The sequence below is a fragment of the Nicotiana tomentosiformis genome, chromosome 3, assembly GCF_000390325.3.
Source record: "Nicotiana tomentosiformis chromosome 3, ASM39032v3, whole genome shotgun sequence".
NCBI classification, from domain to species: Eukaryota; Viridiplantae; Streptophyta; class Magnoliopsida; order Solanales; family Solanaceae; genus Nicotiana; species Nicotiana tomentosiformis.
The window spans coordinates 19,827,874-19,899,962 of record NC_090814.1 but is presented as its reverse complement, the minus strand read 5'-3'; the positions used below and the strand labels follow the sequence as shown (position 1 = coordinate 19,899,962).

Here is a 72,089-nt window from a genome sequence, read left to right as displayed (position 1 = left end):
ACTAGACTCCACAATACACATAGTACGGAGGATACAGTGGCACTATTCAAGAAAACCCTAGGCATCCTCTAACGCCAACGCGCTGAAAGTAGGGGTGGTATCTCTTATACCTCTCGAGCCTGAGCTGCTTCCCCTCAGAAATTGCTGCCTAAACTCGGGCTGAACTACGGCGACCGGTTGCACTAGTATGACCTCTAGGACCTGGTCAACTGGGACCCGCTACTCTGGGGTATGGGCGACAGGAATTTGTGCTCCTCCACCGGCCTGAGATGTGGCAGGAGCAAATGGGATCAACCCTGCCTGAACTAAAGCACCGAACATGCTCAGATATTGGGCGATAGTCTCCTGGAGTGTTGGTGTAGTAACAAGCGTCTCAGGTGCCTACTCTCCAATTGGAGCTATTGGTGGCTCCTCAGTAGCAGCTCGTGCAAGTGCTCTGGCTGCACCACATGGACGTCCTCTACCCCGGGCCCGGCCTCTCGTGACTCTAGCAGGGGTGTGGGTATCTGGTCATCTTATTCGGTTGTACGTGTCCTCACCATTTGTGAAGGAATAGAAAGACGGAAATTTAAAATTCTGAAGACAACAATTTCGCACGATCCGCAAGACTCTGCTAAACCTGCTTGTGACTTAAAACACCTATGTACCTAGAGCTCTGATACCAACTGGTCACAACCCCAAATTTCATCCCTAGGATATCGTGATGACACCTAGTCACTAAGACTAGGTAAGTCTAACAATATGCGGAAACATTAAGTAAGAGATTAAAACTTGAACATCCCAACAATTTCATAAATAAAATCTACCAAAACTCAATACGTACAATTCCAAAACTTGGTGAGATATAAGTCACAAGCTCTAGATATAGTATCAAACAATCCTATACATCATTGTCTATAAAAATGTAAAGAAATAATGAAGGACATGGTAGAAGGGGACTCCAGTCCTGCGGACGCGGGCATGTGTACCTTGAAGTCTCCAAAAGCAAGCAACTCAGCGCGCTAATACTGGGGCTGATAGGAAATACCTGGATCTACACAAAAACATGTGCAGAAGCGTAGTATGAGTACACCACAACGGTACCCAGTAAGTGCCAAACCTAACCTCGGTAGAGTAGTGACGAGGTTAGGTCAAGGCCCTACTGGAGATAATAAGAAATAAGATAGAAGATATAATGATATAATGAAAATGACAGGGGAGTGAAATAATAAGAATTTAAGGAAAGTAGCAACACGGAAACCAAGGAAGTCAATACAACACGAAAGGGAAGCAGGAATTTTACATGTTAAGGGAACAACAACCAAACAATACAACAATAAAGAAGATCAACATAGGCACTCCCGAGGTACCGCCTCGTAGTCCCAAATCATAAAAGTATCTCAAAAGTCTTTCCTTATATCACCGCGGGGGCCTTTACGTTTTGTTTTGAAAATCATTTTCCCCGAAATAGCACCCCGCACTTTAGCCCGCCTTATCCCTTACTAGACACGCATAGCAAGCCCATCTTATCTCACCAGATGCGTTCCAACTCCCAGACCTTATACCAACGCATGCGTATCAATAATCACAGCGACACGACATAAACCTCATGCAAAAAGTAACAATAGCACGACAAAAACCTCGTGCAAACAATAACAACAATTACCCCAACAATAACACAAATGCCAAAAACATAACAACTAAATAAAATGATATTTCACAACTTACACATTGCCTCAATAGAAACCACGTCCTTTGCAACTGAACAACAAAATATTTCAAGGATAGCAATTTTAAGTAAAGAATTCCATAGTTAAATAATGAATACGGAATTACGGAAGCAAGTAATTCAACTAAACATGTAGTACAAATTGCAAATAAGAGATAAGACAAGTAGACATGTGAAATTAGACTAAACATGATGTCTATAACATTTTTAGTTACTCAATTAAAAATGAAAGGAAACTACATAACAAAAATCCAGAAATTTCACAATTAGCTCGTGTACGCACGCACTCATCACCTAGCGCATAAGACTTTCACATTTCACAATCATCATAATCATCACAACAATACCAAATCCTAAGGGGAATTCCCCCCACAAGGTTAGACAAGTCACTTACCTCAAACCATGTTAAATCAATCAACTAGAAGGCCTTTCCCTCAATTATCCAACTTCGGACGGCTCGAATCTAGCCAAAACAATTTTATATTATAAATATAACTATATGAAACTAATTTAAATAATGAAATCATGATCTTAGCAAAGAACTGAAAAATTGTCCCAAAAAGTCAACTCGGGCTCGCACCTCGGAACCCGACCAAAATTACAAAAATCGAACACACATTCGATATCAAGTCCAACCATATAAGAGTTATGCAAATCCTATCCCATTTCGCCTTACAAAACTCAAATTTTAGTCTAAGAACTTCTACACTTTTCCCCCCAATTTTCCAGCTCAAATCCTTAATTACATGATAATAATAATGATAGATTAGTGTAATATAACCAAATTCGAGTCAAGAATTCTTACCCTAACGATTCCTTTGAAAAACCCTCAAAAATTCGTCTCAAACTGAGCTCCTAAAATGAAACATGAAGACTAACCCTTGAAATCCCTCTTTTCTGCATAGTGAGTCCGCATCTGTGGGCCTTACTGCCGCACCTACAGAATTTCCATCGCAGTTGCGTTCAGGACTAAATCACCACTCTCCGCCTTTGAGAGCCAAGGGTCGCACCTGCGCGTGCGCGCCTACGACAAAAAGTGTCGCACTTGGGACCACTGTCACCCATACGATCCTCCATATCGCAGAAGCGATGCTATTCTGCGAAACATATTCCGCTTCTGCGCCCCCAGTTGGGCATGGCCAAAACTGCATCTGCGACCAAGTGCTCACTTTTGCGAGCTCGCACCTTCAGCCAAACTTCACCAGTCTCAAAAATCCAAACTTGTTTTGGATTAAATTTGAATCACACCTGGGGCGCCCGAGATCCCGTCTGAGTGTACCAACAAGTTCCAAAATACATAACAAACCTACTCGAGGACACAAATCACATAAAAAAACACAAATTCTATGGATCACAACCCAAATTCAAGCTTGTGAACTATGAACTTCCGAATTCCGAAGCCAATGTCGATTCATACCAAAATAACTGCGATTGACACCAACTTTTGCACACAAGTCATAATTGACATTACGGACCTATCCAAACTTTCGGAATCAGGATTCGACCCCGATATCAAAAGTCCACTCCCAGTCAAACTTTCTAAAATCTTCTAACTTTCGCTAATTAACGCAGAAATGACCTACGAACCTCCAAATCAATATTCGGACACGCTCCCTAAGACCAAAATCACCCTACGGAGCTATTTAAATTGTCAAAATTCCATTATAGAGTTATGTTCACACGAGTCAAACTAGAGTCAACTCCTACAACTTAATTTTCCAACTTAGGGACTATGTGTCCCATATCACTCTGAAGCTCTCCCGAACCCGACACCAAGCACCCCAAAAAGTCACGTAACTACATTATAACATAGAGGAAGCATAATTTAGGGTATCAGGGCTAAAATACTCAAAACGATCGGCCGAGTCGTTACACCATGGAGCCAAGTCCCCGGGCTAGTTTGAGTACTACAACCAAAGCCTCATACTGACCTTCATTGTTAGTTAACAGAACCGTTTTAATGGCTTGCCTCAGGGTTTCCCTCGAGGGCATGATTAGAACCACCCCGAGCCCGAGCCCTTTCATAATGAAAGCTCCATCCATGAATACCAAACTCCTGATATTATTTCTGATACCATCATCGCTTCTTTAGCAGTTAGAGGCATTAACTAGAGACTGAAATCGACCAAAAACTTGGCCAAAACTAGCGATTTGATCGTAGTCCTAGGCATGTATTCAATATTAAACTCACTAATTTTGACTGCCCATTTGGCCAACTGGCTTGACAACTCAGGCTTGTGAAGCAAATTCCGCAAGTGGAAGGTTGTCACAACGGCTACCGGTTGGCACTAAAATAAGGCCTTAGCTTTCGATAGGCGACTATGAGTTACTAACATAATAGACGGGAAATTGCGTACCTTCGTCCTCTCGGACTAGAAAGGTACTTACCGCTACTTTCGAGACCGCTAGATATATCATCAATTGTTCAACTTTCCCCTATTTTGATAGTAGCGGGGGCTTGATAGGTAACGGTTTAGGTCTTTGAAGGCCTATTGGCATTCTAGAGTCCATTCAAAATTGTTCTTCTTCTTCAGTAGTGAGAATAAGTGATGACATTTTTCCCAGGATCGAGAGACGAACTTGCTTAAAGTGGCCAATCTTTCGGTTAGCCTCTGTACTTCTTTTACACTCGTTAGCTGGCCTGGGATATCTTTGAAGGCTTTGAATTTATCGGGATTCACCTCGATCCCTCTATGTGATATCAAGAACCCCAAGAACGTACCAGAGTCAACCCTGAACACACATTTTTTCGGGTTAGGTTTCATGTTATGCTTCCTCAAGATATCATCGAAGGTTTCTTGGAGGTGTTTAAAATGTCACCCACATCCAAAGATTTGACTAACATGTCATGTATATACACTTCCATTATTTTGCCAATTTTTTTTTCGAACATCTTGTTCACGAGCCTCTGATAAGTGGCTGTGGCATTTTTAAGCCCAAATGGCATCATATTATATCAATATGTGCCAAAGCCCGTTATGAATGAAGTTTTTTCCTACTCCTCCAGGTACATCTTGATTTGATTGTACCCGTAGTAGGCATCGAGGAAACTCATTAACTCATGCCCAGTCGTTGCATCAACCATTTTATCAATGTTTGGTAGTTGGAACGAGTTTTTAGGGCACACTTTATTTAATTCTTTAACATTTACACACATTCTGAACTTGTCATTCTTCTTTGGAACTACAACTACATTAGCTAACCATTCGGGATACTTTACAACCCAAATTGAACAAATGTTGAGTAGTTGAGTTACCTCTTCCTTAACAAACCTGTTTCTGGCCTCGGTTATTGGATGTTTCTTCTGCCTTACCGGACGTTTCTAATAGGATGTATATCATATCCGAGTGCGACCATATGAAACAATCAATGTTATCTTTGAGGAAATTAATAAATCCTTACCTGAGTTCGGGATTGAGTCTTATTTCCAACTGAAACTTCCTTTCCAAGAATTCTTCAAACAAGTCAACAAAGCCACTTGTTCGAGTTCTTCTGTAGTGGATTTGGTTGCATCTGTCTCCTCCGACACCTGAAAGTATCTCGGTACCTGATGGGATTCCGACAACTCCTCGTCTTTATCATCTTCATTTGGCATAGGAGCAGGCGTCAATTCATGTGATTGCTATTTGCTGAGCTCCTTCCCTTTACTGCTGGAGATCGAAACTGCGTTCATTTGTCTTACTTTCGGTTGATCTCCTCTTATCTGTTTGATTCCTTCCGGGTCGGGAATTTTAGCAGTTGGTGATATGTTTATGGTACGACCTTCATCTCATGTAACCATGGCCTTCCGAGGATTATGTTGTAACCTATGTCGCCGTCTACCACTTCTAATAAGGTGTTCTTAGTTACCCTTTCGGCGTTCATGGGTAGCAAGATCTCTTCTCGGGTTGTCCCACTTGCCAAGTTAAACCCAATGAGGAGTTTCGTTGCCGAAATGATGCTTCCAGTTAGCTTTGCTTATTCCAGCACTTTCCATTGAATGATGTTGGCTGAATTTCCCGGGTCAACCAAAGCACGCTTAATTTAAAAATCTAAGACATTGAGAGAAATTACCAGAGTGTCATTATGTGGAAGAAGAAGTCCATCGGTGTCTTACTCCGTGAAGGTGATGTTTTTTTCTGCGACTTCCCGGAGTCTCTTATTGTGGGTTACTAATATATTTGTTTTCTTGGCCGCCGAGAAGGTCATGCCATTGATTTCATTCCGTCCAAAAGTCATGTTGATAGTCAACCGAGGAGGATCTTCTCCTATCTTCGAGGGCTATGCGTGTTCCCGGCTACGACCGTAATTTTTCTTGGCTCAGTCGCTCAAGAATTCCTTGAAATTGCCATTTTTCAACAACGTCACCACCTCTTCACGTATATGTCGCAGTCCCCAGTTCTATGGCCACTAGTCCCATGATAGTCGCACCATAAGTTAGGATCCATCTGGCCGGGATCAGATCTGATTGGCTTTAGGAATCATGCTTCTTTGATATTTCTCATTATTGATACCAATTCTACTATGTTGATGTTGACACTGTAATCTGACAACCTGGGATATGTGGAATCCTGGGGCCCCCGATACTTCTTTTTCTTGTAACGATCTGTTGCTCCGACCGCGGTCGGTCCTTCTATCGGGAGCGAACCTATTCGAGGAGCAGAACCCTTTGTTATCGCGCCCTCGACTCCCTCGTAAGGCAAGAAATGGCCTTTAGAAGATCGTCGATCCGCATCGAAATCACTTTTTAACTTACCTTGGTTCTTGTCTCTGTCATGTCCTCTAGTTGATGTCAGGAATCCGAGCTGATTATTTTCTATCCTTATTTTTGACTCGTAACGATTATGAACATCTGCCCATGTAGTCGCTTGGAATTCGAGCAGGATTTCCTTTAGCTTTTGGGAGGCGTCAGAGCTCCTCGGATTCAAACCATTTGTGAATGCCTCCACTGCCCACTCATCTGGTACGGCCGATGGCATCATCCTTTCTTTCTCGAACCTGATCATGAACTCCCACAATAATTCGGACTCACCTTGTGTGATCCTAAATATGTATGCCTTCCTAGTCTGTACCTTTCTTGCCTGGCATGGGCTTTTTATGAAGGAATCTGCAATCATCTCAAAAGAGTCAATTGAATGTTGGGGTAAGAGTGAATACCATGTCAGGGCCCCTTTTTGAGAGTTTATTCGAACTTCTTCATTGGAACTGATTCAATCTTATGTTGAGCCAACATGTTCCGTTTCACAGTCGTGGTATAAGTTGTGATGTGCTCCTGCGGGTCCGAAGTCCCATCATATTTTGTATGTCCGGCATCTGTCCCATCATATTTTGTATGTCCGGCATCTTGAACCTCTTCGGAATTAACTCCAGTGTTGCGCTCGGTTTAAACGGCAACTGAGTATATTTTTTCGAATCCGAGCCCTTCAAAATTGGTGGTGCACTTGGAATTTGATCCATTCAGGCATGAAATTCCTTCGCGTTTTGATCCATCAGTTCGTTCACCTCCCTCATAAATCTCATAAGCTCAGTTTAAAGGGATTATTACCATTATCATTACTAGATCCGCTACTGGTCCCCCCGGCACCGTTGAAGCCGACCTCACCCTCGGGGTATTACTATCAACTCTTTAAGCCATTTAATTTGCAGGAATGCTGGGAGGAACCGAACCCCTTCCGTCTGCGTTGTTGGAAGCGCCTGACAATGCCTACTTCAATTCTGTCATAACCTGATCCTGCATTGAGAGGCCCATGATGGCTTTTTGTTGCTTTCTTAGAATCCTTACTATTTCTGCAACGTGTTCATCTTCCGCGTCATCAGGAGTTGGCTCCCGTACATGTCGGAGGTACTATCCTCCACAGACCAGGATTGCCTCATCTCTCTCGTTACGAGTGTCGCTGATTGAATCCTCATGTTGAGGTATATTTTCATGTCCCGAAATATTGTGTGCGATGTTGACATCGTTAGCTGCCATTTTCGATTTTTTGCAAAGGAACAACGAATCAAACAAGTTAGTAATAAACGTAAGGATTAACTCGATTACGCAACTGTCTAAGCCCCACGATGGGCGCTAAATTGTTTACCCGTAAAATAGTATAGTTAAATTTGTTACGTGGTTTATAGACAAGCAAATTGATTTGATCCAAAAATGATAAATAAACAAGAATAAAAATAAGACTTAGCAGTTAAAATCAAAGGAAATAACAAGCTTGTCTCCGAGAGCAATGTCTCCGAGGACAGAAATAAGAGCAATGTAAAAGGTCAAATAGAGTTATCTGATTAAGCTTGATAATAAAATATAGCATAAGTTTTTTCAAGAATTTTGTGTCCTTACAATGGTTATTGAGCCTACTATTTATAGTTATACTTAGAGAAACAAGATCCTAGGGTCAAGCCCCTCTTAAATGGCAATAAAGAGGTCATTAATGAATATGTAACGACATGTCATGAATACAAATATTCTCTGCAACGGCAGAAGAAATGAAAAGAGAGTAGAGCTAGGGTCATAGTGAGGGAAGGATATTGTGGGAATTATAAGAACATACAAGGGATAATCATATAAATTACTTGGTCAAACCCCAAGTACTTTTAAGCTAAAAAACAATAATTTGGATTAGACCAACTTGTTGCTTTTGGCTTATTTTATCTTAAAAGCACTTGACATAAAAATTAATTCTAAAGTTACTAAATATTCAAATAAGTTAAAAAGTACTTTTAAGTTGGTCTGATAAGTTTTTAAGCCAAACCAAACACGCTCATAAAGTACGTAATAATAGTTGGTTTGCTCAATGAGAATTTTTCCGTTTTTGGGACGTGATAAAACCGACAGGCAAAAACAAATACAACCCCTCCCCCCACCCCCACCCCACCAATAACCACCAGTTGTAGCAGAGGAAGCAAAAATTAGTCTTTCTTTGGTACGCAAATTGTCAATTGATGAAGCCACATCAGCAGAGGTCATTAAATTCAGTTCAAAAAATAGTTAGCATAGTGTCAAGTTAGTTAGAGTTAGTTAGCTAGATTCACATAATAACAAATTGAGCTGTAATTTTTATTTCCAATTGAGTAGTATAAATGATTATACTGAATTCATTACAAATTAATGAGAAAGTATTAAATTTCCTATTTTAATTCTTCTTCTTCCGAATCTTCTTCTTTTCCATTTATGGGCTGGAACACTCGAGCTTCCTCTGTAGAGCTCTTGTGCATCTACTTGATTCTAGATAATATTCCTGAATTCAAGTATTGTTAACAATTTTGTTAATATTGGTATCATAGCTTTCGATTTCTTGGCACTCATGTCGAAAGGAACTAGGTCTAATGGTGATACTATCAATGAGAATTCACCATTTGGCACAGATGAACTGAGAAAAATGATGCATAAAATATTAGCAGAGATGGGAACTATAACTGGGGAGGTATCACATCTGAAGGGATTAGATCAAACAGTACGTGATCTAACGGAACAAATCACAACTTCAGGATAAAGGCAAAGAGGTAAAATTCTATTTGAGAATGATGAGGGACGTTCTAGAGGAAGGCAATTGAGGGAAAGATCACAGGGGGATATGAGTCCTAACAGTACTCACAATCACAATTCAAATCTTTCTCGGTGGTCAAGGATTGAGTTCTTGAGATTGGCAGGTGAGGACTTAAAAAATCTTGGTTGGTTAAAATCGAACAATTCTTTTCAATGAAAATAATACCTATGGATGAGAGAATTGGAGTTGGTGCTTTACAGTTAGAAGGAGCAGCCATCCAATGTAATCTATCCTTCATGAAATATAGGCAATATATTCAACATGCCACTTGGAATGAATATGTAATGGCTCTGGTTGAAAGGTTTAGTACTGATTTTGATGATCCTATGAAGGAAATTAAGAATATCAAACATCTGGGAAGTGTGAAGGAGTATCAAGATGTCTTCAAAAGAAACTTGACTAGGGTGACCCTATCACAAGAGAATTCCATTAGTTGCTTCATTGGGGGGCTCAAGCCAGAGTTGAATATTGTAGTGAAAATCAGCAATCCTACAACTCTATCACAGGTGTGCAAGGCTGTTATAATGCAGGAGGCATACCTCTCAGCCACCAGACAAACTACACCTGGCCAATCTACTTACATGAACCCACCAAAGAAATACATGGAGCCAATGAGTTATGACAGACCAATCCTTCCTAATCATAACATTGGTAAGGTTCATAGGAGGAGGTTATGTCCAGAAGAAATGAATGAGAGAAGAGCAAAAGGATTGTGCTTCTTCTGTGATGAGATATACATTGCTTGTCATAAATGCAAGAATGCCAAGCAGTTATATCTTCTAGAACTTGAGGAACAAGAAGAGATAGAACAGTCATAGCATGAGGAAACACAAGATGAATTGACAATGCAGGGTCTTGACTCACAGTAGATGGTAGAACGTATGGAAATTTCTATCCATGCACTCAATGGATCATTAGGGTATAAGACTTTGAAGGTAACTGGTTATCACTCCAAGAAGCCATTGCATATTTTGGTTGACACAAGAAGTTCTCATGACTTCATTGATCCAATAGTAGTGAAGTAACTAGGATGCCCCATTACACAAAATTCACCTTAATTGGTAGCTGCAGCTAATGGTGTAATGAAGGTGGATAAGGTTTTCAGGATTTCTTGGCGATTATAGGGTGTAGAATTTTCAGTTAAGTTCCTGATACTATCACTAGGGGCCTGTGGAGTAGTACTGGAGGTACAATAGTTTGTTACATTGAGGGATATTAAATGAATTTCAGAAAGTTAACCATAGAATTCATTTATTACAAGGGAAAGAAGCATGTTCTGATGGGAACTGACAGACATATATTGAGTTCTGGAACTGGGAAATTGGCTAAAATCATAGGTAATCACTTGGAGCTTTGCATGATTCAATTAATACCTACCATGTATAATGAAGTGCAGTGGTATTCCTTAGAAGCTAAAGAAGTGACTGAACCTGATCCTAAGTTGTTGACTTTTCTACGTGAGTTCAGAACACTCTTTGATGAACATACTCAATTGTCCCAATCTAGAGGTGTATTCGATCATAGAATAGTCTTACAAAATAGTACTGAACCAATTAATAAGAGACCCTACAGGTATCCATCAGTTAAAAAGGATGTGATTAAAGCTTTAGTCAAACAAATGCTAGACCAGGGAATTATTCAACCAAGCAATAGCCCTTTTGCTGCTCTTGTGGTATTGGTTGGGAAGAAGGATGGGACTTGGAGACTCTAGGTTGATTATAGGAATTTGAATAAGGCCACTGTGAAGAACAAATTCCATATACCTATTGTAGAGGACTTGTTGGATGAACTAGGAGGGTCTAAGATCTTCTCTAAGATTGATCTCAGATCTGGATATCATCAACTAATGATGGCCACTGATGACATGCCTAAGACAGTTTTAGAACACACTCATGCCACTATGAATATCTAGTTATGCCATTTGGATTGTCAAATGCACCTGTCATATTCCAAGGCTTGATGAATTATGTGTTCTATGCCTTTCTCAAGAAATATGTCTTGGTATTTTTTGATGATATTATGATCTATAACAAAACCTTGGAGGATCATTTATGGTATAATGACAATAACAAAGACAATGCAAGTTGATAATAACATCAATTAAAGAAGATAAAGAAGACACAAATTTAACGTGATTCGGTCAAGGTCACCTACGTCCACAAGCGGAGAGGAGTAATTTCACTATAACAATAAGAGTACAAAAGAGAGTACAAAAGTAGAGTAATCACTCTAATTAATCCCAAATACCCTAAGAGAATAATCTCACAAGATCACTCCAAAGAAAGGGTTTACGCAAGTGATTCCCAACACTAACTCTCATACAAAATACTCTTAATAAAGGAAGAAAGGAAGAAACAAGAATTGAAGACTCAAGTCTTGTTGGTGTGTATAAAATGAACTAATGGCCTTCCCTTTTATAGGCAAAAAAGTCTTGGCTTCTTAGGTGTAAAAGAAGAGATACAACTTGTACAAATGATGTCCACCACACAATGCAATATTTTTGGGTTCCAAAAAATATTGCCAACAAAGTCTACACTTTGCAAAGATGCTTATGCTTATGTGAGATGGACTCAGTTAGCCAAAAATATTGACCATAATTATAAATCTCCACCTTGGCCTAATTTTGGCTAATATAGTAAATTTGCTCCACCTTCTCCGCAAAAGCCCCAATGGGCATATGTCAACATTTAATGCCATCAAAATAAGACAAGTTGTATGATACCAAAACTGTAGTAGGCCCTATAACAGTAGATCCCAATAAAGTATACAACAAACTAGATCTGTGTGCTTTCATGATCACAAGAGCACCATGAGAAACTTTCAGAACTCCACCTTCACCTATGTACTTGGACCCAAGAGATTCTAGAGTGTCCAAAGAGATAAGATTTTTTTTTAGTCAGGAACATGTCTAACATCGGTGAGAATTCTCACCACACCATCGTGCATTTTGATCCGAATTGTACCTTTGCCAATAACGTTACGAGTAACATTGTTACCCAGTTGGACAACTCCACATGCAATTGAATCATATGTAGAAAGCAAGTCCCTGCTAGGACACATATGATATGGACAACTGGAATCTAAAAATCCATTCATTTTCTGATCTGAAACTAGTTTCAGTTGCTAAAAATATAGTTCCCTCAATCTCATCAGTTGCTACACTAGTTTCAGCGGTGTCAGTATTTTTATGCTCATTTTTTTTCTTTATACTTTTTTTTTATTTTTCAGTTTATAGCATTCAGAGATTATGTGACATTTCTTATGACAATATCGACACTTTAAATTATTGTATCTAGATATGGAGTCGGATTTGCCCCTAATAAACAAGCCAACTTCCGCTTGAGTTATACTAGCTTCCCCAGTAATATCACTATCTATTTATTTTTTTGATTTTAAGATAGATTTAATATCTTTATAAGAGATATTATCCTTTGCATAAAGTATAGTATCTCTTATATGCTTAAAAGATGGGGGTAGAGAACAAAGCAGTAACACGACTTGATCCTCATCTTTAATTTCAGCATCTATATTACTCAAATCCATAAGAATGGAATCAAATGTGTCAAGATGAGAGAGAAAAGAGGTACCTTCAACCATACGAATTGTACAAAGCTTCTGCTTCAGGTAAAGTCTATTTTCCACCGTACTCTTCATATATAAGGTTTTCATTTTTTTCCACATGCCTTTGGCTGTGGTTTCTATAGAAACTTCACGTAAAACCTCATTTGAGAGATTTAAAATGATACATGCTTTTGCCATTTTGTCTATGACGACAAACTCCTTATCCGTCATTTTATCCGACTTCTTCTCATTTTCTTGCAACGCCAAGTCTAAGCCATCCTGAATTAGGATAGCTTCCATCTTTAATTGCCACATTCCGAAGTTTGTACTTCGGTCAAATTTCTCAACATAGGTCTTTTTTAGAGTCATATTGGCTACTGAAACAAACCTGGTTTGATCCGGTTCTGATACTAATTTGTTAGGATTGGGAACCCGGGTAGTGCAGAATTTAGCCAAACAACGGTATAATGCCAATAACAAAGACAATGCAAGTTGATAATAACATCAATTAAAGAAGATAAAGAAGACACAAATTTAACGTGGTTCGGTCAAGGTGACATACGTCCACAAGCGGAGAGAAGTAATTTTACTACAACAATAAGAGTACAAAAGAGAGTACAAAATTAGAGTAAACACTCTAATTAATCCCAAATACCCTAAGAGAATAACCTCACAAGATCACTCCAAAGAAAGGGTTCACACAAGTGCTTCCCAACACTAACTCTCATACAAAAATACTCTTAATAAAGGAAGAAAGGAAGAAACAAGAATTGAAGACTCAAGTCTTGTTGGTGTGTATAAAATGAACTAATGACCTTCCCTTTTATAGGCAAAAAAGTCTTGGCTTCTTAGGGGGTAAAAGAAGAGATACAACTTGTGCAAATGATGTCCATCACACAATGAAATATTTTTGGGTTCCAAAAAATATTGCCAACAAAGTCTACACTTTGCAAAGATACTTATACTTATGTGAGATGTAATCCATTAGCCAAAATATTGGCCATAATTACAATTTACTATTCTAAATCTTCTTCTCTTCCATTTCTGGGCTTGAATTCTCTGTAGAGCTCTTGTGCAACTACTGTATTCTCGATAGCATTCCTGAATTCAAGTGTTGTTAACATTCTCCCCTCCCTCCCCCCTTCCCTCACCTCCCCCCTCCAAAAAAAAAAAAAGGCAAAAAGAATGCGTAAAATAGAGGGCAAAAGGGCGTAACAAAGTTGAGCAAATATAGAAAAATGGAGACGCGAGGTATCGAACCCAGTACCTCCCGCTTGCAAAGCGAGCGTTATTACAAGTACTACTATACATAAAATAGTAGTAGTGCTGTCGCAAGAGAGTAATTTTCCCGCCATGGTGGTAGCAATGGAAGTGGACTCAGAGAGCAACCTTCTCCAGCGAAAACAGTCCCTTTACCATTCTTTGGTAGCTTCTTATCAACAGTTCTCTTGTTCCTACGCTCTTCTTTGCCCTTCAATCCAAAGCTACCGTAGTCAATTTGCAAAAAATTCTTCCTTTTTATTTTATTTCTTTACCTTAATTTCTAGGTTTTCATTGCTTTAACAGGATGAGAGTTTTGAGATAGGGAAGGAGGTATACAGGGGGCAGCAGTACAGTCAAATATATTATGCTAGGCTCCATTTGATGCGTACTCTCCTTTACTCTCTCCTTCCCAATTGGAAACCCCATTTGCCTGGTAACTAAACTTACCCCTTTCTTGCCTTCTTCTAGCAAAGTAAATATTATCCTCTCTATCTCAATTTAAGTGATAGCTCGGAAAATAGTCAAAAAATTAACTAAATAGCTATATTTAAGGGTTCTGACATTTGTATTTGTGGGAATTTTATAAACTTGTGTGCGTTATTATTGAAAATTCTACAGTTTTTCTTGAATAGAGGAATGGAAGAGTGCAAGTTGACCACTACTCAAAGAATTACAGTACTGAACTATTCATTTCACCTTCTTTTAATTCATTACATTGGAAGTGGAAAAGTGAGTTATAGAATTGTTCATCCTTTTATTTCCCCCCTCTTTTGTTCCCCTTCACTTGGAAAACTAATAAAAGAGAACTGGAACTTTTGATTCTTTTTTAAGATGAGGGATTATACGGTTTAACATATAAAGGCAAAGGTGATTTTTACTAAAGGTGCATGTTTCAAATACCAAATGAACAATCTATGAGTTTCGAAGTTTTTATCTCTGATCCCTCTTTTGATAGGTAAATTCGTCCTATTTTCTGGTGCCACCACTGATGCTATCTCCACTGTTTTTTTTTTCATTGGTCTAACTGTAGCTTATGGTGTTCCTATATTGATTTTATCTTTAAAAGGTGGCTATATTAATTCCTTACAACACAAAGTGGAAGCACAGGAAAGAGAAATTTGGAATTTCCACTTGTTACTGTAGCATCATTTAGAGCTTACCTATTGGTGGTTAGAAGGTTTACAATATCAATTGTTACATATTCCTTGTGTTTTGTTTCTTTAACTACTGTATCTTGCATCTTGATTGCAGTCTGTACTGTTCTGGGATTAGAGGAAGGCAAAGAATGCATTATAGTTGGGACACTCTACAAGCACATGAAGCTAAAACCTTCTGTTCTTGATGAGTACTCTAAAGAGGTACAAAACGTTGATGACACAACATGTTGATTTTCCTGTCTAAAAGTTTATTTTAGAACCTTTCTTGTGCAGATATGCCTTGTATGTGTAAATATCTCCCTTCTTTAAGCCGTTAATAATTGAACTTGGTTGTACAGAGATCTGCTGCACCGCTTGTACAACGTCATAACTTTACGCACCCAGATGATAATTTAGTTCTGGAAGATGAGAGCGGAAGAGTCAAACTAAGTGGCTCTGTTCTTTTGCCATCTACATATGTAACAGGTGAGTAGCTTTAGCTCAGTCTTGTCATGTAGCTGAACTGTTTTTTAATTGATTTTGGTTGTACGATTGAGGGCTTTTGGCTGGTTTTCTAAATTACATTTTTGTTTGAAATTAACCGACATAGCTTTTTCTGTTAGAGAAAGTTTTTCTCCCTTTTGCAAGGGTAAGTTAGCTGGCTCAGAAATGACATGATTGCTTTGTTATGTGTGGTGTTCTGTAGGTATGATTGCTGCATTGCATGGAAAAGAAACTAGTGCTGGTGATTTTTTGGTTGAAGATGTTCTAGAGGCTGGTCTACCACAGCAAATAGAGCGACCAATTGACTTAGGTATCAAGTACCTAACTTCCCTGTTTTAGTTGTCAATAACATTATCTGGTGATTTGTGCGTGTGTTCATTGAGTACTGCATCCATACAGGCAACATTTTTTATTTTAGATCTCTGATCGGCACACCTGGGATTATTATATGATTAGAAGTTCCTGCACAAAAAAATCGTGAAAACTTTCTTTGTTTGTGTACTCTTTTCCTAAGATTGTTTGATGAAAGCTATGTTTTATTCTATTTGAACAATGTAAATTTCAGTAGCGGAATTGAGTGATCCTGGTCAACATGTGATTTAAGCTTAGCATAACTGATTTTAGAATTCTGGTCAATTTTGTCCATTAAAGTTTATTTTCTTTCATGTCTCTAAAATCTTGTTGGAGTTTCACTTCCTACAAGGTCCCCTTATTACTCAATCACCTTTCTCTATTGTGTTAGCTACTTCATCCCGTTGATGGCTCAATTGAGAATCCTGATAACAAAACTATCTCTCTTAGACAGCATCAATAATTTCTCTTATTATGTGTGGCTCTATTTCTGATTTTCATCAGCCTGTCAGCGTGAACTTTGAAGCTCAGCAGAATTGCAGAATCATTCAAATATGAAAATCTTTTTTATAACTAAAAATCGTTAGACTCTAGGAAAGTGTCAAATTCTATAGTGTTCACTTCACCAAAGGAAAGACTACTTTTTTTTGCAGTTCTTTTTCTTTTCCTGGAACATAATCGGACATCCTGTGTTGCATTTAAACAGGTGAAGATAAATATGTGGTTTTCGTATCTGGTTTGAGTGTTGGGAGAAGCTCTTCTAATCCTCTCCAATTTCAACTTTTTGTTGATCACATCACTGGACATTTAGGAGACGTGAAGGTTCAATAGTATTCTATGCTTTACTTTCTACTTATAGTATCTGACACATGACAATCTGGCTAATGTTATGCTATCCTGAAATGTGTCACTTGAAAAGGAACAAAATATTGCAGCTCAAATAGTTCAGGTTGTTATTGCTGGAAACTCTGTTGAAGTACCTCATGGACTTCTCAATGGACAGGTACTGATCTTTACTTTTCCTTGAAGCAACTTGTGTTTCCATCTCTTCTCCATCCATTATCTTTTTCCTCGTGTACGTCAAATAAATGCTACTCCTCATCACAGAGGAGGATTTTTTCGATTCACATGCTAGAGTTGCTAACACTTCTCTCCTGGCATTAAACTTGTCGATGGAAATTGGGTGAACATTTTGCTGTTTCAGATGTTGATTAAATTCCAAGAAACATGTTTAAGAAATTGTTTGTTTTAATGCATCAAATGCTTTGTGATAATAAGTGCTAAATTAAGTAGTATTACTTTTGCTTATTTAAAAAAAGAAAATGAAGTTCATGAGAAACAACACAATAGTACCTTTCCAACTAGTTGGTGTTAAGATTTCTTGTTGTTGCACTTACAAGATCCGGTTTTTGCCAGTCGTTTTGGTTTAGTTTGAGACCTCTATGTCAATGCAGGGACAGGTGTGATTTAGAGAGCCTCTTCTTTAGGAAATCCTAATTTTTACTTAAAAGACAGATGATTTAGTTTTGGAATGAATTGAGCCTATATGGACCAAAAAATGGTTCCAGAGGATTCACATAGTCGATCCCAATTGGTTTGGGATTGAGGCTTTGTTGATTGATTGACTTTTTTGTATCCTTAATCCAAAAATTAATTTATTGGAAACACTGATCTACAAGTTTTCTGTTAGAAAATGAGATCTTTATTGCCAAGTCTTTGACATGTTGAATTGTTGTGATTTCTGTGCCTTTGATGTTATGTTAGTTGTTAGAAGCCATCTTGTTGACTTAATATTTTACAGTGTTATCTTGATTGAATGATATCCTTGCAATATGATGAGACATATGTTGCATGTCTGACAAGTGACTGCTGATTACTTCTTTTTGTTGATCTATACCTGTATTCTTGCAATTCATAGTGTAATTTGGAAGTAATGGTCTGATACTAGTTTATCTTATGTGGCTCTGAGAATGATATTTAAATTATGGAATTTTTCTGTTTGATGAAGTAGTAAATTTTATTGTGGCTCTGAATGATGTTTAAATTACAGAATTTTTTCTTATGGACAAAGTAATAAATTTTATCAATTAGATGAGAAATCCCCTTAGAAGAGTATACAACGCATGGTTCTCTATAAAATAGCAATTAACCATCAATTATGACTGGGTTGTCACAGCTGCTCCAGTAGTATACAGAAAACAAAAGAAAAATCCTCTAATTTGTACAAATACTCTTCTACATGCCTCAAATGCCTCCATGTTTCACTCCTTACATATGTCCACATAAGCGCTAAAAAGTTACATCCCATATCTACTTCTCTGCCTCTTTCTAAATTCCAACATATCCTTGATTGAGCCCGGCATCACCCAATTAATCCCAAAGATATTCTTTAAAACGCAACATAACCAATGGGTAGTAGAATAATAAATGGTTTAACGTCATCTCCGGTAGGCTTGCACGTAAAAATCAACGAATGTAGATTTCCTACTTTTCCTCAGATTCCTAACCGTGTGAAATGCTTCCCAGATGCCATTAATATGAAGAAACACACGTTTCAGAGCACTGGGAGTTGTTACTGATTTTTCATTTGAGGACTTACTGGGGTTCGTTACTGATGAATAAGGGAACTCATTTCTGAAAGTATGGGGGGGGGGGGGTGAATTGTAACTAATTAAAAAAACTTGGTCGACTTAGAAGAGACTTAGTCGACTTTTTTTTATTAGCAGGTTTGATTGACGAAGAAAAGTGAATTGCAAGGAATTTAAAAACTGAGAACACAGGAGTTTTATACTGGTTCAGTACCGGTGTTGTACCTACATCCAGTTCCCTTAGGTCACAAGGGTTCTCTTAGATCTTCAATAGTTGGTTACAGTAGCAGTGGTTTTATGGATCGTTTACCACCAACGATTTTCAGCAACAATGTTTTATAAGCTTGACACAACTCTTGATTTGCTTCCTAACACTTCCTATCTTTTGAGACACTAGTAAATTTAGGAATACAGTGTTTGTGCTAAGAACTAGGAAGACATAGAAAACAATGGTGAGTTGCGTTATTGAATTCTTGAGTCTGCCAATCTTCTTATACGAGAGTTTTGAGTAGCTGTTGCAGATTGACCCTTGATTGAGGCACAAAATATTCTAAGAGATTTAACCCAAGGGGTGCCTCCAAATCCTGCACAAGAGATGCACAAGAGATGGGCTGGATTCATTTACGTCCTTCCTTTTCGTATCCATAATCAAGGGAGTGATTTGTGGCTTGACTTGATCGATCAGTCTTTCCAGATTCCAAATCAATCCTTGAAGTAGGGCCTGACTTCCTATAGCGGTTGCACTTGATCTTGTTTCCTTTTTGATGACCTTGACATCCTTTGATTTAGCATTGTCCTTGCTGCATTTGATCTTATTTCCTTTCTGATATCTTTAACGAAAAGACTTCCTTTGAATTAGTACTGCCCTCCTAATTTTTCACAACAGTCTACTGTAAAATGATCTAAGTAGACAATCATTTCCTTTGTCCCTCCCATTTCCAAGTTCTTCATCCATTAGTGTGATCTTCTATTTATGCAATAGCCCGAGAAGATTGTTTTTTGGACCTCTGTCTGGCAGGTTTCTCCTAACAGACACCTGAACTGTAGATTCAATAGAACTCAGAACTCCCGTTCTTCTTCCTTTGCTGATAAGAAATTCTAACAGACTCAAAACCATTACACAGAGGTATGTGTCGGCACCATCTCTAATACGAAAGCTGACTCACACTAATTTGTATATGGCTATAAAACTTCTCCCACACTTTCATAATGCGTTTTGAAAGAGCTACCTTGTATGGAAGAGTAAACCGGGTTGTACTCCTATCTTCTCTTTGAGTGCCATATTTTTCTGTGATAACTCTTCTCTATAATGCTTGCTCCTCCACTTCGAACCTCCTAATCGATTCGTCTAGTAATGCCCTGTTGAACACCCTCAGTCCTTGAATATAAATTCCGCTTTCTTCTCTAATGATTAAAAATAGATGTAAGACTTTAATTCAGCTATTCAGACACATTATTATCTAGCTTAAGATATTTTATGGTAAAGGAGAATATTATAGTGACTTTAAAAAGTTAGAAATGCCCAGACCCTATGGTGTGGGATAATACTAAGTATGTTGTTACTTAAAAAGTTAGAGATGCTCCAGTGAATTTTAGTCATATAGAATACACAATTACGTCTTGTTTCTATTATTGTTATTAGCTTAGCAGCTTTTGGATCTTGAATTTTGTTGAGCTTTTGACTGTAATGTAAAACTAGTTGGTTACTCAAAAGAGTCAAGATAATACTCCCTCCGTTCCAATTTATGTGAACCTGTTTGACTGGGCACGGAGTTTAAGAAAAAATGAAGACTTTTAGAATTTGTGGTCCTAAACAAGTCAAAAAGGGGCCCAAAGTATTTGTGTGGTTATAAAAACTTCTCATTAAGGGTAGAATTGTAAGTTTAAGCAAAATTATTTTCAAATTTAGAAAGGGGTCATTCTTTTTGGAACGGACCAAAAAGGAAATAGGTTCACATAAACTGGAACGGAGGGAGTAGTATTTAATCTGTACAGGCTCATTTCAGTGGACACATGTCTTCAGTTAATTGAGTTTTTGCTCCGTTCTTCCCCTAAAAAATTATAATAAAATTAAATTCTTTTCCATGTGCTGCAAATACTTTCATTTGATTTTACTCGGAACTGGGAAGGACTAGTTTCCATCTCCATTAATGATGACTAACAACAGAACTTGATTGTGTTGCAGAATCTGGGTTCAAAGGACCAGTCTAGATTGTTTGAGCCGATTAAAGAGCTTGATATTTTGTTGACGCAGGTCCTTTAATCCTAAATTGAAACCAACATATTTATGTAAACCGTACACTATTTGTTCAGAATTTGATTTTCTCCTTTTCCAGATTGCAGCAAGTATACCTTTGGATATCGTGCCAGGATCCAGTGATCCAGCAAATTTCGCCCTGCCACAGCAGGTCCCCTCTTGCTTTTAGCATATGTTTGAATATTACCAGCCAGAGCATTGTCTTTAGATTTTAGAGGTTTGATTGGTTTTCTGTGGTCATCTGTGAATTTCAGCCTCTCCATAGATGCCTGTTCCCTGGATCATCAGCTTATAACACTTTCAGATCTTGCACAAATCCACATTGCTTTGAACTTGACAACATCAGGTAAGATTCAGTAGTTATTTTGTAGAAATTTGTTTCGTTGTTCACATGGTTATTGCATGATCTTCAGGTTCCTAGGTACATCTGGTCAAAATATTGATGATCTTGGCAAGTATTCTGAGGCAAACAGTAGTATTGAATTTATGGAGAGGACATTGAGGTGGAGACATCTAGCACCAACAGCACCAAACACCCTTGGTCAAAATTTTATGCCTTGCTACGCTTGCAAGTTCTTATGATTGTGGTTTCTATGCCTAAAGTTTTCTACTCTGCTCAGTTTATTCTTTGGATTTCACAAATTCATGCTTTGTTTTTTGAAATGGTAAAGGTCTTAGTAAAATAATTCAAGATGGTACAAAAGTACATGACATCAGAAAGCCAAACCAGATACTCTTACTTCAAGTATGCTCATGCTTTTAGATCGCAAATTGTTTTGATGAGACAAACTATATGATCTTGGAAAAGAAAGAGTTGAGATAATTACCTTTTCTGTTCTTCGAAGAGTTTGCAAACAATTTGATTGCACATATTTCTTCCAGCTAAGTTAGCATATTCATACAATTACATCTGCAGGGTGCTATCCTTTCACTGATAAGGATCCTTTCTATGTTGAAACTTGTCCTCACGTTTATTTTGTGGGCAATCAAGATAAATTTGAAACTCGCTTGATAAAAGGTATGTTACTGAATTTTTGAATTGTTATTCTAGAGAATGTATTTGATCATTACTACTGTGTGTAGGATCAGAAGGGCAGATGGTCAGGCTTATTTGCATTCCCCGATTTGCAGATACTGGAGTGGCAGTGGTGGTAAGCCTCCACTCTTATTATCAGCTATCTCCTCTGATGTTTTCAAAATTAGCATAAGCTTATCATTTATATAGCCTCTTCACTGTTCTTGCAATGAAGGAAACTACAGAAAAAGGATTCTGCTTTGAAACAAAAGTTAACTGTGTCTGCATAGTGGATTTGTGTCTCCATGAAACATGTATTGGTGCTTAATACATCCTTGTTTGCCCATGTACTTTCTCTGACGGGTGGAGTCATGGAGAATTTTGGTGCTAATTGACATACACTTGCTAATTCGTTTTTTTCAAGAGTTCTTGATAGACATTTATCATTTTAAGCTAATATAACCGTTAATTAGTTGTCTAAGTTTTTTTTTAAAGAGTTAATTTGACGGAAGAATGTAGAATAAGCTCAAGTTTCATGCTTTTTTTTCAAATAAAGTTTCATATAGTTATATTGGATGACCATATGATGTGTTCGTATGCACACTTAGAAATGGACATGCCGACGTTTTCTTTTGTTACCATGGTCTTACCCTTCCTTATAGTTTGTTCTTTGACTATTGTTAGATAGTTATGTGTAAATAATCCTATTCCCATATGTAGTAGGAGTATAATATGTCCTAGTTCCATATGTAGTAGGAGTAAAATATCTACTATATATAGGGCTCATTGTATCATTGTTAAAAAGATAATTTTTTCTCCCGTGCATTCTCACATGGTATCAAAGCTTCAGTGTGTGACATCCGGGAAGAAAGATCTCGTCGCCGTGCAATTTTTCGACAACTTCGTCTTGTTCTCAGGGTTCATCACTGCTACAATGGTACTGTACATAGTCCAGTACCATTATCAGATCCGAAACCCTTGTGCGACAGGACCCCAGAAATCCCAGTCCCATCGGAACAGAAAAGTCAGTTACCGTGCGTCTTTCCGGTTGACGACTCAAGATTGATTTGCGTTATCTTCTCATCGGTAAGTGTTGTGCGAAAACCAACACTACCATCTTGTTCAAAAAATTCAGGCGACAAAACCCCAATCAATTGCTCCGGCAGAAAGTCCCTCATGTGCCTCCACGCGCCGCCAGAACTAGGTTTTCGGTGAGCGCGTCTGACACACGTGCCGGCACGTGGAGCACTTTCCAGCCAGAATGTTCAAAAATTTCTTTAAGACAGTTTTTTCATGGGATGATTCTGAGTCCACTAGTACAATTTCCTACAGATTCCGAGTACTTTGGAATTTTTCGGCGAGCTACAATAACTTTTCCGGTGCGTGAGCCATTCTGGCGACTTTTTGACTTTTTGACAAAATTTCTTCAGGACAACTTACTCGTCTAGTGATTCCGAGCCTATCCAAATAAATTACATCAAATTCTGACAACTTTTATTTTTTTCAGCGTGGACAGTGCACTTTTCTGGCGCGAACCATGATTTTCCGGCATGAACAGTAATTTCCAGAAAAGTTTCTATTTTCTGGTGGTGTTTTAGAACCTATTTTGTAGTGTAAAATTCGGCTTAGTCTCACTATTTTCAAAATTTTTTGCTGACTTTTCAACCAACTTCTGTTTATCAGCAATCACCTGGGTTTGTTGCTCAGGGGAGTCTAGTGGCCTTGTATGTCGCTTGTGCCAGTCACTTTATGGTCTAGAGCAGTCTCTTCGAGTCTGGTTTGGTAAATTCAGCACAATTATCCGGGAGTTTGGCATGACTCGTAGTGAAGTCAAATGATAGCTTGCATATATTTTCACCAAGTCCCTCACTGATCCTCGTATTAGTTACATATGTAACAAGCTCGGTACATATGATTTGTATGCACCGGCTTGAGCGGGAGTGTTAGATAGTTATGTGTAAATAATCCTAGTCTCATGTGTAGTAGGAGTAGAATATGTCCTAGTCCGATATGTAGTACGAGTAACATACGTATTATATATAGGGCTCATTGTATCATTGTTAAAAAAATAATTTTTTTCTCCCGTGCATTCTCACAACTACATGTCCCGTTGATGAAAAAGTAAGGCAATTTGAAATAAATCGTCCTTTAAGCTTTTCATGAGACAAGACAGAATATGGTAGGGTCACCAACTGAAGCACATACCTGTTATGATTTATTACAACTGTGAGAATGCAGGGAGAAAAATCTATTTATTAACAATGATACAATGAGCCCTATATATAATACATCTTCTACTCCTACTACATATGGGATTAGGACATATTATACTACTACTACTTATGGGATTAGGACATATTCTACTCCTACTACATATGGGATTAAGGCTATTTACAAATAATTATCTAACACTCCCCCTCAAGCCGGTCAGGTGGTTTCTGATAAACAGAAGTTGGCCGAAAAGTCGCCGGAAAATTTGTAAATAGTGAGACTAAGCCGAATTTCACACTATAAAATAGGTTCTAAAACACCACCAGAAAACAGAAATTTTTCCGGAAATTACTGTTCACGCCGGAAAAATGCACTGTTCATGCCGGAAAAATGAAAGTTGTCAGAATTTGATGTAATTTATTTGGGTAGGCTCAGAATAATTGGACGAGTAAGTTGTCCCGAAGAAGTTTTGTCAAAAGTGGCTGGAATGGCTCACATGCGCTGGAAAAGTTATTGTAGCTCGCCAGAACCCTAGTTCTGGTGGCGCGTGGAGGCGCGTGACTTTTTGCCGGAGTGATTGACTGGGGTTTTGTCGCTTGACTTTTCCGAACAAGATGGTAGTGTTGGTTTTTGCACAACACTTACTTATGAGGAGATAACACAAATCAATCTTGAGTTGTCAACCGGAAAGACGCACAGTGACTGACTTTTCTGTTCAGATGGGACTGGAGTTTCTAGGGTTTTGTCGCACAAGGGTTTCAGATTGGATGTTGGTACTGGTATATGCATAGTACCACTGTAGCAGTGATGAACCCTGGGAACAAGACGAAGTTGCCGAAAAATTGCACGACGATGAGATCTTTATTCCCGGATGTCGCTGGAATGACGCACATCTATAATTTTCTCATTGAAGCTCTGATACCATGTGAGAATGCACGGGAGAAAAATCTATTTATTAACAATGATACAATGAGCCTTATATATAATATATCCTCTACTCCTACATATGGGATTAGGACATATTCTACTCCTACTACGTATGGGACTAGGACATATTCTACTCCTACTACATATGGTATTAGGATTATTTACATATAACTATCTAACTACGCCTCAACCCCTAATAAATTGGGGTCGGCTATCTGAATCCTGGTTGATCATGTTCCCCGTTTAAATTCATTACACGTCGGCATTGAACAACAACAACAACCCGGTAAAATCTCACAAGTGGGGTCCGGGGAGGGTAGTGTGTATGCAGACCTTACCCCTACCCCGAAGGAGTAGAAAGGTTATTTCCGATAGACCCTCGACTCAAAAAGACGAAAAAAGATAATAGATCAGTAACAATAACAGAAGCCAGAAAGATAATACCAGCATTGTAAGAGTCAGAAAATAGATGGAAAAACAATAACAATAACCAGTAATAATGGCACGGTACCATGAAAATGGAAAAATAGTAAGAACACAACATTAACCACTAGCAGTGTAAGACAAAACACTATCAGACTAGCCTCACATCCGGTACGAAGTAGAAAAACGCTCAATTACCTCCTAACTTTCAACCCTAATGCTCGACCTTTACACCTTCCTATCAAGGGTTATGTCCTCAGAAATCTGAAGCTGTGCCATGTCCTACATGATCACTTCTCCCCAATACTTATTAGGCCGCCCTCTATCTCTTCTCATACCCGCCAAAGCCAATCGCTCACACCTCCTTACCGGGGCATCTAGGCTTCTCTCGGAAGTGCCCGAACCATCTAAGCCTCGCTTCCCGCATCTTGTCTTCCGTGGGAGCCACGCCCACCTTCACCCGAATATCTTCATTCCTAATTTTATCTAGCCTAGTGTGCCTGCACATCTATCTTACCATCCTCAAATCTGCTACTTTCATCTTCTAGATATGTGAATTCTTGACTGGCCAACACATTGCTCCATACAATATGGCCGGTCTAACCACCGCTCTGTAGAAATTATCTTTAAGTTTCGGTGGCACATTCTTATCACACAGGACGCCACATGCTAACCTCCGTTTCATCCACTCTACCCCTATACAATGCGTGGAATCCTCGTCAATCTCCCCATCCCTTGGATAAATGACCCAAGGTACTTGAAATTTCCTATCTTGGGGATGAATTGTGAGTCTAGCCTCACGTCTATGTCCGCTTCCCCCGTCACATCGCTGAACTTGCACTCCAGGTATTTTATATTAGTCATGCTCAACTTGAAGCCTTAGACTCAAGGGTCTGTCTCCAAACTTCCAGCCTCTCGTTAACGCCGTCTCGCGCCTCATCAATCAAAACTATATCATCATCGAATAACATACACCATGGCACCTCCCCTTTATATGGTATGTCAGTGCGTCCATCGCCAGGGCAAATAAGAACGGGCTGAGCCCAGATACTTGGTGTAACCGTATAACAATCGAAAAATGCCCCAAGTCACCTCCCACTGTCCTAACCCGAGTCTTAGCTCCATCATACATGTCCTTAATCACCCTAATGTATGCTACCGGAACACCTTTTACCTCCAGGCATCTCTAAAGAACCTCTCTAGGGACCTTGTCATACGCTTTCTCTCGGTCAATAAACACCATGTGCAAATCCTTGTTCCTATCCCTGTACTGTTCCACCAACCTTCTAATAAGGTGGATAGCTTCCGTAGTTGAACGACCCGGTATGAACTCGGACTGATTGTCGGATATAGACACGGTTCTCCTTACCCTCACTTCCACCACCTTTTCCTAAACTTTCATGGTATGACTTAGTAGCTTGATACCCCTATTGTTGTTACAATTCTGGATCACCTTTGTTCTTGTACAACAGTATCATCGTACTACACCTCCATTCATCTGACATCCTCTTCGTCTTGAAAATAATATTAAACAACCCAATCACCCACTCCAAGCATGCTCTACCCACATACCTCCAAAATTCTACCAGAATTTCGTCTGGCTCAGTCGCTTTGCCCCTACTCATTTTACGCATAGCTCCCACGATCTCCTCAACCTTAATGCACCCACTGTACCTAAAATCTCGGTGACTCTCGGAGAGCCCCAATTCACCTAGCATAATGTCTCTGTCCTCCTCTTCATTCGGAAGTTTATGGAAGTAAGTCTGCCATCTCCGCTTAATCTGAGTCTCTTCCATCAATACTCTGCCTTCCTTGTCTTTGATGCACCTCACTTGGCCCAGATCACGAGCCTTCCTCTCTCTCGCCTTGGCTAATCGGAATAACTTCTTGTCCCCGCCTGTCCCCCAGTTCCTCATACAGACGACCAAACGCTGCAGTCTTAGCCTCCGTGACCGCTAACTTCGCCTCCTTCCTAGCTTCCTTATACCTTTATCTATTTGCTCTCCTCACCTCCTCGTCTGTGCTCTCCACTAACTTCATGTACGCCGCTTTCTTTGCTTCCAATTTTTCTTAGATCTCGTCATTCCACCACCAGTCGCCTTTGTGCCCACCAGAGTAACCCTTCGAGACCCTTAACACCTCTCTCGCAGCCTCCCTTATATAGTTCACCGTCATTGTCCACATACCGCTTGCGTCCCCACTACTCATCCAAGCCCACATAGCCATCAACCTCCCCTCCAACTCTTGAGCTTTATCCTTATTCAAGGCTCCCCCCTGATCCTCGGTCGACCCCGTACAACCCTCTTCTTCCTTTTATCATGATACTGACGTCCATCACCAAGAGCCTATGCTGTGTCGCGAGGGTGTCACTCGGGATAACCTTGCAATCATTGCACAACCCTTTATCACACCTCCTGAGAAAGAGGTAATTAATTTTGTGTCTTAGCCACTGTACTTTGGAAAGTAACCAAATTCTCCTCCCTCTTCGGAAAACTAAAGTTCGCAATCACCAACTCAAAAGCCTTAGCAAAATCCAACCGTGAAGTACCTCCTCCGTTCCTATCCCCAAAGCCGAAGCCGCCATGAACCTCGCCATAGCCACCAACAGTCGTCCCAATATACCCATTGAAATCTCCTCCTATAAATAACTTCTCAATGGACAGGATACCACGCGTAACCTCTCCAAACCCTCCCAGAAGCGCCTTTTAACCTCCTCATCCAAGCCCTTTTCGGGTGTGTAAGCGCTAATGAGTAATGGGTAATGACATTTAAAATGATCTCTCCAACCGCTAACTTAATAGCCATTAATCTATCATTCATCCGCCTAACTTCTACCACTGACTCCCTGAATTTCCTATCCATCAAAATACCCACTCCGTTCTTACCCGTCATGCCTCCTGAGTACCACAATTTAAACCCGTCTGCATCCCTCGCCTTCGGTCCTACCCACCTAGTCTCCCGGACACAAGCTATATTAAACAAAAATACAATAAAATGGGGGAAAGTGCTAGAAGTTCTCTATATTTTCTACTGGCATAAGAATCTCTAATACAACTCCATTATGATTTATTAGTTTTTTCATTTATGTTTTTTTAAAAAAACTTCTTGGTGTGGATATAGGTCCGTGAATCTTCGATCGGTTTGAAATCTGCACCTAAATGATGTAGGAGGGAGTGCCAACTCATAGGCTGCATCTTTAATCCCTGATATATTAAGTTTGACTTGATGAATACATCTAGAGAATACTTTTGGGCTTTGTGATCATTATATAGCATATTTGATATTCTCTTTTAAGCTCATTCTCTTCCCTTTTGCCAAATGGGAACAGTCCTGATAGTGTTGGGGAATTGATTGAGGATGCTTTCTTGTGTTTTGAGATGAATTCCTATTGTTTTGTGTACTGGTGGTGTAAAGTAAAATAAGTAAAAGTTTTGATGTGGATCACTTTTGAGATTGTCTTCATTTTATCTCTGTTCGTTAGTTAGTTGTTATGTAAGTAAGCATAGTCCTACATGGTATAGGAATAGTGTAGGTATTGTGTATTGTTATAAATAGGGGTACTTGTATTATAATAAGGGTACATTAATAATATAATTTTCCCGTGTCATATTTCTCACATGGTATCAGAGCGGCAGTGAGAAAACATCCGGGAAAGAAAACCCAGCCGAAACAGTCGCCGTGCTTCAATTCCGGCGACCTTTTAGGGCTGTTTTTTCGTCAAAACCAATTTCCATCGGTGTTTCTTCCTTTCTTTTTTCGAATGATCGTGCTAGGTGTGGTCACAAGATCTTTTCTTACGACATTTCTTTGTACAATAGTGCAGGCTTAATTTTTGTTTTCATTTTTTTTTTTGGATATGTATGATACGAGCTTATCTTTTCTGTTACTGCAGTTGAATATAAGAAACCTTGAGTGCCATACGCTCAGCTTTGCCACTCAAATCCACTCATTAGAGGAAGGTATGATGTAATGGCCAGGTGGATATATAATCCTGCTAAAAGTTTCCAGTGACATGTGTTTCTATTTCTTGAACTACTGTTAAACAAATCCCCCCTGTTGTTCTTGCATGCTATTCTTTTCATTCATGTGACAATGACCTTCATGTCATCCATGTTACGGAAACTGCAAATACACAGTGCTGTTTCTCAAGGTACTCGAAAACTCATGTAGGAGATTTGTGCAAGTTAGCACCCCGGGAAATGCTTGCTGCTAGACCAGTGATGACATGTGGAAAAGAAGAGGAATGAAAAATGAAAAGAATAAATATATATAAGTGATCATTAGAGAAAGAAGGGGAACAGGATGCAAGAAGAACAGAAGAAACGAAAAAAGGAGAGTAAATGGACACATGGATGAGGGTGAGAGGGAGCACAATGGTGCAGCACTTATATATATATATATATATCATATATATATATATATATATATGAAGGAGAGCTTTGGCGTAACTGGTAAAGTTGCTGCCATGTGACCAGGAGGTCACTGATTCGAGCCGTGGAAACAGCCTCTTGCAGAAATGCAGAGTAAGGCTGCGTACAACAGACCCTTGTGGTCCGGCCATTCCCCGGACCCCGAGCATAGCGGGAGTTTGGTGCACCGGCTGCCCTTTTTTTTTTCTCCCTCCGTTCCAATGTATGTGAACCTGTTTGAAATGGGCACGAAGTTTAAGAAAAAATGAAGACTTTTGGAATTTGTGGTCCTAAACAAGTCAAAAAGGGGTCCAGAGTATTTGTGTGGTTATAAAAGCTTCTCATTAAGGGTAGAATTGGAAGTTTAAACAAAATTGTTTTCAAGTTTAAACTTATTGTTGCCTGTTTCTAGAAAGTAATAGGATTTGTGTTGCTGAATATTCTATTAATGGAACGTAATATCTGATTATGTATGCCTGAGTAAATTCACAGCTATATTGGGTGTAAATACTAATCTATTTCAGTTTATGCCGAATAAGTAAGTTCTGAAATTGAGTGTATATGTTTAACTGAAACGTATATAAGATGTGCTACTAACAGGGATAGTATACTAACAGGGAAGGTAATAGGGGAGGGGTAATCATTTTATGGGACAAAGACAATGGAGATTCATCGATCAACAACAGTGGATATTCTCAATCCTCCTATACTATTCAATGTTAGTGGAAGAATTCAGATGGTGTTTTAAAGGGGTTTACAGACCACTCAAATGATGAAAGAAATGAAATGTGGTTAGAACTGGCTGCAAGCAGGGGTTTGTGGGATGAACCATGGATAATTGGAGGGGATTTTAACACAGTGAGATTCGTAGAAGAAAGAAGAAATTGCACAAGAATAACTAAATGTATGAAAGATTTTTTTGATTTTATCCAGGATATGGAATTAATTGGCCTTCCATAGCAAGGGGGATACTTCACATGGGAAAGAGGGAAAAATAGTAATCAAGCTTCTAGGACTTACAGATTTATTATTTCTGCAGAATGGGATGAAGCATTCAAGGCTGTCAAACAAACTGCAATTCGAAAAGCCATATCAGATCAGAAGCCATGACTGCTGGAATGTGGGAAATGGGGAAGGAACAACACATATTTCGAATTTGAAAATATATGGCTGCAAAGAGGAAGGTTTTATAGAGAATGTAAAGGAGTTGTGGGGAAAGTATAATGTGGTGGGGACTCCAGATTATATGCTACAACAGAAATTAAAGATACTTAAAAGTGACATAACAAGGTGGAACAAGGAAGTTTTTGGAAAGCTTGAAATAAAGAAGAAACCTATTCTGGAGGAGCTGGCTAAAATTGAGAATGATTCTGATTTAAGGGAGCTCTCACAGGAAGAGAAGAGGTTAAAAAGGGGGTGGGGGGTGGGTATGAATCTGCAACTGAACAAATTTGCAAGGGATAAAGAAATATCCTACAACAAAAGTCCAGGTGTAAATAGCTGAAAGAAGGGGATAGAAACACCAAAAATTAGAAAATTCCCACAAGAAGTTTTATTACATAAACAAGCTACTAGTTGTCGGGGTAATGCAGGAAGACAAGGTTGAAATTAGAAGGCAAATCCTTATTCTATTAGAATTTATTTAAGGAGACAGGGAGATTCAGAATACTATCAATGAGGAAGAAATGGTATGGCTTGAAAGATCTTTTGAAGAAGAGGTATGGGAAGTCATTAGACAGTGTGCCGTGATAAAGCACCTAGACCCAATGGTTATACTATGGTCTTCTTTCAAAAAGCTTGGCATAGCATAAGAAATGATGTAATGGGTGCACTGAATCATTTCCACCAATGCGGCAGAAAGCTTTCTATGCATCTTTCATTGCATTGATACCAAAAATGAAAGGAGCTTTGGAGTCGAAAGATTTCAGACCAATTAGCCTTATCGCTAGTAACCATAAGATAGTAGCAAAGGTGCTTACAGAAAGAATGAAATTTGTGGTGGGAAAATTGATTTCTGGACAGCAAAATGCCTTTATCAAAGGCAGACAAATCACATGTGCAGCATTAATAGCAGACGAAGTGGTGGACTGGAAAATGAAAGGAGATTCTGGGGTGGTTTGCAAGCTAGATGTGGAAAAAGCCTATGACCATCTCAATTAATTTTCTACTGTGTGATGCATTAAATGGGATCTGGGAACAAATGGATTAGGGTTAAATTCTGTATTTCTATGGTAAGATACTCATTTTTGGTAAATGGTGAACCAGTAGTTCTTCTCTGCACAAAGGGGATTGAGACAAGGAGACCCCCTATGCCCAGTTTTGTTCATTTTGGTGATGGAAGGTATTAGTAATATGTTAGTAAAGGTTGTTCAAAATCAACGGATAACTGGTTTTTCAGTAGGGACAGGAGCAGCAGAGGTGATCAAAGTGGCTCATCTTCTTTTTGTTAATGAAACGCGATTTTTTTCTGGAGCAGAAAGGCGCAATTCTTATATTTGAGGGTGATATTACTTATTTTTCAGGCTTACACATCAACCGTAGGTTTATCCAGTCAACAATTGTTTCAAATATGCAGTAGTTGGCTAACATTCTGGGGTGCAGTATAGGTGAATTCCCCACTAAGTATTTGGGTTTGCCTCGGGGGGGGGGGGGTACTATAAAACAGCTCAAGCATGCTGGGGAGTAGTAGAAAATTTTGAAAAGAGACGGGCAACTTGGCAAACACAGTATTTATCACTGGGATGCTAGCTCAGATTGGTTATTAGTGTACTTGATAGTATCCCGACCTACTTCATGTCATTATTCCATTCCAAAGAATGTACTATCCTGACTAGGCAAAATCAGAAGAAAGCTCTTATTGAAAGAAAATAATCCTGAACAAAAGTTCCACTGTGGGAAAAGGTTATACTGGCAAAGTAGCACGGCTTGAGAGTCAGGGACTTGGCTACACGCAATAAATGTTTACTGATGAAGTGATTATGGAGGTACAGTAGGCTCTATGGAGGAAGGTTATAAAAGAAAAGCATGGGGAGAAGACTTTTTCGTGCACCAGAACTAGCACTTCATCACATGGAGTGGGTCCATGGGAATTCAGCAGTAACATTCGAATGAAAGTAGGCAATGGTGAACATACTCTGTTTTGGTTGGGAAGGTGTTTGGGTAATTGCAGTTTGAAGGAGGACTACTCTTCTCTATTCCAAAATTATGAAGTAACAGTTTGCAATGAAAGTAGACAATGGCAAAGTATCGTCTAAATTGGTGGTGCTATTACAAAATTATGATATACTGTAGTAAACATAAAAATAAAAATTGGAATGACAAAATTATAAATGAAGTAAAGAACAAGTGGGGTAAAAGAAGAGGACATCTAGTTTAGAGGGGGGAGGGGAAGGGTTGGAAATTACTGGGAACAAATCATGTCGCGGAAGGTCAGGACTTTAGCAGGCAAAGCCCCATGCACGCTGCTACATTGCTTTCCCTAAATAAAAGTAGATAGCTCATTCCTGCCCATCCTTTGTATTTCATCCCCTTTAAGCAAAATACAGCTAGGCAGTGATAAAACCAAGTTTATTTGCTGGTCTAAAATCATGATCTTAGATTCACGGAGCTCCCATTGAAGCTAGCCCCTGCTAGTTTTGTGGCTTTAATCCAACCAAATACCTTATGATAAACACTTATCACATAAGCTGGTGTTAGGGAGATGAATGGAGGTAATCTCCAGTACAAATTGAGGCTTTTGAAAAAGCAAAGAATTGGACTACTTGTGATACTGTGGGTCTCTTTTCAAAAATAAGGTATACACATAATGATGAGAATTATATCCAACTTTGTATCTTGCTTAGCTTCTTGCAGCATGCCAGGGATATCTGTCCATCCAATGAGTAAAATTACCATGGTAAATAATAAATCTCTAAATGGCTCCTAGGTTTTCAATGTTTAAATTTGCTTACAAAAAATATAATTACGCAAAATTGAATTCGAAACACACTTTGTGGCTTGCGTAGTATTTACTGCAGATACTGGAGAGAGATGTTTCTGTAGCAAGAGTGGGTATTACTCGATCTTTCTGATTTTGGTTCTCTCTGATTCTGAAATGTAGGAGTCATTCAGAAGATAGGGTAGAGAAGTGAAGGGGTAGTTTCTTTGAGTGTTCTACAAATGCAACCAACTATCCACGTGCAGGACGTGGGTAGGTCTGTATTGCAATAGCTTCATGGCTTCCTAATCGTGATGCAACAGTAGTGCTGCTTTTACTTGTCAAAGTGACTAAGAAAGTAGGATTGGTTAATATTTACTTGTTTGTTCAGTTAGCTTATGTTTGAATGGCATCTCAAATTAGGATTGGTTAATATTTGCTTGTTTTTCAGTTAGCTTATGTTTGAATGGCATCTCAAATTTAGCTTAAAAGACGGGATTTTATCTTTCTAAATAATCAATCAACTCCCAAACACCCCCCTCCCAAACAATCTTCTTCCCCTACTATGCATCTGAGAAAAGGGTATTCAACTGGTTTGAAATTCTGCCTTCATTGCCATGGCAACCTTTGGAGGCTTCATTTTATATGATGGTCAGAAGTAAAATCTATTTCTTGATCTTTTGAATTTTTTTACAGGGTATTGATCAGCCATTTACGCAGAAGATGTACGATGTCAGACAGAAGTTTGCTGTGCAAAAGACATCCATTAGACTTAGATTTATAGAACGGCTGTCCTGTATCTTTAGACGGTTTAACTTTGGAAAATTCTGTAATTGTTCAAGGATTTTGTGTTTCAATTTGCAGAACAACTCTTTACCTGTTTGATTTACAAGATGTGGGAGAAAATACACATTTCCGTCATCATATCATAGTCCATTTGTCCAAGTTAGCAGTTCCAGCTTCGTACCAAAGTTAGGATTGATATTGTCGTTACTTGCATCAAGATTGCTAGTATAATCAATTTTAATATCAATTACGATCTCATCCAGAAGAAAACCTTTAAGATTTGTAAGGTTCTCTCAATAAGTCTTCCTAGTATTCTGTATTCAATACGAACTATACAATGTGGTTAGACGGCGTTCAATGCCAAAAGGTTCGAGATCTTTAACCAACGTACACATGGCCTTCTTTGCAAACAAGTTGATACAAAAGATTAAAGCACTACTCTCGTTGAGCAGAGTTATTCTATTTTCCTTCTTCCAAAAAACATCTAATTAATAGAACCCCCCCCCCCCCCCCCCCCAAATGTATATATGTTAGAGTATATAGGTTCTCCTGGAGTTGGGCCAGATTCACATTAATTAGTTTTATTTAAAAAAGCATACGCACAAATTACACATAAAAGTAATATTTTTATTGCAAAATTTTCTCATTTGAAAACAATAAAACTTTATATACGTATGGTGTGTTTGGTGTGAAAGAAAATATTTTTAAAAAAATAGTTTTCAATTTTTTCATGTTTGATTGACTTAAATATTTTGGAAAATATTTTTTTCATGAACTCGTTTTCCTACAATTCGAGGAAAATATTTTCCCTACCGAGAGAAAGGAAAACATTTTCCAAAACTCTTTTATTTCTCCACCCTATTCCTCCCCCCTCCCGCACACCCCCAACCACTCACCCCCACACCCCACCCAAAATCTCCACTCTCAACCCATACCTCCTACCTCCCCCCACAGCTCCGTACCCTCCACTCCCATCCCATAGTGTTTGCCCAAATTGTATATTTTTTAAAAAATTATTTTCTACTTACTAACCAAATACTAAAAAATATTTTTCTAAAAAAGTTTTCCATTCACCAACCAAATATGGGAAAATAAGTGATAAAAACTACTCATTTCCCAAGAAAATATTTTCAAGACCTTTGTCTTTGCAGTATGTAAAGGAGCATCGATTGTAAAATGCTGGATTCAAGGTTTGCCTGTCTGCTTTTACCACAATTTCTGTCTTTATGAATCTTTACAAACTCAATTTCACCAAGACTTTAATTTGGTGTGCTCGGCCTGCACTTTTGCAAGTTGTTCTAAGAAACTAAGCCTATACTTAATTTCCAAATTATGGATTGATGAAATATGCATGCGTGAAGCATCTATATAGAGGAGTGGCTGGGAAGCACATTTCATCCTATTAAACACTTTGTTATTTCTTTGTAATTGTTCCTTCAAATTTCTGATCTGTTTTTCTCAAAGTTATCAATAGTTGTTGATATGGCAAAACCAATCACTTTGTGTAGTTTGTTAGCTTTGAGCTTCTGTTGCCTTTCTTTAATTTGCTTTTGAGCCTAGTCCATTGCAAGATTTTTGTGTTGCAGGTCCTAGCAGCCCCGGTATGTATTATTTCAGATGTGTGATGAAATATTTATACTTTATGATTACGAAAAACTATGACAGAGCCAGAACAAGAGAATTCTAAAAAAAAACTACAAAAATGTATGCCACACCTGGGTTTCAAATATGTGAGCTAAAATAAATTTCGTATCATCAATGCCACTACACTATAAAATTACGTTCTGTCAAGAGGATTTAGTAATTTATATATGTTCCTAAAAAATTATTTATCAATTACCTATTTATACAATATAATTTTTTGAGTGCGCCCTTGATGAGAAAGAACTATGTTCCTTTAATTTGTCCTAACTGGTATATAGCAGTAGTTAAATTTTGCATGCATGTCAATAACCACAACATCTTCAAATTTCAGCTAGGATAAATGGCTTTGCTTGCAAGAGTTCCACATTGGTCGAAGCAGATGATTTTTACTTCTCTGGTTTGCACTTGGCTGGCAATACAACAAACCTTTTGGCTCAAAGGTGACTCCTGTAAATGTAAATGTCAGTGGCGAAACCAGAAATTTCGCTAAAGGTATTCAAGTCTTGTGGAATTTATTGCTTCTCTTTCAAATATTTTTCCTTTTTATTAGCCTGGCATGTTTCTCAATAACTGGTATCAGAGCACAGACAATGTAATTCTGATAGAAAAGTACGGTACTGGTGCATGTACTATTCACGAGAATAGTGCGACACTATTGATCATCATTACTATTCACATAAATATTTTTGTAAAAAATGGCATCAGAAAAAGGAAAGGTTAAGATTGACAAGTTCAATGGCAAAGATTTTGGATTTTGAAAAATAGAGGATTATTTGTACCAGAAAAAGTTACACTTACCTCTGACCGAGGTGAAACCAGAGAATATGGCCAAAGCGGATTGGGATCTATTAGATCACCAAGCTCTTGGTGTGATTCGTTTGACGCTAACACGAAATGTGGCATTTAACATCATTAACGAGAAGACCACTGCAGGACTGATGAAGGCGTTATCAAATATGTACGAGAAGCCATCTGCTTCAAATAAAGTCTATTTGATGCGTCGATTGTTCAACTTAAAGATGACAAAAGGTGGATCTGTTACGGAACATATCAATGAGTTTAATGTAATATTAACTTAGTTGAGTTCTGTCAATATAATATTCGATGACGAAGTCAGAGCATTGATTCTACTATCATCTCTACCGGAGAGTTGGTCTGCAACAGTAACTGCAGTTAGCAGTTCATCGGGAAGTACCAAACTCAAATTAGATGATATTAGAGATTTGGTTCTAAGCGAAGATATTCGCCGGAGAGAATCAAGTGATTCCCCAGGATCTGCTTTGAATACCGAAAGTGGGGGAAGAAACATCCAAAGAAGGCCACTACAATAGTCAGTGTAGAGAGTCAAAGAAGAAAAAGAACGATCAATATAAGGATGATAATTCAGCAAATGCAATTGCTGAACAATTCAGTGATGCACTAATTTGTTGTGCAAACAGTCCAGTCGAATCTTGGATTCTCGACTCAGATGCTTCCTTTCACTCTACATAATGCAAAGAATTATTGCATAATTATATTGCTGGAAAATTTGGAAAAGTTTATCTAGCAGACGGCGAACCTCTGGACATTATTGGAAAAAGTGAAGTTCATATAAAGACTTCACAAGGCACGCTATGGAAATTGCAAAATGTCCGACATATTCCTGGCCTCAAGAAAAATCTGATATCTATGGGTCAGATTGACAGTGAAGGATATACAACAACATTCAGTAACGGATTGTGGAAGATAACCAAAGAAAATTTAGTTGTGGCACAAGGCTTCAAGAAGGGAACACTGTATGCAACTGCAATACAACGAGATACTATAGCAACAGTTGATCATGGACGTGATACAACATTGTGGCACCGAAGGCTCGGACATATGAGTGAGAAGGGAATGAAGTTGTTGGTATCCAAAGAAAAGTTTCCAAACCTAAAGCATGTTGAATTAGGTTTGTGCGAAGATTGCATTTACGGGAAACAAAAGAGAGTTAGTTTCTCAAAGGTGGGAAGGACGCCAAAGAAAGAGAAGCTGGAACTAGTGCATACAAATGTGTGGGGACCAGCTCCTGTAACTTCATTGGGAGGCTCACGCTATTATGTCACCTTCATTAATAATTCCAAAAGAAAGGTATGGGTTTATTTTCTGAAAAATAAATCTGATGTGTTTGTTACCTTTAAAAGATGGAAAGCTGAAGTTGAAAATCAGACAAGTATAAAGTTAAAATGTCTGAAGTTTGACAATGGAGGAGAGTATGATAGTTAAGAGTTTAAAGAATTCTGCTGTGAGAATGGGATCAGAATGATCAAGACAGTTCCTGGAACACCGGAACAAAATGGCATTGCTGAGAGGATGAACAAAGCCCTGAATGAACAAGCCATAAGTATGAGAATACATTTTGGATTGCCGAAGTATTTTTGGGCTGAGGCTGTTAACATGGAAGCTTACCTCATAAACATGGGACCCTCTGTACCACTGAATTTTGAAATTCCTGAGGAGGTATGGACAGGAAAGGAGGTAACTCTCTCACATCTGAATTTTTTTTATTGTGTTGCTTATGTGCATGTAAACTCTAATGATAGAGATAAGCTTGATCCTAAAGCCAAGAAATATTTCTTTATTGGCTATGGTGATGATAATTTTGATTATCGATTTTGGGATGATCAGAATAGAAAGATCCTAAGACATAAGAATGTCACATTCAATGAAAATGTGATGTATAAAGACAAGCTTGAAGTAGAACCAACCAGAACCAGCAAACATACATCTGAAACAATTGAGTTAGAAGAAATCTCAGAAAATAAAGTGGCTAGAGAGCCTACAACTTGATCTGAAATTGAAGATGCCGAACCAGAAGCCGAATCTAGATCAGAATCAGAATCAGAACCAGAGATAGAATCAGATGGAGAACCAAATTTGGAGTCGAGACTTGAATCAAATTCTGGATCAGTTAATCCTGAACCTACATTAATGAGATCTAAAAGAGTCACGAATGCTCCAGATAGGTTAACTCTCTCTCTCCAATATTTACTTCTGACTGATGCTAGAGAACCAGAGCATTTTGTTGAAGCAATGCAGGTGATAAGCTCTGATAAGTGGAAGCTAGCCATGGAAGAAGAGATGAATTCTCTTCAAAAGAATAAAACATGAATACTTACAAAGTTACCAAAAGGACAGAAGGCATTGCAAAATAAGTGGGTGTACATGGTCAAAGAAGAGCATGATGGTAAGAAGAGATACAAAGCACGATAAGTAGTAAAAGGCTTTCAGCAGAAGGAAGGGATTGACTACACCGAGATCTTCTCTCTTGTAGTCAAATTAACTACTATCAGGTTGTTGCTAAGTATCGTAGCTGCAGAAAATTTGCATTTGGAGTAGCTAGATGTTAAAACTGCTTTCTTGCATGGTGACCTTGAAGAAGACATCTACATGAAGCAACCTGAAGGTTTTTAAGTTTATGGTAAAAAAAACCTTGTGTGTAATTTGTAGAAGAGTTTGTATGGTTTGAAACAATCACCCCGACAATGGTACAAGAAATTTGATGGATTCATGCATAATAATGGTTTGACGCGATGTGAGATGGACCATTGCTGTTATATCAAAAATCTTGATAAATCCTATATCATTTTACTGTTGTAGATGATATGCTAATTGCAGGATCTAGCATAAATGAGATCAACATGGTTAAGCAACAACTGGCGGAGGAGTTTGAAATGAAAGACTTAGGACTAGCTAAGCAAATGCTTGGGATGAGGATTAGCAGAAACAAGTCTGAAGGAACCTTAAAATTGTCTCAAGAAAAGTACATACAGAAGGTACTAAGCAGGTTCAGTCTTCATGATGCAAAGACCAGAAGCACTCCATTCGGAAGCCATCTTAATCTGTCAAAGGACCAATCACCTAAGACAGATAAAGAAAGGAAGTACATGTCCAAAGTTTCATATGCTTCAGCAGTAGGAAGTTTGATGTATGCTATAGTTTGCACTAAACCTGACATAGCCCATACAGTTGGAGTTGTCAGTAGATACATGTCAAATCCAGGAAAGGAGCATTGGGAAGGTGTAAAATGGATATTGCGATATCTCAAAGGCACCTCAGGTATGACACTTTGCTTTTAAAAAGAGCAATATTATCTTACAAGGTTTTGCTGATGCAAATTTAGGCGGCGATCTGGATAGTCGAAAAAGTACCACATGCTACGTATTCACCTTGGGTGGTACTGCTGTTAGCTAGATGTCTAGACTTCAGAAAAGTGTTGCTCTATCTACCACTGAAGCAGAGTACATGGCAATCTCAGAAGCTGGAAAAGAGATAATTTGGCTCAAGAATTTTCTTAAAGATCTAGATAAAGGGCAAGACAATTGTGAGATTTTCAGCGATAGCCAGAGTGCAATTCATCTTGCCAAGAATATAGTGTTTCATGTGTAACACCCCGGAAAATTTTGAAGTATTTAAGTGGTAAGCCCGGTAAATTTTGCAAAGAAAATAATATTTCATGGTGTCGAACTAGGCTTACGTGTTTGAGGATTGTAGAAGGCTCGGACTTTTTGGGTTGAAGAATGTACCGGAAATTAAAGAAAAATTTTGGCAGAAAAGTGCATTTCTGCGGTCCATTATGCGACCGCAGAATCACTCTGCGGACCGCATAATGGCCGTAGAATGAGGCAGTTAATTGGGCCAATTGGAAGCAATTATGCGGTCGACTATGCGACCGCATAACTGTTATGCAGTGCATTATGCGACCGCATAATAGTTATGTGGACTACATAGTGATTGCATACACAGATAGTTCTTTTGGCTATTTTGTAACCAACTATGCAACCGATATGCAGTCCGCATATCGGTTATGCGATCGCATACCTTGTTCTGGAGCTCCATTTTTGGGGTTTTAAAACCCGACCCTATTTCGTTAAATACACCCTTTGGGCTATTTTTGAGACATAATCTAATATTTTAGAGTGGGAGAGAGTGCCCTAGAGTGAGAAAGTGTTCTTCAATAATTTTTCTTCAATTCTTGCTCAAGTTTTGGAAGATTAAGAAGGGAAGCTCACTAGGTCTTCATCCTAGAGGTAAGATTCTACACCCTAAACCCTAATTTCGAAATCTTCTGAAAATGGGTAACTAGCAAGATAATTTTTGGGCATGAGAGTTGTTTATTTTACATGCATGTGTTATCAAAGGGTGTAGGAAGATTGTTGAGCTAAAAATGGTAAAGATTGGGTTGTGGGACGATGGAATCCTTCATAAAAAGGACATTGAAACCTTATGCACACCTAGTGTTTGATAAAATGCTCAAGTGAGCTAGAACCATGATCATCTTCCAAATTTTGATTCAATTTGTTATATTTCTACAATAGATTGAAGTTGCTAAGAATTCCGGAACGTTTTAGAGTTTAAGGAAGCTCAAGTGAGGTATGTTGGCTAAACTCTTCTCTTAGAATTGAATCCCACGAAATTGTGGTTGATGTCTCTACTGAGATAGCCTAGCCGATCGGGTCATGATTGGACTCCGTGCTAAGAGTGCAGTGGTACTGGTTTTGTGGATAATGGTATTGTGAATAATGGTATTGTGGACAATGGTATATCGATACAAAACAAATCTCCCAATGTGAGATATGAGAATTAATTTGAACACTGGCTTGATCCTAAATTGAGGTTTGATGTTAATTAAGGCTTTCATTGATATTATGATAATCTTGTTTGTATTATTTGTCATTCTATTGAGAGACTGTTTAGTTATACATACTAGTGCTATTCGACGATACTAACGTCCCTTTTGCCGGGGGTGCTGCATTTTTAAATGTATGTAGGTGGTTTCACAACAGGAGATATTGATCAGTGATAGCAGTACACCTTCTTCCCAGCTGACTTGGTGAGTCCTACTTCATTCCGGGGTCATGTATCTTTTGTACTTTGTGTATTCGGTTTGAGGTATAGCCGGGGCCTTGTTGCCAGCATTATCATTGTACTCTTCTTTATCTATAGAGGCTCCGTAGACATAATGCGGGTTGTGTATTGGTGCTGGGGAAAGACAAACTATGTTATGTTGTGGATGTATTACTTGTCCATTTGAGACTTTAAAAATGATGAAACTATTGGAAATGAATTGGTATTGTAGACATGAACACATTTCGTCTAATTAATGATAATATGTATTATCTCTATTCATGGATGAGTTTGGGTAGAATGAAATCTAACAGGCTTGCTCGGTCAGGTTCACTCGGTTGAGCGCCGGTCGCGCTCCTCAGTTTTGGGGCGTGACAAACTTGGTATCAGAGCCTAAGATTTTAAAGTGTCATAGGATGTCTTCGAACCGTGTCTAGTAGAGTCCTTATTATCGGTGTATTGTTGACCACATCTATAATTAGGATGCTACATGGGCATTTAGGAATAATACCCTTCTTTCATGCTCTTGATCGTGCGATAAAGCTGGTTGTAAGATTGTTCCTCCTTTAACTCCTGCGTTGCTCTAATTTTCAGTACATGGCACCTAAGAAGAAGGCAAGAATTGGCCAAAGAGCCAATGTCACCCCAGGAGTGACAGTTGATCCTATAATTGATGATGCGGGTGAGCACCCGAGGAGTGAGAATATTCCTCCAGTTACTACACTGCCTCACTCTACTACAGCTGATCAGACTGCACCTGTCCCTACACCTATTGAGGGTGCAACTATCCCTCCAACTGATATACCAATTCTACCTCCACTTCCAGTTTCTGATTCTGGTGTTTCTGATGTTGATCTTAGAGGAGCCATACAGATGTTGGCTCAAATAGTGGCTTCCTAGACCCAGAGGTCAAATGTTGCACCCACTTCTTCCAGTCAGCCAGGGGATTCTACTTGTTCCAGGGTGAAAAGGTTTCTCCAGTTGGATCCTCCGGTGTTTACGGGTACTAACCCAGAGGAAGATCCCTAAGATTTCATTGATGAGATGCACAAGACTCTCAGAGTTATGTGTGCTACTAAAACAGAGGCAGTGGAATTGGCCTCTTACCGCCTGAAAGAGGTGGAATATTCTTGGTTTGAACTATGGGAGGAGTCCCGTGAAGAAGGGAGCTCTCCGGCGAGGTGGGGTGAGTTTGCCGATGCCTTCATTGATCATTTCTTGCTTGCAGAGACTAAGGCAGCCTGTGCTGCTGAGTTTGAGAACCTGAGGCAAGGTAGCCTGAGTGTGTGGGATTACCATATGAGATTCGCGTACCTGTCTAAATATGCTATTTACATGTTGCCTACTATGGAGGCTAGAGTTCGATGATTTGTACAGGGCCTTAGTTCCTTGGTAATTAATGAGGTCGCTACAGTAGCCTTGAATTCTGATATGAACTATAGAAAGATGGTGGAATTCGCTCAAGCCATAGAGACCCGCAAATTAAGGAACAAAATGGAGCGAGAGAGTAGTAATAAGGCCCGGTCTATGGGCAACTTTGGTGGTTCTTCAGATGGCGGCAGGTCAGCCTTCAGAGGATGGTCGTCAGGGCCATCACAATCCTTTGCTCAGCCTTCGGCTAGTGCACCGCCATCAGGGCCCAGTCAGCGGCAGCAGTGGAGCCGTTTTAGGCCCAGTCAGGGAAACATGGGATCCAATCAGCAGGGTCTTCATGGTGGTAGATTCCAGCAGCAGAGGAAGCCCCCATGCCCTAGGTGTGGAAAGATGCACCTAGGAATATGCTACATGGACTTACCCATATGCTACAGATGCGGATTGAAGGGTCACATTCAGAGGGATTGTCGTTCGTCCCGCCAGGGTGTAGGCAGGGGCATAGCACAACCACCCAATTCTGCAGCTACTACATCCGCAACACCTCCTACAGCTCGAGGCACTCCAACACCCGTAGGGCGTGGTGCAGCTAGGGGTGGAGCACATAGTTCGGGAGGATCTGGCCGTTTCTATGCTATGAGGGGTCACCAGAATTTAGAGGCTTCTCCAAATGTTGTCACAGGTATATTGACTGTCTAATCTCATAAAGTATATGCTCTTATTGATCCTGGTTCCACTTTGTCATATGTCACACCTTATGTTGCTATGGAATTTGGGATAGAACCAGCACAACTTTATGAGCCGTTCTCTGTATCTACTCCGGTTGGTGAGTCTATTTTAGCCACGCAGGTTTATAGGGATTGTGTTGTTACGTTGCGTGGTCGGGATACCGTGGCCGATCTTATTGAATTGATAATGGTCTTTGATGTGATAATGGGGATGGATTGGCTTTATTCATGTTTTGCCAAGCTTGATTGCCGAACCAGAACTGTTAGGTTCAAATTTCCAAATGAGCCAGTTATTGAGTGGAAGGGTGATGATGTAGTGCCGAAGGGTAGGTTTGTTTATTACCTTAAGGCCACAAAGATGATCAACAAGGGATGTATTTACCATTTGGTCCGGGTTACGAACACCGATGCTGAGGCACCTACACTTGAGTCTGTTCCTGTTGTGAATGAATTTCCGGGAGTCTTTCCGGATGAACTCTCTGGGATCCTACCAGAAAAGGAGATTGATTTTGGGATTGATGTGATGCCAGACACACATCCTATATCTATTCCACCCTACAGAATGGCACCGGCAGAATTGAAGGAGCTAAAGAACCAATTAAGAGATTGTTAGAAAAGGGTTTCATCCGGCCGAGTGTGTCACCTTGGGGCGCACCGGTCCTTTTTGTAAGAAAGAAAGATGGGTCACTGAGAATGTGTATTGACTATCGGCAGCTTAATAAGGTAACAGTAAAAAATAAGTACCCACTGCCAAGGATAAATGACTTGTTTGATCAATTGCAAGGTGCCAGGTACTTCTCCAAAATCGATTTACAATCCGGATATCACCAATTGAAGATCAGGGAGCAGGATATTCCAAAAACAACTTTTAGAACCCAGTATGTGCATTTTAAGTTTTTAGTAATGTCTTTTGGGCTAACAAATGCTCCAGTAGCCTTCATGGATCTTATGAATCGCGTTTTTAAGCCATTTCTCGACTCCTTTGTGATAGTGTTCATTGACGATATTCTTTTATATTCACGAAGTCAGGAGGACCATGCTGACCATCTCAGGGTAGTTCTGCAAACCCTACATCAGCACAAATTATATGCAAAGTTTTCAAAATGTGAATTTTGGCTTGAGTCTGTCATATTCTTGGGTCATGTTGTCTCTATTGAAGGAATTAAGGTTGATCCTCAGAAAATTTCAGCCATGAAAAATTGGCCGAGGCCTACAACTCCAACAGAGATTCGCAGTTTCTTAGGCTTAGCTGGGTATTATAGAAAGTTTGTGGAGGAGTTTTCTACTCTTGCCTCTCCATTGACTAAATTGATGTAGAAGGCAATTAAGTTCCAATGGTCATATGCCTGTGAAAAGATTTTCCAAGAATTGAAAGCAAGATTGACTACGGCACCAGTGTTGACTCTACCAGTGGGTATAGATGGATTTGTGGTATATTGTTATGCTTCAAGAATCGGTCTTGGGTGTGTATTAATGCAACATGGAAAGGTGATAGCTTATGCTTCTAGGCAACTAAATAATCATGAAAAGAACTATCCAACACATGATTTAGAACTTGCGGCGGAGGTATTTGCATTGAAAATTTGGCGTCATTGTTTATATGGAGTCCATGTGGATATATTCACGGACCATAAGAGCCTTCAATACATTTTCAAATAGAAGGAATTGAATCTGAGGCAGAGAAGATGTCTTGAATTACTCAAGGATTATGACATTGATATTTTATACCATCCGGGGAAGGCTAATGTTGTGGAGGATGCTCTTAGCTGAAAATCTATGGGTAGCTTAGTACACTTGGAGGCATATCAAAGGCTATTGGCCAAAGAAGTTCACCGATTGGCTAGTTTGGGAGTTCGTCTTGCAGACTCTAGTGAAGGAGGGGTAATTATGCAAAATAGGGCTGAATCATCGCTTGTTGTGGAAGTCAAAGAGAAACAATACAACGATCCATTGTTGGTGCAGTTGAAAGAGGGGATTCATAAACATAAGACCATGGCCTTTTCTCTTGGCATGGATGATGGTACACTAAGGTACTAAGGGCGACTCTGTGTTCCAAATGTGGATGGTCTCAGGGAAAGAATTATGACTGAAGCTCACACTTCTAGGTATTCCGTGCACCCAGGTTCTACGAAAATGTATCATGATCTTAAGGAAGTCTATTGGTGGAATGATATGAAGAGCAATGTGGCGGATTTTGTGGCAAGATATTCAAATTGTCAGCAAGTGAAGTCCGAACACCAAAGGCCCGATGGGTTGGCACAGAACATAGAAATTCCAACGTGGAAATGGGAAATGATTAATATGGACTTTGTGGTAGGATTACCACGCACTCAGCGCAAGTTTGACTCAATTTGGGTGATTGTGGATCGACTCACGAAATCAACACACTTTTTTTCGATTAAGTCTACCAACACAGTGGAGCGGTATACTCAGTTGTATATCAAAGAAATAGTCAGGTTGCATGGCACCCCAGTTTCCATCATTTCTGATATTAGGGGGCACAATTCACTGCTAATTTTTGGAAGAAATTTCAGCAAGGTTTGGGTACTCAGGTGAATCTTAGTACAACCTTTCACCCGCAGACTGATGGGCAGGCAAAGCGGACTATTCAGACGCTTGAGGATATGTTGCGTGCTTGTGTTCTAGACTTCAAAGGTAGCTGGGATGATCATTTACCACTCATAGAATTTGCATACAACAATAGCTATCATGCTAGCGTTCAAATTGCACCATTCGAGGATTTATATAGTAGGAGATGTAGATCTCCCATTGGGTGGTTCAAAATTGGGGAAGCAGATTTGATAGGGCCAGACCTTGTGCATTAGGCTATGGAAAAAGTTTAAAATCATTAAGGAACGGTTGAAGACTGCTCAGAGTCGTCAGAAATCCTATTCGGATGTTCGCCGTAGGGATTTGGAGTTCAAAGAAGATGATTGAGTATTCTTGAAAGTTTCCCCCATGAAGGGTGTAATGCGATTTGGTAAGAAAGGAAAATTGGGTCCGAGGTATGTCGGACCGTACAAAATCATTCAGAGGATCGGTGAGGTGGCGTACAAGCTTGAGATACCACCTGAGATGTCATTAGTACATCCGGTGTTTCATGTGTCTATGTTGAAGAAAGTAGTTGGAGATCCGACACTCATTGTTCCGGTTGAGACTATTGAGGTAAATGAGAAATTGACTTACGAAGAGATTCCGATTTCTATTATTGATCGACAAGTCCGAAAATTGAGAAATAAAATAATTACCTCCGTGAAAGTGTTGTGGTGAAACCAACAGGTTGAAGAGGCTACTTGGGAGGCCGAGGAAGAAATGAAGAAAAAGTATCCTTATTTGTTTGAATGACCATGTATTTAAAGTTGTGATTTAGATAAAAAATTATAAGACTTACTTTTTATGAATTTTGTATCATGTGAACAATTGGCATTAAGGGTGTTCCTTTCTGGATATATATTGCTTATGAGACCACATTTGGTGTTGTTTTGTATTATGTTAGGTCGTTGGAATACGTATATTTAGTTAGGATGTGTTTCTAAGGCTCTCTCACAGGTGGATAGGCCTAGTTACAAGGGAAACTCTGGCAAAATTTTTGAAAATTTTGGGAGTTAGTCAAATTTGGGGCTGCTCGAAAGTGGTATGAAACAAACTGAGTTGCATAAGATGCTAATGACAGATTTTTACCCTCATTAGAGGATGAATGATCCTAAGCGGGGGAGAATGTACCACCCCGAAAATTTTTGAAGTACTTAAGTGGTAAGCCCGGTAAATTTTGCAAAGAAAATAATGTTTCATTGTGTCGGACTAGGCTTATGTGTTTGAGGATTGTAGAAGGCTCAGACTTTTTGGGTTGAAAAATACACTGGAAAGAAAAGAAAAGTTTTTGGCAGAAAAGTGCATTTCTGCGGTCCATTATGCGATCGCAGAATCACTCTACGGACCGCATAATGGCCGCAGAGTGAGGCAGTTAATTGGGCCAATTGAAAGCAATTATGCGGTCGACTATGCGACCACATAACTGTTATGCGGTGCATTATGCCACCGCATAACGGTTATGCGGACCGCATAGTGACCGCATACACAGACAATTCTTTTGGCTATTTTGTAACCAACTATGCGACCGATATGCGGTCCGCATATCGGTTATGCATTCGCATACCTTGTTCCGAATCTCCATTTTTGGGTTTTTAAAACCCGACCCTATTTCGTTAAATACACCCTTTGGGCCATTTTTGAGACATAATCTGATATTTTAGAGTGAGAGAGAGTGCCCTAAAGTAAGAAGGTGCTCTTCAATAATTTTTCTTCAATTCTTGCTCAAGTTTTGGAAGATTAAGAAGGGAAGCTCACTAGGTCTTCATCCTAGAGGTAAGATTCTACACCCTAAACCCTAATTTCGAAATCTTCTGAAAATGGGTAACTAGCAAGATAATGTTTGGGCATGAGAGTTGTTTATTTTCCATGCATGTGTTATCAAAGGGTGTAGGAAGATTGTTGAGCTAAAAATGATAAAGATTGGGTTGTAGGACGATGAAATCCTTCATAAAAAGGACATTAAAACCTTATGCACACCTAGTGTTTGATAAAATGTTCAAGTGAGCTAGAACCATGATCATCTTCCAAATTTTGATTCAATTTGTTATATTTCTACAATAGATTGAAGTTGCTAAGAATTCCGGAACTTTTTAGAGTTTAAGGAAGCTCAAGTGAGGTATGTTGGATAAACTCTTCTCTTAGAATTGATTCCTACGATATTCATGTAAATTATGTAAGAGTCGAGTGATTCATTATGAAACTGGCTATTCCGAGTAAGATTGGGTTGAAAGATATATGTTCAACAAGCATTCCAAATGCTCTATTCATGTTATGTTACCAATTGAGGATGTGTTAAAATATGGACTGTGCATTAATAATGTTTCGACTTTAAGTCAAGTTCAAATGAAGGCTATTATGCCAAATTTTGTAAAATATCTCTATGTGCCTTAGAATCTAAATTGCTCACATGTGTACTACACACCTTGATTTGAGTTGTATTTGTTGTTGATAATGATAATGATATTTGAAATTGATAAGGTGAGCATGAAATACTGAATATGGACAACGTGCCAAGAATGACCTTACAATTATGGCCATTAGTGCCAATGAAATGAAAAGGTGTGAAAGTAATATGAAATGCGATGATTGATATAAAAAGGTTGATGTCTCAAATAAGATAGCCTAGCCGTTCGGGTTGTGATCGGACACCATGCCGCACACATGGTGGTGATTGTGCTGGAAATTGTAATTGAAATTGTGATTGTGGTCGATGTCCCTAATGGATAGCCTAGCCGATCGGGTCATGATCGGACTCCGTGTTAAAAACGGTGGTATTGATATCGAGAGAAATTATGGTTGATGTCTTTACTGAGATAGCCTAGCCGATCGGATCGTGATCGGACTCCGTACTAAGAGTGCGGTGGTACTGATTTTGTGGATAATGGTATTGTGAATAATGGTATTGTGGACAATGGTATATCGATACAAAAAGAATCTCCTAATGCGACATATGTGAATTAATTTGAACACTGTCTTGATCCTAAATTGAGGTTTGATGTTAATTAAGGCTTTCATTGATATTATGATAATCTTGTTTGTATTATTTATCATTTTATTGAGAGACTGTTTAGTTATACATACTAGTGCTATTCGACGGTACTAACGTCCCTTTTGCCGGGGGCACTGTATCTTTAAATGGATGCAGGTGGTTCCACAACAGGAGATATTGATCAGTGATAGCAGTACACCTTCTTCCCAGATGACTTGGTGAGCCCCACTTCATTCCGGGGTCATGTATCTTTTGTACTTTGTGTATTTGGTTTGAGGTATAACTGAGGCCTTGTTGCCGGCATTATCATTGTACTCTTATTTATCTATAGAGGCTCCATAGACATAATGTGGGTTGTGTATTGGTGCTGGGGAAAGACAAACTATGTTATGTTGTAGAAGTATTACTTGTCCATTTGAGACTTTAAAAATGATGAAACTATTAGAAATGAATTGGTATTGTAGACATGAACATATTTTTGTCTAATTAATGATAATATGTATTATCTCTATTCATGGATGAGTTTAGGTAAAATGAAATCTAACAGGTTTGCTCGGCTGGGTTCACTCAGTTGAGCGCCGGTCCTGCTCCTCGGTTTTGGGGTGTGACATCATGCAAGATCGAAATATATCCAGTTGAGGTATCATCATATCCGAGAGTTGATAAGTGAATAAACTCTTTCCCTGCAGAAGATACCAGGATCAAAGAACCCGTTAGACATGCTGACCAAAGTTGTCGGTGTTGACAAACTGAGGTTGTGCATTGCCTCAGTTAGCCTTCAAGACTGATAGGGTGAAGGCGCCACTAGAGAATAGCAAATCTTTATTTTAATTTCTTTCTTGATGTAACATAGGTTTGAGGGGAAGATTGATAGTAGCAAACCTGTTGTTGTATGTGAAAGAAAGAAAAGTGGACAAAACAAAAGAAAGAAAAATAAAAAAGAGATGAACTTATGATGTAAGTGCTTATATCGACATTCTTATGATGTATGCGCTTACATCAGCATTCATATGGTGTAATCGCTTACCTCGGCAGAGCATTCAAATGCCTATAAAAAGGGTATGCATTTTTATTTACAAATCATCCCTCAACTTATTCTTTCTCTCTTCAATTAATAAAGAGCTATTCTTTATGTGGCCGTGGAGTAGGCAAAATTGCCCAACCACGTAAATCTTACCTTGTCTTGTCTTGTGCAATTTATAGCTTCTCTTTCAAATATTTTTCCCTTCTATTAACCTGACACATTTCTCAATAATACAAATGCAGTAGTGTTGGCCTAAGTAAGTTTGTTTTGATAATTGACAAATGAACTCAAGCATGAACAAGGTCCATACACAGTGTACACAGACACGGGCAAATTCGAGCACAAGGCATGCACGTGAAGGAGATAAACTTAAATGGTTATATTTGATATCTCCTGAACGAAAAGATTGCTTAAGTGATAAGGAGAAGGACTCCTTACTCAGAGAACTCCATCCTAGATAAGGGAGGAGTTAGAAGTTGAAGATAACAAGAACTCTTCCACCATAGAAGAGTATAGTATTAGAACTCTAATTATTTCCTATTCTACTAACTCTATATATTGCAGGATGTTCTCATTTTACAGGCATGCACAAACGCTGAAGTAAAACGTGAGTTGAGAGCAAAATAGCAAGGCATTTTACAAACAATTCTTGTGTGATTTAAGTGTGCGAACCTGAAGCTACATGAACTAGATAGAAGAACCTATTCCAAATGTTTGTCTTTCATTCTAGTTTCATTGTAGTAGGGCTTTTGAGTTGTACCTTTCAGTTTTATCTAGAAGAAATTGTACTAGGTAAGGTGAGTGTTGTATTCAAGTTAGAGTTAACTTGAAGTTGTCGTAACAGCTAGAGGCTGGTTGCCACAAAGGGTTAGAGGTAATCCTTAGGTTTACAATGAGTTTTGTAAATGCTATTTTTGGCTCAGTGATTCAGTGAAGTGTTGGGAAAAATCCTACTGGGTAGTAGGTCGTGGTTTTTTGACCTTTTGAGCCAGGTGTTTTCCACGTAAAAATGCTTGTGTTCTTTACTTTCTGCATTTATTATTCCGCAATAGTAGTATAAGGAACACATAGAAGAACTAGGCTCTTCTATAATCTGTGCACGCGAAAAATTGGACACCACACAAATCACTCCCCTCTTGTGTGGTATTGAACTACAAAACATCAATTGGTATCAGAGTAGGTTATCCTTGAAGAGGCTAACACCTTAGGAGAAGATCAAGATGATTGCACCACCTGGAAACTGGGAAGGACAATTCACTGCTAGGCCACCACTCTTTAATGGCCAGTACTACTCTTGGTGGAAGAACAAAATGAGAGATCATATTCACGGAGAGGACTATGAGCTATGATACATTGTCACTGATGGTCCACTGGCTACATTGAAGAAAAATACTGAAGGAGTAGATGTGCCAAAGACAAGAGCATATTGCATTGCAGAGGATTTGAAGAAGTGAGAGAAGAATGCTAAAGCCAAGAAATGGCTTGTTTGTGGACTTGGTCCAGATGAGTACATCATAATCCAAGGCTGTGCCATTGCTAAGCAAATTTGGGACACACTACATGTGGCTCATGAAGGAACTACTCAAGTGAAGAGATCTAGAGGAACTCTACCGTACTCTCAGTATAAGAACTTTGCTATGAAGGATGGAGAAACCATTCAAGAGATGTACACAAGATTCACTACACTAACAAATGAACTAAAATCTCTTGGAAGGATTATTCCTGAAGAAGAGAGGATTGAGAAGATACTTACGAGGGTCTTGAAAATCACTTGGTAAAGCAAGATCACTACCATCCAGGAGTCAAAGAACATTTCTACTCTCCCACTAGATGAATTGATTGGAAATCTCACTGCCTATGAACTTAGGAGATAAACTATGAAGATGGATGTACCTAAGAAGGAAAGAAGCTTGACACTCAGAATCACTGAAGGTTCTGATTTGGAAGATGATGAAATGGCTATGGTCACTAAAGAATTCAAGAAGTACCTGAGGAGAGAAAAATATTCTTCAAGAAGTGGAGGCTACAACAAGGCAAAAGATCCTGAGAAGCAAACCAATGATGGCTGTTACAAGTGTGGAAAGCCTGATCATCACATCAAAAACTGTCCTTTGTGGGAAATTGAATGGAAAAAGGAAAGAGCTGAACGAAGGAATAGGTTCAACCCAAGAAAAGCAACAACAAATGATCAACTAAGGCTATGGTCTCTACTTGAGGAGAAAGCTCAGATGGTGATGATGAGGATAAACGAGCACTTATGGCCGTTGGAGAATCTGATGAAGAAACTGAGGTAAGTGTCTTTCATCTCAAAGACAAGATTAAATATTTGTCTAAAGAAAGGTTATCTGAGTTGCTACTAGAGCTAATTGATGAATCTGAAGATGTAAATAACGAAAAGGAACATCTGCCTAAAGAATGTGTGATTTTGAAGGCTAAGTGCAAAAACTTGGAACTTAGGGCTAGTGAAACTATAAGAGAAAATACTATGTTGAAGAACCATGTTCATGCACTTGACTCAACTGTCCTAGAGCTTAGATCTGAAAATCTAAAATTGAAACTAGGAACATGCAAAAAGACAACTGATCAACAACTCACTTTAGAAGAAAATGTAAGAAAAATTAAAGATGAGTTGTACAAGAGAGATGAACATGTAAGAATTCTAAAGGAGGATCTAAGAAAGGTCAAGCATGAGCTAGACATAACTTGTAAATAGAACAGGTCCTCTGATGCACTTTCATGGTTACAAGAACACCATAGTAGCAACAGAAGAGGACTTAGCTTTGGGAACCCTACACCTAAGTGGGATCCCAAAATCAAGTATCTTACACTTTCGTAGAATAAGATTTGCACACACTGTGGTAACACTGGTCACTATAAAAGTGAATTCACTGAAGAAAAGGCAAGTCAAAAGAACAAAGATTTTGTTCAAGGAAAAAATAGGTTGCCAAGGTGGGCTAAAAAGAATTTGATTCACCCTTTTGCCTATAGAAAGGGACCCAAACTAGTTTGGGTTTCTAATACTAACCCCTGATTTATTTTTGCAGATCCAAGTGAAGGGGACTAACCAAATATGGTACATGGATAGTGGCTTCTCAAAGCATAAGACAGGAAGCAAGAACCTATTTCTTTAACTTGAGAACCTTAAAAGAGGTAATGACTCCTTTGGAAATGGTAAGAAAGGTGAGATAATTGGGGTTGGAAAGGTAGGTAAGACTGATTCTCTCTCTGTTGAGAATGTCTACTTGATAGATGGGCTGAAGTACAGTCTAATAAGTGTATCACAATTATGTGATGGATGTAACATGGTAGCATTCACCTCTACAAAATGTTTTGTGATTAATCTTACCATCGGCAAGATAGTTTTGCAGGGAAAAAGAGTGAACAACATATATGTTGTGAATCTGTACACACTTTCAGATAATGAACTCACTTGCTTAAGTGTGTTGGATAATGATCCTCTCCTTTAGCACAAAAGACATGGAGAGGATCTTAATGTCCAAGGAAGATAAAGTTTGTGAGGAAGATAATGAACTCACTAGTCTCCAAGGACTTAGTGATATGGCTGCCTAATATTAAGTTCAAGGAAGATAAAGTTTGTGAGGCTTGTGCAAGGGGTAAGCAAGTAAGATCCTCTTTTAAAAGCAAGAAAATTGTAAGCACTACCAGGACGATGAAACTGGTCTATATGGATCTTTGTGGTCTAATGAGAACACTGAGCAAGGGTTGTAAGAGATATGTTATGGTGCTTATTGATGATTACTCTAGTTTTACTTGGACATTATTTTTAACATCTAAAAATAAAGCATTTGACATGTTCACTTCTTATGTTAGAAAAACTCAGAAATAACTAGGTAATCAACTTGTATCAATTAGGTCTGATCATGGTGTTGAATTTGAGAATGCTAAATTTGCTAAATTCATTGACGAGCATGGCATAAATCAATTTTTTTTGCTCCTAGGACTCCACAACAAAATGGAGTATTTGAAAGAAATAATAGGACATTGGAAAAAATGGCTAGGACTATGCATCTTTCTAGTAAATTACCCCATAGTTTCTGGGCAGAAGGTGTGAACACTGCATGCTACATCATAAATAGGTGCATGACTAGACATCTTGTTGAGAAGACTCCCTGTGAGTTACTTAAAGGGAGAAAATCAAATATATCCCATCTTAGGGAATTTGGATGCAAGTGCTTTGTGCACAATAATGGCAAAGACTCCCTAGGTAAGTTTGATCCCAGAAGTGATAAGGGAGTATTCTTGGGATATTCTTCACATAGTAAAGCTTATAAGATTTATAACAAACTATATGTGTAGAACAAAGTGTACATATGGTTTTTGATGAAACTAACATTCTTTCTGAGAGGCAGGAACATGATGATGAGGCAATTGAGCTGGTAAGAAACTCAAATGAAATCACATCCCAGACTGAAGCTGCACCAGAGGAAGGAACAGGTCCTTCTACCCAGGGCAACCTGACAGGGGGAACTGAACTAAGAGGAACTGATCCTCAAACCACGAGGGAACCTATCCATGAATATGTTCCTCAGCAACAAAACATTGAAGGAATATCTAGGGGAAACCAACTAGTTGTGAAACCTTACAAGTATCAAAGTACTCATCCCATTGAGAACATAATTACTGATCCAACCTCTGGAATCAAAACCAGATCTTCTTTGAAGAATATTTGTGCTTTTGATGCTTTTTATCTCTTATTGAACCTAATAATACTGCCGAGGCTTTGCAGGAAACGGGCTGGGTGAATGCAATACAAGATGAACTCAACCAATTTGAGAGAAGTCAAGTTTGGCATCTGGTACAAAGACCCAAGGACAGATCAGTAACTGGCACAAAATGGGTCTTCAGAAACAAACATGATGAAAATGGAATAGTTACAAGGAACAAGGCAAAATTGGTGGTTAAGGATATATTCAAGACGAGGGCATAGACTATGATGAGACTTTTGCTCCAGTTGCAAGATTAGAAGTAATTAGACTCCTTATAGACTTTGCTGCCTACATAGAATTCACTCTCCATCAGATGGATGTCAAGAATGCCTTAATCAATGGCTATCTAAAGGAAGAAGTGTTTGTCAAGAAACCTCCAGGCTTTGAAAGCAAGGAATGTCCTAATCATGTGTACAAGCTTGACAAGGCACTATATGGGCTCAAGCAGGCTCCAAGAGCATGGTATGAAAGACTATCAAAATTCTTTCTTGAGCATGCTACAAGAGAGGTAAAATTGACAATACTTTATTCTTGAAAGAAAAAGGTAAAGATCTCTTGGTAGTTCAGATATATGTTGATGATATAATCTTTGGAGCAACTACTGATAAGTTAAGTAAAGAATTTGGTAAGCTAATGGGGAGTGAATTTAAAATGAGTATGATGGGTGAGCTTAATTTCTTTTTAGGCTTACAAATTAAATAAAATTCAAATGGAACTATGATCCATCACTAAAAGTATGTGAAAGAGTTGCCTAAAAGGTTTAAAATAGAAGATTCCAAAGAAATTGACACTCCTATAGCAACAACCACAAAATTGGATGTAGACGAACGTTGTTCATCTGTTGATCAGAAGTTGTATAGGGGAATGATTGTCTCCTTGTTATATCTCACTGCTAGCAGACCTGACATTGTTTTCAATGCATGCCTTTGTGCTAGATTTCAGGCAAATCCAAAGGAGTCTCACTTGACTGTTGTCAAAAGGATCTTAAGATACCTAAAAGGCACCATTTACCTTTGTCTATGGTATCCAAAAGATAGTAATTTTAACTTAGTGGGATATGCTGATGCTGATTATGCAGGTTTTCTTGTGGATAGAAAAAGCACCTCAGGTATGGCACATTTTCTTGTCTCATGTCTTGTGTCTTGGGTTACCAAAAAATAAAATTATGTGGCCTTATCTACTGCTGAAGCTGAGTATGTTGCTGCTGCCTCATGTTGTGCTCAATTGTTGTGGATCAAACAACAATTAATAGATTTTGGAATTGATGTAAGTTATATCCCCATCTTTTGTAATAACACTAGTGCAATTAGTATGACTAAGAACCCGGTTCATCACAAAAGAACTAAGCACATAGATGTTATGCATCACTTTTTGAGGGACACCTATGAAAATGGTTTGATCACTGTGGAATTTTGTACTATTGACAAGCAAATAGTTGATATCTTCACAAAAGCTCTAAGTAGAGATCAGTTTGATAGGAATAAGTTATAATTAGGGATACTTAAGATCACTTAAAAGGAACTAGTTCTAACTCAAAAATTGGTTAGACAATTTGTGAATTTTGTACATAATTAGATTAGATTTTGTTCAGTCTCATACTTTCACTAGTATACTCTTGTGCTATGTACTAAAATTGTCTCATTAATATCTAATTATATTATCTTTATTTTCTTGAAAAATTTAGAATTACACAAGAGATTTTTCGGTGAAGAACCTGATTCATCAAGATTACATGGTACGTACTCTCCACTCTACATATTTTGAAATAATTATATTTGGATTATGATTAAAAGGAGAGTCCCATTTAATCCTAACCTTCCTTGAGCTTATCCATTACAAAATGAACCAGTTTCACCCAAGGAGAGTCCCAAAACGCAATAAGTGCCTAGATTCTAGAGAGAGTCTTCAACGTCTTTACAAACTGACTCCCAGTTTGGTTAGATTTCTGAGCTTCTGGAAAAGCTACCGTTACCCAATTAAACTCTCCCTCTTTAAATTTGATTTGGACTTACCCATTTCTGCACTTCTAAACTACCCTGTCATCAAACAACTCTCAAAATCTTCTCTCATATATCTAAAACACTCATCTAAACACAACAATGGAAAACCCTTTTGAGAATCCCTCATCACCACCCAAGGAAACTACATCCACACCATCTATCACACCTTCAACCACACCCCCCTCTAAGAAAGTAAGGTTTAATATGATTGCTCGCAAGGTAGTCGTTGGAAGAGAACAAATCAAGAAAATAAATGAGCAGTTAAAAGCATGTCGAGCAGAAGAACCCCAGAAATCTGAAGAATCATTTAAGTCTGCAATTGAGAGGGAAGAAACTGTTTCATTTGAAATATATAGGGAAACATCTGGTCCTAAAACTACACCTGAAAAAATTTCTAAGGTTGCTAAAAATCTAGAAAATAGGTTTGTTTTGGTAGGAACTATGGCTGGGGTTGAAACCACTGAATCTGGGAAAATTGGTGGTAAAGTTAAAAAGAAAAAAGAAAAAGATAGTGAGGGTGCTCAAAGTGATGTGATGGGACTGGGGAAAAAAGAAGTGGCTGAATCTTCACCCACTCCTGTTGGTTTGACTGAAGAAACATGAGCTATGGTATTGTGGAGTGAGGAATCTGCTGGAGATGAAGAAAGTTTGAGAGAAAAAAAGGGTAGTGGGTCAGGAGAAGTTGCTGAAGGGTTGGTCAGGTTAGGGAAGAATGTTCAAGAACCTGTTCCATCTGTGAAGGAACCCCTCGAAGACCTATTGAAATGAGTGTCTAATAGTTACAATCCTAAGCGGAAGAAGTGTTCAAGAGTTAAAATCCCTAGAACTGCTAGGGCAAACAAGAAGAGAAAGACTGCCTCCTCTATCCCTGTAGAGACTCCTCCTATAAGAGGAAGAGCTACAAGGAGTCAGAAGAAGCAGAGTAAGGCTGAACTGGAAAAAGCCCTAGAAGAGAGTAAAAGAAAAGCTGCCGCAAAGGGAAATAAGAAAGTGGTTGAGCCTGTTGAGGCAGTTAAAATTGAGGAGATGAACCTAGTTCTTTGTGATAAAGACAAGGTAGAGGAGGAAGAGGTTGAGACTCCAAAGACAAAGAAAAGAAAGAGTTCCAAAAAGAAGTCCCCTTCAAAGACAAAGTCTGCAGAACCTTCTACCTTGGCAAAAAGAAACAGGTCTGCCATAAAATCTAGAAAAGGAGAAGAGAGTGAAGAAGAAGAAGAAATCGATGACGAACAGGACAAGAAGGAGAAGTTTGGAAAAATAACCATATTGAAGGGTAGACTCCTCAGGGACTTGGAGGAGGAAGGCATGGTCATGTTGCTGCAATAACTACAACTGTAGGGTTGGAAGGACACGGTCCTTCAGATGGGTAGAAGGGTTACCAGGGCTAAGATTATAGAGTTCATGAAAAATTGTGAGATAAAAAATGGAAGAGTCACCAGTGTGGTGAAGGGAGTGATTGTGAGCTTCGACAACAAAGAATTGGGAGAGATTCTGTGTGTACCTGCTGAAGGGTAGAATGATTACAAAAAGCTCAAATGGCCAAGCCTAGAGAACCTCCCTACCTCCCTTGCCATTACAAGAAAGTTTTTTGATAATGAGTTAGAGATAAAGGCCAAGGATGTATACAAAAGTGATATAAATCCACCCCACAAAATGTTGTTTGAATTTGTTAACAAGGTCGTGTTGCCAGGCAGGAAAGAAGGCACATTATCACATTCATGGACTTGGTCCTTATGGAATGCCTGGATAGTAGGAGGCAGATTAATTATCTTGAGTTTATTATCCAGTTCTTTGATAAGTTTCTATGGCACCAAAACTCATGCTATACCCTATGGTTTCATTCTCACCACTGTACTGGATCACTTCAAGGTTCCCTTAAAGAAATGGGATGTTAGTACAAACAAAGATCACTTTGGAGAAAACAACTTGACTGCCTGTGACTATGAAGTCCATGCTTCTGTTAAAGAACCTGGTTCATCCAAGAAGGTACATATGAACAACAAAGTAAGAGCCTTGGTGCAAGAGAGTGGGGCTAAGGATGCTGAGATTGAGAGGCTGAAGAAGAGGCTGGATGAAATAGAAACTGAGAGGGATGCTCTCAGGGTTGAGCTTGCAAAGGAGAAGAAGAAGAATAAAGGCATTCGTCATGATATGTTAAAGCTACTTCATGCCAGAAACAAAGAACCCGGTTCTTCCCAGCCTTGAAACCTTCCTAGCCTAGTTAGACAAACCAGTGACCCGGATGAGATTTCTTTTTGTTCTTTTTGCTCATGATCCAGTATATTTATTTTTCTTTATGCTTTGTGGATGACTAGTATCAATGTTAATCAATTGTTTTTGTGCTCTAACTGTTTGTTGATTCTTCTTAGATAGCTAATATCATTAGATTGATATATGATGCTTGACTCCATAATTATATTTGAAGTAGCCCTAATGGCCATGAGTAATATCTATTAAAATATGGTTATCTAACACAATTATGCAACTTTTTGATGATGCCAAAAATGGGAAGATATGTTGTGCTTTTTACTTTGGACTGTGATGTTTATAACCTAATGAACCTGGTCCTTGATGATTTGTGGCTTTAAATAGGAAAGTGTTCTAATATTGTGTTGATATTGAGATGAGTTAAAACATGTCTTATGCTTATGAAAAGTACAAAGTTTGTCATCATCAAAAAGGAGAAATTTGTTGGCCTAAGTAAGTTTGTTTTAATGATTGACAAAGGAATTCAAGTATGAACCGGGTCCAAACACAGTGTACACGGATACAGGCAGATTTGAGCACAAGGCATGCACTTGAAGGAGATAAGCTTAAGTGGTTATATCTGATATCTTCTGAACAAAAAAATTGCATAAGTGATAAGGAGAATGGCTCCTTACTCAAAGAGAACTCTATCCTAGATAACGGAGGAGTTAGAAGTTGAAGATAACTAGAACTCTTCCACTATGGAAGAGTATAGCATTAGAACTCTAGTTATTTCCTATTCTACTAACTCTATATATTGTAGGATGTTCTCATTTTACAGGTACGCAAAAACGCTGAAGTTAAATGTGAGTTGAGAGCAAAATAGCAAGGCATTTTGCAAACAATTCTTGTGTGATTTAAGTGTGCAAACCTGAAGCTACATGAACCAGATAGAAGAACAAGTTCCAAGTGTCTGTCTTTTATTTTAGTTTCATTGTAGTAGGCCTTTTGAGTTGTACCTTTCAGCTTTATTTAGAAGCAATTGTACTAGGTACTCTGAGTGTTGTATTCAAGCTAGAGTTAACTTGAAGTTGTCGCAACAGTTAGAGGCTGGTTGCCACAAAGGGTTAGAGGTAATCCTTAGGTTTACAAAGAGTTTTGTAAATGCTATTTTTGGCTTAGTGATTTAGTGAAGTGTTGGAAAAAATCCTATTGGGTAGTAGGCCATAGTTTTTTCACCTTTTGAGCCAGGTATTTTTCACGTAAAAATGCTTGTGTTCTTTACTTTTGCATTTATTATTACGCAACAGTAGTACAAGGAACATATAGAAGAACTAGGTTCCTCTATAATAGGTGCACGCGAGAATTGGACACCACAGAAGTCACCCCCTCTTGTATGGTATTGAAGTACAAAATATCAAGTAGCTATCGCAACTTTGAGTAGTCAAAATTATGGGTTGGCGTTCGGTACTTCGGTACGGTATTTGAAAACTACGGTTCGGTACTTCAGTATTCGACATATCAATTGTGCATACCAAATACCGTACCAAAGTAGTTCGGTACGGTTCAATATCTTCTTGTATGGTTCGGTACAGTTTCGATATGGTTTCAGTACCGTACCAAGTCTTTGTAAACTAAACAGGGATGAACTACTTCTAATTCATTAGAAAATTTCTAATAACATGATAAATGAGCATAGCATCAACATAATGTGAGCAATTCCTTCTAATAATTTATAATAGAAATCACTACATGAGTATAGCAACAGAATGTGTCCTTTGCTTCTAATAAATTTATAATAGAAATCACATCATTATCTATTTTCTCGAGCACTTAGTAAATGAATTTTGCATCACAATTAGGCATAGGGGACCTTCTAGTGTGCTGCTGAAAGCAATCAGCTAAATTCCAAGAAAGCCTAAACTATCATTAGGTTGGGGTGTTGGGCTTAGTCTTAGTGGGCTACTGGCTAGGGGTAAGAACTAATAAGTTGAAATTTTGGACTAGAAATTGATAATTTAGTCTGGGTAGGGAAGGAAGGTGCACTTGTGTAATTCGGTATTTCGGTATACCGAAATATCGAAACCTTCATACCGAGGACCATATCAAAATACCGAAGAACCGAAATTCATATACCGAAATAGTATCAAAATACCGAACTAATTCGATTCGGAATTCGATTTTTCGGATTTTATGCCCACCCCTAATCAAAATCCAGTGTCATAACTGTTGCTAGTGCAGTTTTTGGATCGGAACCTGCTATTTCAACTTTCAAGTGATGTTCTTTCCAAGTGGATAACACTATTGTTGCTCGGATCCAATCCAAGTTATTATTAATTTAATTTGTGCTACTCAGCTATTGGTTTGGTGTTATATATTAATTGATTGGGTGTGCGTGTGTTCAATTGCTTGATTCAGAAGCAAAGCATGGATTTGTAATTTTAGTTTTTCATGCATGAATATTCTAAGTCGTACATTTGCTTCTACTTTATATTAGCCAGCATTTCTTGTTTGCTCTTATTAAAGGTAGTTGTTCCCTTATTGGCGTCCTAAGTAATCTTGTTTAAAACTCTATGTGCTAATAAGATATCGTCCTTTTGACATGTTGTTTGGATGGTTGTTATTTATCGTTTCATAATGTATCGTATCGTATCGTACTGTATCGTTTGATGAATATAATGTTTGGATAGATTGTATTGTTTGCCGTCATTTTATGATATCACGCACCAACAATATGAAGAATAAACTTGCAATATTATAAAGAAAAATTATGATACATGGTAAAATTATTATATAAAAATGTAGTGTAAATAAAAAAATAAAATTATTTAATAATAATGAAGAGTGAGATGAGAGAAAAGGACAAGGTAACAACGTGACCACACCAAATCGGTCGTTACATAAAGTGACACATTTAGTCGTTACGTAACGAGGGATTTAACAATACGATACAATAAAATTTAATTAACAATCAAAACAAACATCGTATTTAATGTAACAATACGATACAATACAATAGGTAACAACCATCCAAACAAGTTGTGAATGTAGTAATAATAATAATAATAATAATAATAATAATAATAATAATAATAATAATAATAATAATAATAATAATAATATTATCCAAAAGATTTAAATTATATGCAAAAGTAATGAATTTTGACGCTATCAATGTAATATAACTAGTTGTGATATGTTACTTGCCATTTCTTTAAGAACGTTATCAATCAATGTGGTCATTAAATAGAAATATCTGTTATTATTGTTTAAGTCAAGATCTGATTATGTAAATATATTTTATAGGAAAAAGGGCCAAATATACCTCTCTATTTTGATATATTATTCATATTTACTCTCCGTTATACTATCGGGTCAAATCTACCCTCACATTTAGGAAAGTTTTCAAATTTACCCTCTAATCTAACAGAAAGCCCCAAAATCCCAAATTCCTTCTATTTACTATAATATTTTCTCACAAATTACTTATCCCTACTTGTGCTCTACCAGAGAAGAAAATATCCTCCACAAGTTGATTTCTTGTTCCACTTGATTATTTAGAGCAGGAAGACTTAACAAAATCGCCACCTCCAAGCATGAGAATACTAATAAATATTTCTTTGAAAGGATGTTCTGAAGTTGAACATAAATTTAAATAAATTATTTAATTTAGGATTTCTCAGACAATACTAAAGAATAATATGTCACAAATTTCATGCAGAAGTGCATGCGCAAGCAAAATTTGTATCAAATGACATGCTAAATCCAAATCCGAAAGGGAATGCATTTACATGGATACCTACGGCCTTATTATGCATGTAGTCCATAAAAAATAATAAATATTAGTAACAACTTCATAAGCGAATGTATTTCGACCACCTGAATAATCAAATAAATCTCTTCCAAATTATCTACGGTATTTTACTCATCCTCATTCCGTTGGAGACATACCCATAAACTGTGAATTCTGCCTTTCATTTATGGTTTGAGCATAACCAAAGACAAGGGGAATAATTATGCTGTAACTCCACACTCCCATTTCTATAATATGGACCTTTTTCTTCTCTTGTGGATCACACGAAGGAGATGACTGATTTGTGAGGAAGAATTGTAGTAAATAGAAGGGATTTAGGGCTTTCCGTTAGTGTTACACCCCATATTTTAGTACGTGAGAGTACGTCATAAGTCAATTGATGTAAGCTTAGAAATGAGATCATCTTTGAAAGTACGTAAAGTAAGTTAATCATGTTACCTTGGAGGTTACAAATCTTTAAGATCATGGACAACAACTACCAAGAGGGTTGAAAGGCTTAGGAGTTAAGCAAATTGAAGGAAATAAGATTCGTCGAATGCCGACAAGTTGGGAATGTTATAACATGTACTTTTGGGGTGCTACTAGGGTTCTTAACGTGATAAGGAGGTTATGTTATGATATATTTTATATGTATAATAGTCGTGTGTTACATTTTGAAATCAAGCGAGTTTTAGAACAAAAGTTGGTGAAGGTCATCACAAGTTACATTCATAAATGTGCTGAACATTAGGTCAAATGTTGCAGATCTTTTCTCCCAATATGCTTGGAATTACGGGATTCTACACATATCAAATTGAATATCTATGAGTTTATTTTCTAACGCATTAAACCGTTTGTTGATACAACATCGGAGTAGAGAGATATTTGCAGTTTTGTGAGACTACATAAGTGACAAGTAGGTGTGTCAATAAAGCTTTTTGAGCAATATATTTTATGAGTTATATGAGGTATTTTTGGGATATATTATATACCAAATTATAGGTTGTGGAATGTAGTTTCCAACGCTCTTAACCGTTTGTTCATACGACATCCGGATAAAAAGATATAAGCGTCGGTAAATGGGCCAATGAGAGGGTGCCAATCTAGCACCTCTTTGACTTTTCTAAACTTGATATATATAGGTCTTAGGCCGTGATTATATTCATTTTTCCATATAACACGACCTTAGAACACCCATAAACATATCCTTAAGCTCTATTCTAGGGTTTCAAAGAAGTTTAACATCTCGGGTACGAAATCAAGAAGCGATAACACTAGAACGATCCCTACGACGTAAGTATCGCTATATCGCCTCTCTTTTTCTTTGTAGTTTGAGTTTTGGAAGGTACTTCATAGTTAAGAAATCTTCTACTTTCTATATTTAAGCTTTTATATATCAAGGAAGGTTGATAAATGTGTTTTCTAAAAGTTAGAACTCACGGGACGGTGATCGGAAGCTGTGAGTTCGATTTATTTCACTTTTAGTGGACATTTTTGTAGTCCACTCGTGTTGGACTATTGTGCTTTATGGAGTTTGGAAGAATGAAGGGCATGGAGAAATGACACATGTGGTAGGATAGTAGGATGGTCGCTCGTCGTTGCAATTTCAGGCTAATTGACAACTTGTTGATTGGGCGTGTTGTGGTATATTTGGGGTTTTTGTTGTATTGAAGGTCCCGAATTGTAGTTGGATTATTTTTGAGTTGCTGATTGTATAGTGTTTGTATCTTACCTATAGTAGGCTTCAGGGAGTAGTAAAATCAGGGAAAATACTGCCCGTTTATTTTAAGAATCGAGTTATCGTTTGAGATACGTGATATACTAGTGCCATCTAAGTTGTACATGTATTTCTTTGTTATAGGGTTGGCGCGCTAGTTGTCGTAAGCTTGTTGTTGAGTTGAATTGACGACTTGAGTTATGTTAAGGCTATCAATTCTTTCCTTTTGGCATGATCCATATGATATAAACGAAACGTGCAAACGCGGAACTTTCATAAATGACTCTATTCATAGAAGTACTAGGGGTGCCTATGTTCTTGATTCCCCATGTGTCCTATTATTATATCTTTTGTTCATGGGTATCAGAAAAATACGTAAGTTGCTAAAGTTTATCGAAAGCATAATGATTTTATGACATTCCGAGAGATCTTATTGACTTACTTCTCATGCATTGCATTCATTTATACATGTACATTGACCCATGACCAGATGACGTTATATACGCGTATACTATATTTATATAGGGTATGGGGAAAGGTTATGGCGTTATATACGCACTGTCACCTGATCAGCTGGTATACGTTGATGATTTCGCCCACAGTGGCTGAGATGATATGATGGGATACCTTCAGAGGCTTGATGATGTTATGTACGCATATACCTATGCATGGTATAACATTTATATGCACATGCATGACATTATAAATTGTTCATGATTCACAGAGCTATTCAGAATTACAGGTTGAGTTCTTTACTCCATGTTTCTTTCATGTCTTTTATATACTAGTTTCATGCCTTACATACTCGGTACTTTATTTGTACTGACGTCCCTTTTGCCTGGGGACGCTGCGTTTCATTCCCACAGGTCCCGATAGATAGGTTGAGGGTTCTCCTAGTAGGCTATCAACTCAGCGGAATGTGTTTGTGCACTCCACTTACTCCGGAGTTGCTATTTGGTCAGTATAATTTGGACATGTATTGATTGGTACGACGGGGCCCCGTCCTGACCTTTATGATATTTATGTACTCTTAGAGGCTTGTAGATAGATGTAATGTATATGGATACTTGTATGGCCTTATCGGCCTATATTTTGAGAATACAAATGATCATGTTAGCCTTTTAGGCCCGTATGTCACATGTATAAGTTTTTATATCATGTTGGGTCGTCCTATATCTAGTATTCCCTTATGCTTTATTCCCGTTTTGTCATGACGGCCCTTTTGGCCCATTAACCATGACAGTATGATAAGAAAGATATGTTACATTCGTACTCGGTTGTGTAAGGCACCGGATGCCCTTCACGGCCCTGCGGTTTGGGTCGTGACAAAAGGGATATCAGAGAAGTTCTGTCCTTGGGAGTCTACAAGCCGTGTCTAGTAGGGTCTTATTTATGGGTGTGTTGTGCACCACACTTATAAGCAGACATTTAGGACTGTGACTCTTTCTTCTTACTCTAGATCGTGTGGTAGAGCTTAGTTGTGAGAAATTCAAACTCCTAAATTCTATTTTTTTTGTTATACAACAACATCTACATCTAGAAAGACAGTTGGTAAGAGATTGAATGTGGCTGTGGAAGAGTTGAGTAAGAGGAACTCGATTTTGCATCATGCTTATGATGAGTACATGTAAGGTCTTTAGTATATTATGTGTGTACTACGACGTGTAAGCTTCTTGCTAAGGAGTCCTAAGGCATGAATATCTATCCACCCATATGGTAAAAAGCAACGAGAGGATCAGATGGTAGATACAAGTCTCAACAAGTAAAAGAAGCAAGGTGAATAAGGATACGAGTTCGGTATTTACAATTCAGGCAGAGAAATATAAACATTCTGAGTTACTTTCAACAGTAACAGAGATATATACAATTGACCATACCTATCTCAATTATGTCCTATGGGTGCTAACAGATATTGGTTAAGAGAAGGATGGGATATGAGGATCCAGCTGGGGTTAGAGTAACCAATAATTATGGATAGATTGTTATCATTAGCTCATATTTCAGAAGGATATTGCAAACATGATAATAGTTCTCCTTGTAAGACATCCAGATGGTGCACTCTAGAATAGTACAGTCAGATATGAATACTAGAATGTTCAGAAATTTCAGAAAACTGACATTGGAATCCTAGAAGGGATAAATGTTTACCTTTGTATGGCTCCCGTTCCTAGTAAAAAGAGAGTGTTAGGTGACCCAAAGAGCCAGTGAGGTGAATCAACAAGGGCTAAAAGTGAAAGAATATTTTGTTGAAATTTTCAGAATAAAGTGATAGACAGAAATATTAGCAGGAGAAAAAGAAGAAAGTAAATGAAACATTATGAGTAAGATGTAATAAATGGATGATAACGGTAAATCAAAATATGACAAGACTACAGATTCTATAGTCAAGTGAAGGAAAAGACAAGAGGTGATATGCCTTGAGATAATAAAAGAGTATAAGCCATAAAGTCATGTCCCCATTTCGAGAAATGAGTTGGTGAGTCCAATATGATTACCAGAAGGAAAAGTTAGACCCCCAGAGTAATAGAAATCAGTATGGACTGGTGAACAAGATAAACTGAACATAACTTCGGGACTGAAGGATTTGATAATAGTCGACATCATGAGAATTTCAGAGATCGCATTCCGGCGATAATAGAATGGACAACAAAAGAATAACCTTTAAAGGTCATTTAGGAAAACACTTCCCTAAAGCAAGAACTGTGAGCAGAGTTAAGCTTAAGGGACTAAGTGTGCCAGTTACACTAGGTGTCACCTTCGTGCGTAAGAAATTCAATTATCCATGGTACATAAAGTTTACCGCAAGGCAAGTAAAAGTCCGTGGAAATGTGAATAGACGCCAAAGATGAAGAGGTAAAACATTTATAGGTAAATCTTCATAGCATTAAATGTTAGTACTCCCCTAAAGGGGGAAGATGGTATAATATGGTATTAAGTCAGAGTTATGTGGTTCAGGTAACTACGGAATAGTAAAGGAATAATGTGGTAGAAATGCGAAAGGAATGAGATTGCATTTACTCAGATCCTACAGATATGATACGACTCCAAAACATTATGCAAGCACGATGGCAGGGATAGGCAATAAGGGTTCCATCACTAGATGTTATTGATAAATAAGTGCAAATGAACACTTGATACATAAGGAGCCAGTGTGCGGAGTAAGTTAAGACAAATGATATAACCTAAGAGAGATTACACAGAATATAGATATGATAATGGACTAACGAGTAGTTAGTAGTTGATTCAGAAAGAGCCTAGTCATGGCTAGATAAGAGGATACAAACAAATCAGCAGATTGTGCAAGATAAACGCAGTGAACCCCAACATAGTGAATTCAGTCTCACAGATATGATGTCGTAACCCTTGAGAAATATTCAAATAGGAGTTGGGGTAATTATAGGTACCGTATAAGTATTATGGAAATAAAATAAAGTGCCACTAGGAAGACTGTAAAAAATTTAAGTTAAGAAGCAATCCTACGAGCACAAGGGCGCGGAGGTAAGTAACGAAGGATAAATATAGGCGAGTAAGAACATCAAAAATTCTTTCGGGTATACGATGTAATAAGCTCGCAGCTTTACAGGAGTCAAAGGGTCTCCCTTAAGTACTACAAAGAAAGACTAGCTGAGAAAATAAGGAAATAAGCTTCAACTTAAGCATAGTGACATAAAGAAAAAATGGTCTTGTAACACCAGTCTCACTACAACATTGTATGCACTCCATAAGAAAGTGGCACCTATCGTGGCTAATGAACGGGAAGAAGAAAAAAAAATCAAAAGGTGATATTTGAGATCATATGAGTTACAGGACATTCCAGTAGTCGTGGGCAATGAGATAAGCCATATATTCATGCAACAGGTGGTAGAACGACCAGGAAAAGTAATTGCTTATGTTTAAAGAAAACTGAGAAGGCACAAAAGGAAATCTACGCTGCTAACAAGTTAAAGGAAGGTTGCGAGTAGTATGAATAGATATGTGTAGGTCGCAAGCTAAAGTATGGTAGAGCGATAAGGTTTTAGGTAGATAGGAGTAAAGATAAGAAAAGGTGAGTGAGAAAGTGACGAGAATAAGTAAGTTCTCGGGATTAAACCCATCAAAATAAGAGACCTGATGGCTTCCGTAAGTTATAGAAAGCTCGGTACAACATGAATGAACTCAGAGGAGTCTAAGACTTGGAGAAATTAGAAGAGATGAAATGCTTCCCTAATATTAGAAAGGGTGTAATGGTGATATATAAGAGGATGCCGTTTAGGCTTTTGATTGAGCAATGATTTTGAGAAAAAGGATTTCATGAATTGCACGGGATTAGAACCTATATGATGAATCATGTTAGGATGCTATGAAATACGATTATTGCAGTATAGTGTCGTCCTTAGGTGGATCAGGCAAATCACCTCAAATGTTCCCCGATGAGACTTGAGCCCTAGTGACAATGTATTACGTAAGAGGTTTCAAGTTATCAATGGTAGATTATGGATCAAATTAAGGTGAATCAACAATGGAAGGATAAAAGTTACAAAGTATGAGATGAGATTAGGCCGTCATTCTTAAGATGAACAGTAATGAAGAAGAACTAAAGGACTTAGATTTATACATATAGGATAAGCAACGACAGAGTAACCTGGAGTTGGGTAGCAGACCTCGGTAATAATAAACTGAAGTAAGAGTTATGGTATAGTATGACCTACCTAGATTTAGTAAATCCATAAGCACAGATAACCGAGGCTATGAAACAAGATATATCAATAGTCGTAAGTTCGACAAAGTACCGACCGAAGAACTTCAGTATACCTATAGATTCCCAGAGGGACAACTTGTCAAAGTTATGTATATGTTCACAAATTGAGGCCAAGAGATTGGCTAAAAGTTGGAGGAAAAATGAGAGAAGAGTCGCGCATAAAAGGACAGAGTCATACATGCTGCATCACAGAAGGTAGCAATAGTGACGAGATTGGAAGGATTCCTACCACAAGTCGTGGTGTGAGAAAGAGGCCTAAAGGGGGGAATGCCCTGGACTTTGCATTTATTCACAGAACAATTGCCTAGATGTCAAGGACAATATTAAAGTATTCATAAAAGCTATAGGTTATGAGTCTGATAAGCGCATCAATCAACATTCGAGGACGAATGTTCCAAAGGGGGGAATGCTGCTGCACCCCATATTTTACTACGTGAGAGTACGTCATAAATCTATTAATGTAAGCTCAGAAATGAGATCATATTTGAAAGTACAAAAATTAAGTTAATCATGTTATTTTGGAGGTTACAAATCTTTAAGATCACGGATAACAACTACCAAGATGGTTGAAAGGCTTAAGAGCTAAGCAAATTGAAGAAAATAAGATTCGTCGAATGTCACTTTTGGGGTGCTACTAAGGTTATTTATATGATAAGGAGGTTATGTTATAAGATATTTTAGTTGTATAATAGTCGTGTGTTACATTTTGAAGTCAAGCGAGTTTTGGAGCAAAAGTTGGCGAAGGTCATCACAAGTTACATTCATAAATGTGCGAAAATTAGGTCAATATTGCGGAGCTTTTCTCCCAATATACTAGGAATTACGGGATTATCCACATATAAATTTGAATATCTATGACTCTATTTTCTAACTCATTCAACCGTTTGTTGATACGACATCGGAGTAGAGAGATATTTGTATTTTCGCGAGACTACATAGGTGACAAGTAGCTGTGTCACTAAAGCTTTTTGAGCAATACATTTTGTATGTTATATGAGGTCTTTTTAGGACATATTATATACCAAATTAAAGGCCGTGGAATTTAGTTTCTAACGCTCTTAACCATTCATTCATACGACTTCCGGATAAAAAATATAAGCGCCGGAGGATGGGCCAATGAGAGGGTGCCAAGCTAGCACCTCTTTGACTTTTCCAAACTTGATATATATAGGTCTTAGGCCGTGTTTATATTCATTTTTCCATAGAACACGACCTTAGAACACCCTTAAACATATCCTTAAGCTCTATTCTAGGGTTTCAAAGAAGATTAACATCCCGGGTACGAAATCAAGAAGCGATAACACTAGAACGATCCCTATGATGGAAGTATCGCTATATCATCTCTCTTTTTCATTGTAGTTTGAGTTTTGGAAGGTACTTCATAGTTAAGAAAATGTGTAATTTATGTATTTAAGAATTATATATAGTTAGAACTCATGGGACGGTGGTCGGAAGCCATGAGTTCGATTTATTTCACTTTTAGTGGACTATTTTATAGTCCACTCGTGTTGGCCTATTGTGCTGCTGATTTATAGAGTTTGGAAGGATGAAGGGCATGGATAAATGAAACATGTGGTAGGGTAGTAGGCTAGTCGCTCGTCGTTGCAATTTCAGGATAATTGACAACTTGTTGATTGGGCGTGTTGTGGTATATTTGGGGTTTTTGTTGTATTCAAGGTCCCGAATTGTAGTTGGGTTGTTTTTGAGTTGCTGATTGTATAGTGTTTGTATCTCACCTATAGTAGGCTTCAGGGAACAGTAAAATTAGGGGAAATGCTGCCCGTTTTATTTTAAAAATCGAGTTATCATTTGAGATACGTGATATACTAGCGCCATCTAAGTTGTACATGTATTTCTTTGTTATAGGGTTGGTGCGCTAGTTGTCGTAATCTTGTTGTTGAGTTGAATTAATGACTTGAGGTATGTTAAGGCTATCCATTCTTTCTTTTTGGCATGATTTATATGATACAAATAAAACGTGCAAACGCTGAACTTTCATAAATGAGTCTATTCATAGAAGTACTAGGGGTGCCTATATTCTTGATTCCATATGTATCTTATTATTATATCTTATGTTCATGGGTATCAGAAAAATACGTAAGTTGCTAAAGTTTGTCGAAGGCATAATGATTTTATGACATT

At 38.3% G+C, this 72,089-nt stretch overlaps 2 protein-coding genes across 4 annotated transcripts; both read left to right on the top strand.

The window, feature by feature from the left end:
• Nucleotides 1–13,814: 13,814 nt before the first annotated feature.
• On the top strand, nucleotides 13,815–34,707 carry LOC104110908 (DNA polymerase delta small subunit). 3 transcript variants are annotated; one of them, XM_009620471.4, is made up of 15 exons: nucleotides 13,815–14,211; nucleotides 14,353–14,482; nucleotides 15,301–15,407; nucleotides 15,545–15,671; nucleotides 15,892–15,999; nucleotides 16,747–16,862; nucleotides 16,960–17,043; nucleotides 20,814–20,882; nucleotides 20,965–21,036; nucleotides 21,140–21,231; nucleotides 21,299–21,426; nucleotides 21,802–21,903; nucleotides 21,975–22,036; nucleotides 29,354–29,438; nucleotides 34,483–34,707. In XM_009620471.4, exons 1-14 carry the CDS (start codon nucleotides 14,140–14,142, stop codon nucleotides 29,429–29,431), a joined length of 1,347 nt encoding a protein of 448 aa, XP_009618766.1. In that variant the 5' UTR covers nucleotides 13,815–14,139; the 3' UTR covers nucleotides 29,432–29,438; nucleotides 34,483–34,707. The 3 variants fall into 3 exon arrangements, with proteins under 3 accessions (XP_009618766.1, XP_009618765.1, XP_009618764.1); XM_009620470.4 differs by having other exon boundaries at nucleotides 21,969–22,036; nucleotides 29,354–29,420; XM_009620469.4 differs by having other exon boundaries at nucleotides 21,969–22,036.
• Nucleotides 34,708–58,118: 23,411 nt separating this feature from the next.
• On the top strand, nucleotides 58,119–58,838 carry LOC138907455 (uncharacterized). The gene is made up of 2 exons (XM_070198052.1): nucleotides 58,119–58,213; nucleotides 58,292–58,838. Exons 1-2 carry the CDS (start codon nucleotides 58,119–58,121, stop codon nucleotides 58,836–58,838), a joined length of 642 nt encoding a protein of 213 aa, XP_070054153.1.
• Nucleotides 58,839–72,089: the final 13,251 nt, after the last annotated feature.

What these genes read in the sequence shown, in the direction of transcription:
- LOC104110908 (XM_009620469.4), top strand. Translation starts at nt 14,140, where the DNA reads ATGGTGGTAGCAATGGAAGTGGACTCAGAGAGCAACCTTCTCCAGCGA. An exon ending in TTTGAACTTGACAACATCAG is followed by an intron (nt 21,232 to 21,298) that starts GTAAGATTCAGT and finishes CATGATCTTCAG; the next exon opens with GTTCCTAGGTACATCTGGTC. An exon ending in AACAGCACCAAACACCCTTG is followed by an intron (nt 21,427 to 21,801) that starts GTCAAAATTTTA and finishes TTACATCTGCAG; the next exon opens with GGTGCTATCCTTTCACTGAT.
- LOC138907455 (XM_070198052.1), top strand. Translation starts at nt 58,119, where the DNA reads ATGGTATTGTGGAGTGAGGAATCTGCTGGAGATGAAGAAAGTTTGAGA. An exon ending in GTTGCTGAAGGGTTGGTCAG is followed by an intron (nt 58,214 to 58,291) that starts GTTAGGGAAGAA and finishes AGTGTCTAATAG; the next exon opens with TTACAATCCTAAGCGGAAGA.